Source organism: Amblyomma americanum, chromosome 5 (genome assembly GCF_052857255.1).
Source record: "Amblyomma americanum isolate KBUSLIRL-KWMA chromosome 5, ASM5285725v1, whole genome shotgun sequence".
Lineage (NCBI taxonomy): Eukaryota > Metazoa > Arthropoda > Arachnida > Ixodida > Ixodidae > Amblyomma > Amblyomma americanum.
The window spans coordinates 72,743,632-72,815,720 of NC_135501.1; the positions used below are offsets into that span (position 1 = coordinate 72,743,632).

General features: G+C 44.9%; 2 long non-coding RNA genes across 3 annotated transcripts in view; one reads left to right on the forward strand and one right to left on the reverse strand.

The window, feature by feature from the left end:
* Positions 1–6,589: 6,589 nt before the first annotated feature.
* LOC144134795 (uncharacterized) lies at positions 6,590–45,708 on the reverse strand. Of its 2 annotated transcripts, none has more exons than XR_013315255.1 (4): positions 45,579–45,708; positions 40,700–40,896; positions 35,602–35,686; positions 6,590–6,714 (listed from the first exon to the last, which is right to left on the reverse strand). It is a non-coding gene; the product is annotated as an uncharacterized LOC144134795 (long non-coding RNA). The 2 variants fall into 2 exon arrangements; XR_013315254.1 differs by having other exon boundaries at positions 40,700–40,893; positions 45,579–45,707.
* Positions 45,709–63,045: 17,337 nt separating this feature from the next.
* Positions 63,046–72,089, forward strand: part of LOC144134796 (uncharacterized) — a 12,244-nt gene continuing 3,200 nt past the window's right edge. The window contains exons 1-2 of the long non-coding RNA XR_013315256.1: positions 63,046–63,135; positions 68,320–68,367. This is a non-coding gene — a long non-coding RNA (uncharacterized LOC144134796). The remainder of the gene's footprint in view (positions 63,136–68,319; positions 68,368–72,089) is intronic.

Genomic DNA, 72,089 nt, shown 5'->3' on the forward strand with positions numbered 1-72,089 from the left:
TATATTTTAGAACCAGTTAGAGGAATGTTAATACATCTGTTTTTCTATAAAAGATTGGTTCCAACTTTAGTGCTTGCGCTTCTACGGTTATGTCAGCTTGTAAGCACAATTGTGCCTACTCGCATAAGCTGCGTGCGCCGCTGGTACAGTGTTTTTTATTGTGAACGCATTGATAGTCACATTTTACATATTGTACAAATGTTATATTGTACAAAGTGTACAGAATATTGGGACGATCGCAATAAATATAGGGCTTCGTCGCCAAGCGGCAATTATATGCCAACAGCAAGCCGACCATTGCCACTTCAGGCAATCCTATATATGTTCTTCGCCTTATATACCTGTCACTGGGCGACCTTAATGTAGCGTCTATTTTTGCAAAGATTCGCGATTCAAAACTGTTACGCTACACTTGTCGTACAGCGTTACGGGTGGTGGCATACGATTTCTCGTTGCCAATAGCTCGCATGTAATAAGTAAAGTTGGAGGCTAGCTTTAGAGAGGGTCTCGAATCAGCGGCATACGAACCTTCAAATGTGTGCCTTCGCAGACTTTGGTATCAGAATTGTTATAGAACCTTTCGTCGTAGAGCGTTCCGGCTGGTGTCATCCACGCGTGGTGTGTGGTGAGGCCATACATTGTTGAATTTCATTGTGGCCGGTTGTGTGTGTGCTTGTAGAATCAATAGTAAACTATCAAAGTCTACACATTCGACATTGGCACCACCGGTGTTAAGCGTGGTCGTCGCCGCAATTACACAAACGTTAAAGCAGCACGGCGCCGTTTGTAATGGTTTTGCATTGCCACACGTAAACAGTCTTCAGTGTCAGTGAAGCGTTTTTTTTTTATCTTCGAATGGCAGCTTCTAGAGAATCATTCCAGCGTGACGGTCACCGTTTGTGCAGTGGCAAGACATGTCATGGGGCCAGCAATGAGGTTGTTCAGCGGCGTGACGTCAGTCTGCAGCTCTCCCTGACTGGGCCGCCAACTGGACCCTATGGCTGAAGGTCAACGTAAAATCAGCCCTCCACCGCAGAGCGCTTCCAAGCGCTCATCTGACCGCCGGCGACTTGAGGTTTTCATGAGCATGCCTCGAAAACACAAACACAAAGAAACCACTAATTCTCAAATAGCGAACGTTTACACGTCCTCTCAACACGCACAGTAAAGAGGATCATAGTAGTCCTAGGACTTCGTGACTGCCGCATGTAATAATGGATCCGCCAGAAGCGTGAAGAGATTACATCAGAGGCCGCATCGGGCAGGGATTCCATGATATCGTGATGGGCATTGAAGAAGCCGAAAGGCAATCAAAGCTGATGTATCTGGTGCAGCTCGGGCCTCGTATCTACGGCCCGTGTGACGTACGCGATAACAGTCATACTCGTAACATATTTGTAAGGGAACACACACTCCTCCCCCCCTTCAGTGTATATATACATGGCCGTTCAATTAAGGGGCGGTTCTTCTGCTCCCTTTGCTCGGAGCCTCTTTCGTGTCTCGTCTGCCGCACGCAACAAAACATGGTGTCAGAAGTGGGGTGACCACCGGTGTCGAATCTTGGCAAAGCGAAGATTACGCAACAAGACCAATCTGATGGAATTCCTGAAGCCACCAGGCCCGCTGAGCTCGGCTGGAGAAATTGCCAAGAACTGGCAGACATTCAAGGAAAGGTTCAAATTTTTCTCGCGGCATCAGAACCAACCTACAATGCTCGAAAAGAGTCCCACAAGACGGCACTCCTCCTGAGCGTAGCGGGCGAGTAAGCTCTCGAGGTTTACAACACGTTCAGCTTTGGTCAAGACGAGAACAAGAATGATTACGCCGCTGTCGTGAAGAAATTTGATGAATACAGTGCCGCGCAGAAGAACGAAGTACATGAGCGCTACTCCTTCCGCACTCGAGTCCAGGCCCAGGGTGAGCCCTTCGAACCTTTTCTACGAGACTTAAAAAACTAAGCACGAGCATGCAACATCGGCTCTCAAATGAGTGCAATGATCAGAGACCAGATTGTTTATGGAACTAACGATGCCAAAGTTCAGGAAACCTAGTTGCGGGACACGGCACTGACGTTACAGAAGGCTGAGCAGGTTGGTAAAGCGGCTGAAGTGGCAGCAGCACAACAGAAACTATGGGCACGGGATGAAAGCCAGATTGACACTATGCGCAAGGAATACGTCAGTAGACAAAGTGAATTGCCCAAACATCACAAGTGTCGCAAATGCGGACGTGTGCACTTGCCACGAAGCTGTCCTGCATTCGGAAAAACATGTCGAAAGAGTCAGCGGCCGAACCATTTTGCTATCTGCTGCAAACGATTTGCCGAGGTTGGCGAACTTCACGGCAGTGAGGATAACTTCGACATTCTGGACTTGTCTCGCAGTGTGGCAAGCCGACACGACTGGACAGTGCACGTTCAAATTAAGAACGTACCGCTCGAATTCAAGGCCGATACAGGCGCGCAAGCAAATTTACTACCGTTCGGATGCTACGGTAAAATTCACCCCAAGCCGTCACTGAAACCAAGAAGTTCAGTGTTGCGTTCGTAGGGCGAGGGTGTTATCAAACATGACGGTGTCATTCGCACAGAAGTAGCTCTGGGTGACCATTGCACCGTTCTCGACTTCTTCGTAGTATCCACGGGGTAACAGGCCATCCTAGGCTCACAGGCCAGCGAAAGTCTTGGACTCGTGTCACGCGTACACGCCGTCTCTGAAAACAGTTCTGAGGAAGTCACAAAGAACATTCGCCACTTGTTCACAGGTACTGGATGCGTGGAAAGGGTCTATCATATGGTTTTGCGTGACGACGCCACGCCAGTCGTCCAAGTGGCCCGGCGAGTACCGCTGGCCCTTCAGGAGCCCCTGCGAGAGGAACTGAGAGGCATGGAGCGCGCAGGAATCATAACGAAAGTCTCCGAGCCCACAGACTGGGTAAGCCAATTGGTCATTGTGCGAAAGAAGGACGGTAAAATTCGAGTATGTATCGACCCCAGAAAGATTAACCAATGTATCAAGAGGGATCATTACACAATGCCGCGTCGTGAAGACATAGAGGCAGAGTTAGCGGGCGCTGCAGTTTTTACGCGTCTTGACGCAAACTGGTTTTCACCAGATTCCGTTGGACGACGAAACCTCCAGAATTTGCACCTTTACAACGCCATTCGGAAGCTAGAGATTTCTGCGCTTGCCCTTTAGAATATCCTCGGCGTCTGAGGTATTTCAGGAAACTCTAAATGAAATTGTCGAAGGCCTTTCCGGCGTCAGAGTGTGCGTTTATGACGTGCTAGTCTGGGGGTCGTCGAGGCAGGAGCATGACATGCGCCTACAGTCGGTACTGCGTGCAGCTGAACGCGCCGGATTGATGTTTAACCCAGAAAAGTGTTGGATTGGCGTCAGCAAAATCGAGATCTTGGGTGATGTCATTGACAAGGAAGGAATCAGACCAAGCCCATCCCTGATAAAATGTATGGTAGAAATGCCACCGCCGGCTGAAAAGCTCGCGGTACAGAGAATTCTGGGCGTCGTGAATTATTTCAGCAAGTTCATGCCGTCACTGGCCCAGAGAACGCTCCTCAGAAATCTTGTAAACCAAGGTGTTGCGTTTGACTGGACGTCTAATCATGCTGTAGAATGGAGGCAGCTTTGTGACTGTTTAAGTAAAGAACCTTTGCTAACAGTATTCGATACAACAAAAGCAACAAAGGTGTCTTGCGATGCGTCACGAAACGGAATCGGCGCAGCACTGTTAGTGTCACAGTGACACATGGAAACCTGTCGCATATGCTTCACGGGCGCTGACAGAATGCGAACAGCGCTATTCGCAAACTGAAATGGAAGCCATGGCGGTCGCATATGGCTGTGAGAAATTCAATAATTTTGTAACGATCGGTCGGTTATTCTTGAGACTGATAATCGCCCTTTGATCACCATCTCGCAGAAGGCCATTGGAGACATGCCCCCGAGTTGGCAACGCTTTTTTCTGCGCCTTCTTCGCTACGACACAAAATTGCAATTCACGCCAGAGAGCTTTTTCTCGCGTACATGCTGTCACGAGCAACAACCGGGACCAGCACAGAAAACGACGTCATCAATGACGACATTGAAGTGCACGCAGTAAGTGTAGTCTCTTCACTTGTCACCGAGAGCATCTGGAAGAGGTTGGCTACTGAAGCTAGTCGGGATAAAGACTTGAAGAAAGTTACCGAAGACCTGGAACGTGGAAAACCACTTTAAGGCCAGTGGAAGTCGTTTGAGGGAGAACTCTCCCACGTAAAGGGAGTCCTCTTAAAAGGGTGCAAAGTTCTGGTCCCGGCTAACATGAGGAAAGAAACTTTGGAAAGAATTCATCAAGGCCACCTGGGCATCAATAAATGTAAAGCAAGGGCACGAAATCTCGTCTTCTGGCCAGGAATCAATGCTGACATAGAAGCTTTCGCGCAGGCGTGTTCTGCATACAAGACGTACGCGTACAGACAGCCACAAGAGCCATTAAAGTTGCGCCCGGTACCCGATAAGTCCTGGCATCGTGTCGGCATCGATATTTTTGAATACGGAGGACAGTCATACCTGTGCGTCTAACGCATTATGAAATTTTCTAGAGGTAGAGCTACTCAAAGACACTACCGTAAAGACGGTCGTTGAAGCAACAAGTGCGATTTTTGCCAGATACGTCTTACCAGTTGAAGTTTCTTCTTACAATAGTCCACTATTTGTCAGCCGCGCGTTTGCTAAATTTGCTCAAACGTGCGACTGCAACCACACCACTTCCAGTTCTAGGTACTCCCTGTCCAACGGCTTGGCGGAAAAAGGCGTTCAAGTAGTTAAGAGAATTTTAAAGAAAAGCAATGAAATGAATCAAAATTTTTGGCTTGGCCTTCTTGCCTACAGATCTACTCCAATGGAATCCGGGCCATCACCTAGCGAGGTACTTCAAGGCAGAAGACTGCGGACAACGTTGCCCGACGTCCGGCCGTGTCCAATTAGCAGCGTACAAAAGCATCGCCAGACCGACCATTCCACCAGACAACTAGCACCGCACCATCCTGGAGACACGGTTCGCATCAAAAAGGGGGCATGGGCCACTAACTGTCAAGTCATTCAAGCGTCAAGATACCCCAGGTACTACAACATAGTCACCGAAGACGGAACAATCCTGCGGCGCAATCGGCGGCACCTGCTGCCTAAAAAAGAGGCTATCGACAGAGCCCGATGAGTACCTGAGCCCGATGAGGACCTGAGCTAAGAAGCACCTCAAGGTTTCACTTCTGAATCCAGTAGCAACGATCCCGCAGGGTCACCGGCCACAACGAGTAGCATCCCTGCCTCCTTCAACGCTCCTGCAAGCGTGCCTCCGCACCAAGGACCTGTACGAAGAAGGTCAAACCGAGAACGAAGGCCGCCACAGAGACTTGCATATGATCGAAACTTTGTGCAGGTTTCCTAAGCATCGTCCTCAATGTTGTTTCTTTGTTTTGCTTCTAAAGAAAGGAGGATGTATCATATTTGGCGCACCACGGGCCTCGTATCTACGACCCGTGTGAGGTACGCGATAACAGTCATATCGTAACATGTTGGTGAGGGGACACACCCTTTTCCCCAACTTCAGTGTATATATACATGTCCGTTCAATTAAGGGGCGGTTCTTCTGCTCCATTTGCTCAGAGCCTCTGGTCGTGTCTCGTCTGCCGCACGCAACGATACAGCTGACACGGAGATCAGTGCATCAATCCGTAGAGCACTCTTACACAGGGTGCCTGGACGCTCGAACGAGCGCAACTACTCAAAAATGCTGATCACGTACTCAGAAATCTTCCAACGCTGTCATCTATACAGAAGGGAGTAAGCCACCGGATTAAAAACTAGACAAAGAAAAGTAAATAACACTGATAATGAAAGCAAGCACAAAATCCCAAAAAGGCAACAAAATATACCCAGGGGAGTATGCGTCACTGTGAACACAAGTTTTCAGAGAGGTGCATCTATACCGTAAGACAACACAGCAATTGAAAGTGTAAATGAACCGACAATATAATAAAGCGAGGAAATGCTAACAAGAGCAGCCATGAAATTTCAGCAGGAGCTGAGAGACAGGCTAGAGGGGCTGGATGATCCAATGGACATCCGATATAGGAGGACCGACCACCAGGTTGATTCAATTACAATTGTTTCATCGTCATCAGAAAACTAATCTCTTCCTCACTTCTTAGGAAATGCGCGGTACGCGCATCTTCAATGTACGTGCTATATATTTATACATTTATTGTGCATATCTAGGAGTTTCTGCTCTGTTAATGTAGCTACCATGTATTCAATCCCTCGAAGAACTTTGCTTTACCTTTTTGCAGAGGGAAAGGGGGCGTAGTTCAAGTACTGTATATACAACAGCTTTGATAGCCGATCTTTTATAGGACTGTAGGTAAGATATTCAACGAGATGGAACACGATATGTGTGCATCCGACCTCGCGATCCGGTTTGGTGTCATTGATTTTATACTTCGATATATTTAGACCAGCGTTCAATGACCCGAGGTCTCAGGAAATCTTCACGTAGCTGTGGCCATCACATATTCCGAAAAGAAAAGTACTCATTCCGTTCCGAAACAATTTATTAACAGCTTTTACATCATCTCATGATGCTTGAGAAGACGAAGTCTTTGTAGAATATGCTGTCTTCACGCCGTTCTCTGGTAAGGGCGGAACCTAATTGGGACACCTGCAACATAACACCAAATATTATTCTAAAGTTCGCTACTGGGTGACCACGTGTTTGTATAGTAGCTCACACCTTTTTTGTCAAGTCGGAAGCTGTAAATTATTTTAAATGCTCACGCAAAGAGAGGTTAATAAGTATTTTCAATTAGTTGGCGACAAAAAGGGAAATGATGTTCTACTGCGTGCTCATTTATTCTGCCACTAGGACCAATTATGACTTAGCAGAACGCGGATAGATTAAAAAATGGAGGGCAAAGAAAATTTCTGCCTCTTTTCTTAGCACCACAGGTTGCTCTGACCACCAAATCTGCACCACGTAGAAGCTCTATCGTCAATTAGAAAAGCAGCCCCTACGACAAATCAAATGTCTGCTGCTAAAGATGATGCACCGTGCGCACGTTTTCCTTGCTTTTGTTGTCCTCTCAGGATCTCGTGTGAAATAAGAATCCGAAATTTGTTTGTCCGAAATAATTGATAGACACGTCGAGTAGAATAAATTCTCCACGAAGAATGGTGCAGCCTAGTTTCTACTTGTGCTTTACTCTACCTTTTTGTGTTTTTTGATGAGTTATACTGCTGTAACAAGCTTCTAAAGTAGAAAAACCTGGCAACGATTTCGCGCTGGTACAGAGCGGCAGGGCCTTTAATGTGTTGCACTGCACTTGGAATAGGAATCAATGAATGCTCCTGCAATGTGGCAGTGGACAAAGAAAAATTCGGCAAAACAAAAAGCTAAATTAAATTGTTTAATAACGGGCAAGACCACCTTATAGGATGCAAAAATGTTTCGCGCGGTTACGATGTCCATGTTCCTAATTCTATTCCTATGGGGAGATGTTCGCTTTGTGGAGACGTAATACCCGCTAAAATCTGAAAGAATTGGAGCTGTCTTAGGCGTTCAGTAATTCCTATGCTAAGGTAAGACGCATGCGACTGAGGGCGTCTCATTGATGCCTTCATTTTACAGCTCAAAATACAGTGAACCAGGTGCCTACTTCAAATTAAATCTTTTATCGCTCTACGCTCAACACCGCTAGCTAAGCATAGCAAAACAACTTGTGAGGTGCAGCGAAATCTAAATAATGAATGAATGAATCAATCAATAAATCTCTGAATCAGCCAATCTTTATTGCGACCGAAAGAGGGGAGATGAGGCTTAGTGGACATATTTGACATGTGGAGAGCTCTCTACCAAGCTCACCGAAGTTGTTTCTGCTGTCGAACAGGCTAAATGCGTGCGCGGTAACATACAGTGCTCAAAAAAGTTTCACTCAAGAAAGAAACAAATGAGAGTCGTCTTATGGCTAAACGAGCGTTCGTAGAAACTGATAATGGAAATAATGCGGAAATGCGGTGGAATTCAATACATAATAACAAAAACTCGTGCCAGTTCTTCACGCTGTAAAAATCTGTACATGGCTGCCTTGTACCTCGATATAAAATTTCAAATTCATTGGAGTATTTCTTATCTCGTTTACTTCAGCAGCACAAATTATATGCAAATAAATAAGGAATAATAAGTTTGATTGTGTGGTAACAAATTGTCATTTCAGCACAAGTTTGATATTGTGGTAACAATTGCCATTTTAGCACATGACAAGACTACATCTTAGAATTTTTGAATAACCGGATGATTCATCTATATTCCTTTTAGTCATCGAGGCCGAATAAAGAGATAAAGTTTGGATGCAGAGAAAAAGTGCCGGGCATTTAAACTTGAAGATAACCTGCGAAGGAGTAAAAGGAGTGTTTTAGTGAAGAAGGGGAAGGTTAGTGCAGGAGGACCATGTCGGTTAGGAAGACAGGGGAAAGCAGGGTGCCAGTCCACATGCGCTTAGCGCACAGGTGTATTTGGTCTCTTAGTCAGTGGCAGTTGCTAGACAAACACCACTGAAATTGCCTCAAATAGTACAGTAAGATGGCGGCGTCTCTGGAACCGTGGCTACACGCCTCACCACCATTTCGGAGCTGGCGCATCAATGTATCACGTGTTCATAAAACTAACAGCCCAAAAAGCTTTTCGTTTGTCGTAAGACATCCTCAGAAAGATTTTTTCGCGATTAAGCCGAGAAGAATTCGGACTGCCGCCGCAGTTTGGCGGTTTCGAGCTTTAAAAAGCCTGACTGTTTGGTCGCCATTAAGGTATCGCATCATTAAACGTGAGCTATTCAGATAAGTTTCTGTTGTAACGGGAACTTTTCAACACACTTATTTCAGGTAGTACTTACTTTTTCAAAGGTGTTAACTTGATACCCAAGTTTACATACTTAAAGAAAATATGTTTATGGGACTGTCAATTTAGTGCTGCACTATTAGGCTGGAGTGGCGATTCGAGCATCATGTGTACTCAAGGCTTGGCTTGCCTCATTCTATAAAGCTTGGAGACCACGCACCTCAATTTTGCCATTCTAAGTGCGGACAGGGCGCCCATGAGATTGCTTAGCTTAATTAAAGTGCTGACTATTTTATTTTCCTTAACACATTCCCGTCTCAAACTCGGGCAAATAAGCCCAAGCTTTCTTCAGTTCTATGAAACCACGGAAAAAGACAGCAAAGATGAATGAGAGCTTAGATATTTTAGAACTCTTAGATTGTGCTACAGCTACTTCTCTAAGCTTAAAGTCCACTAGGCGCCTTTTGGAGGAATCCTATTGGAGGTATAGGCTTCTTCAAAAACCTAAACTGTTACGCGAAAACTGTCCTGACAATCATGGCAAATCGTTTTGTTTAGAAACAGCTACATTGAATGAGATCTTTTACAAATATTACCATCAACAGGAATTAGCTTTCTCGAGAAATATAAAAATCCATCTTAGAGTCGAAATTCTCCCCAGGAGTCAAATTTATGCTGTGCATAATTAACATATCCTTATTTTCGAGTCCGAAAGTGGCTTGACCTTCAAGATAATTGAATTCAAGAGCAGGCGCTGAACTTGTGCACTAATTTATTTACTGCTCTTCCCTTAAACCATTTAGAAAAACACGCGGTAAACAACGATGCTCAAAGAGGTAACCTCTCAGTCAGGTTCAGGCGAAAGAGAGCAGCAGCTTTGGCACGCCAAGTAGACAGCGAGTAAGAATGTTTTTACGGAGATGGATCTCGAACTGAAGCCCGGTGGGCATTTCAAAACTAACAAATTCTATTAGAATGACGCAAAGCTACCACTTCAATCAGCTAGCATCCCGAAGGTTGCAATAATTTCCTTCCCTTTCCCGTTTTAAAGCGCTCTTAGTAAAACTTCCTGCCTATCTCTCCAGGTTTAAAGATTTCTCAGTTTTTAAACGATTTTAAATGCCATAAATAAAATTTATTACTGTATTCAACACACTGCAAAATATTGTAACCTTTTTTATTTTTATTTTTTTTCCAACACAAAACCAATTTCTACTACCAATGATAGTTCCCATATTGTACCTTCAAATTTTCTACCTTGTTATGTAGTGCCCCGCGTTGACACCCTTACCGAATAACAAATGAAGTTGATGTTTCCCTGTATTTCCATCATGCAGTCTAAATTGTAAGCTTCTCGTGTTTGGCCTTTCATTATAGTTTTTGAGCAATCGGTGGCTGAATGTATTCGCATGTCCTCACTGGATCGTTTCCAATTATGTTGTATGCTACTTAGTCAGGCATGTTGCATTGGAACGTTTTGCAGCTTCAAACAGCAAGAAAGCGAAGATTTCATAATATGCTGGTACTTATTGTGTGTCATCTTCGCGGCTTTCTGCATTCTCGCTGCTCAACGTAATAATGAAACCAATTATATCACTTCTCCTCATCTCCCCCTTGCGTGAGTTACAGACAACCATTGTTAAGGCCAGCCTCTCCCTTGTGTTTAAAAAATCGTTACTTTTTCTTCGCTGCAATACCATTAGAATGGAAACCATGTGTACCTGTGAGGTGACAACACATCTGTGGGGGATTTTTCAACGCGGTAGGAGGTTGGTCGGCGAACGCCGACAGCTGCGGACGCGTGGCATATGAGCTCCGTGTTTTGCGGGTATTTTTACCCGCCTAAACCCTGTGGACTGCCTTCTGTTGGGGTGGAATCGACGCCGATAACGAAGAGGACCACGAGGACCCAAGATACGAGCTGGTGGGTCCGACATTTCGATTTTTATCGGTCCTTGAACTTCCCACGTGGTCGGCGCGACAGTAGGCCTAGCTAGGCCTAACACGAGTACGGGGCTCCGCGGCCTCCCCGGCCTCAACGAGAGGGGGGCGAAGACCGGAGAGAAGTCCCAGATGAACACCCCTAGCGACAGACAGCCCACAATGACAGGATTGAATAGCTTTATACCAGAAATGCCAGAAAATATGGACGTAGACTTCCAAGACACGACCGAAGAGAACCAAGGGCGGCAGAGTCGGGGGGCTCCTTGAGAGCGACGAGACCGACGCATAACAGCAGCGACCCAGTAGGAAGAAACACGCAAGTTTCCGAAAACAAGGATATGGAACTGGATTGGATAGTCGTAGGACCGAAGGTTCGGAGAAAGCAACAACAAAAAATGGAGATGCAAGGGACCCCGGGGAAGACGACCCCGGAGCCTCTCTCGGAAGGAATGCAAACTACAAGGGGAGCACCAGCTGCGCAGAAAGAAGCAGAGAAAGGAGGAGGCAAGAGGAGGAGACTGCCGCCGCTCCCGAAGGACGACTTAAAAGTAGTTCTCCGACCGAGAGGACTCACAGTCAAGGATTTGCAAGCACACCAAGTGGCAAAGGAAGCAGCGGAGGCTACCGGGTACGAGTGCAAGACAGTAGACTTCATCGTAAGACTACGAAATGGTTCTAACATAATAATCATCAGCACTGGCGACGAGATAGTAGCCAGGAAGATCAGAAATATCACGCAGCTAAAATTTGGCGATAAAACCTACGCACTCAACGCCCACGTGGCGGCACCGGAGGACACGGTGAAGGGAGTCATCCACGGGGTGGACCCAGGAACTACACCGGATGAGCTCAAGGACAACCTCAGACTACGCAGGCAGGGGGTGAAGATCCTGGCGGCCAGGATGCTTGGAAGCTCGAGCACGGCCGTCATCACCTTCGAAGGCACTTTTCTACCCAAGCAAGTGATCTACCATGGAGGAGAGATGTGTTGCTACGCATACAAACCAACGAGTCAAGTCTGCTACAACTGCGGTCAGCAAGGACATCGGATGGACGTCTGTCTAAGCCCACAAACCAAGACCTGTAGGCAGTGCGGATGGCAGAACCCGGCGGAGGCACACCAGTGTACACCCAAGTGCATGCTTTGCGGCGGAGAGAACGCAGCCGGCTCGAATGACTGCAAGTAGCGCCTTAAGCCAGCGAGCGAGCTACGCTGGGGACCTCAGCAGCAGCAAGGTTGGCGCAGCAGAAGCCGCCGCCGAGGAGGGAAACCACGATGGTTCGGGGACGAAAGCAGAGACCCGGACAGAAGCAAGTCGCGGAGTCGCAGCGGCGGCAGACCCTGGAATCAAAACAAGGAGAGCGGACAAGACGAGTCCTTTCCACCACTGGACAACGGAAGCAAGCAGCAGCAGCAGCAACAACAAAGACAACCCAAGCAGCAACAACAGCAGCAGCAGCAAAAGAAGAAGAACGGCGGCAACTCGCAGGTGAGCTGGCGGGACGGCCCTCCCAAATCGCTATATGCTCCGCACTCTAACACAAACGGAACACAAGAAGAACAAATCCAAAAACTATCAGAGGAATACTCCAGTCTTAAGCGCGAATTGGAACAGTGCTGCGAAGAGATGAGGCAACTAAGAATACAGCTAGGAGAGATAATAAGAGAGAATCAAGAAATCAGGGCAGGTTTTGTACCAATAAGGACACCAACACCACCAACACAGATTGAGGAAGAATTACAACCGGATATAAGGCCGGACAGCCCAATAATGAAACTCATACAGGAGATGCGCAACGAGATACGCAACGAAATGCAGGAGATGCGTAGTGAAATGCGCAGCGAAATGCAGCAGACACAGCAGAAGGTAGCTATGCAAGAGCAGAGCTTCAGGAACTACATCATCATCATCATCATCATCATCAGCCTTACCACACCCTTCAGGAGCTTCAGGCACTACGTTAAGAGTCAAACCACGCAGAGAACCAACGATGTGAGGGATATGCTCTTTAACGAGCGCAGGTTCGGCACTGAAACTCCCAGCACGAGTAGCGCTAACCAAACATGGCTGAGCGAAATCAACAATTCGAGCTATGGCAATGGAACTGCAGAGGCTACGCACGCAAGCAAGGCCTCTTGCAGCAGTACATATATTCCAGGGGAACCACACCAGATATTATTTTACTACAGGAAACAAACAACCCGACACCAAAACTCAGAGGGTACACATGTCAAGAGGGCAGCCGCATTGCCACCTTAATTAGTAACAAGGTGGTGGCCATAGAACACAAACAGATAGAGGACACAAACATAGATCACATAATCACAGAGATAATTCCCAAGAAGAAAGCGAAAGCTAAAAGCACCCTAATAGTTAACCTATATAGTCCGCCGAGGCAAACAAATGGCGACTTCCTCAGGCTCTTTGCGGAGGCGAAGAGACTAGCAGGGCAAAACACCCTTCTCATAGCAGGCGATTTCAACGCCAAAAGCCCAAGATAGGGCTACCCCAGAGATGACAAGAAGGGGCGGGGCATCTGCTTAGCGGCAGAGAGCACAGGGTGCGACCTCCTAACCGACGAGAGCCAGCCAACCAGACAAGGCAACAGCGTGAGCCCAGATACGAGCCCGGACCTCACCTTCGTAAGAGGCAACAAGCAGGTAGAATGGGAAAACCTCGAGAACCTGGGTAGCGACCACTACATAGTCAGAACCTGCATGGTGGCCTAGGGGTCAAAAGGAAGATTTGCACGGCACGAATCAAGGATTGGGACGCTTTCAGGGTGCAATGCACGCATATAGAGGGCGGAATCGAATCTGTAGAGTGGAGTCAAAAGCTTCGCCAAATCCAGGAGGGTTACACGAAAGCTGTGGATAGAACAGAGCAAGCACCGGAAGTAGATGAAAGGCTCATCGGGCTATGGGAGGCAGGACGAGGGCTTACCAAGCGCTGGAAAAGACAGAAGCTAAACCGAAAGCTTAAAAGGAAAATCGCTGAGATAACTGAAAAAGCGGAGCAATATGCAATACAACTGTCAAGGCAGGGCTGGCAGCAATTCAGTAATTCGCTGAATGGCACGCTAGGCACGGCTAGGACGTGGCAGATTCTCCGAGCCCTCATGGACCCAACCCAAAGCAAAACCGAAGGCAGCAAGTCGCTACTGAGACTGGTACATCAATATGATGGAACCGAGGAACAGCTGCTAGAGGAAGTTAGGATAAAATGCTACGGGAAGGATCAGATAGAAAGCTACAAGGAAGAGTATAAAGGCGAAGAGCATCTAAACATGGACAGGCCTATCACCAAGGAAGAGGTAATCGAGGCGGTAAGAGCGGCCACAAAGAACACGGCAACGGGAGCAGACAAAATCAGCAACTCGCTAATCAGGAATCTCAGCGACAACGCCATAGACCAGCTAGTGGTGTACCTCAATAAGCTTTGGCAATCCGGCACGGTTCCGGCAGAGTGGAAGCACGCAATGGTAGTTATGATACCAAAGCCAGGCAAAAATCTATCGATCGAAAACCTCAGACCCATTTCCTTAACATCATGTCTAGGTAAGCTCTACGAGAGGATAATCACTAAAAGGATTCAAACACATCAGGAAGGAAGAAGGTTATACCCGGGTAGCATGTACGGTTTTAGAGCGAACCTGTCCACCCAAGACATCCTAATACAACTTAAGGAGGAGGTTCTAGCCACGATGCCAAAAGCTGGGGAAAACGTGGTCATGGCCCTCGTTATAAAGGGGGCCTTCGACAACGTCGGCCACAACGCCATCATGGAGGGAATCAGTAACACCAACTGCGGAAGAAGAGTCCATAATTATGTCAGGGCCTTCTTAAGCGATAGAACTGCGAAAGTCGGGCTTGGAGACCTTAGAAGCGTACCTTTCGGCACACCATTGAAGGGCACTCCCCAGGGATCGGTCATCTCACCGATATTATTCAACGTTGCGATGATCGGGCTTGCGCGGCAACTCGAGAGGATACCAGGGATAAAACGCGCGATGTATGCCGACGATGTCACGGTATGGGTCACCCAGGGCTCTCTGGGGGAGAAGGAGGACAGACTACAGGAAGCAGCCGCGTGCGTGGAGAAGTACACCAGAGAAAGAGGCCTCAGATGCTCAACCGAGAAATCGGAGCTGCTGAGAGTCGGAAGACATCCCACTAAAGCGGAGCTGGAAGTCTACCTGGAAGGGCAGAGGATCCCAGAGAAAGACATGATAAGGGTGCTAGGTATGTGGCTGCAAAGAAGCAGGAAATGCAGCCACACCATCAGCCTAATAAGTAAAGCAGCAGAGCAGGTAGGAAGAATGATCAGCAGAGTCTCGCATAGGCGGTACGGCATGAAAGAGGAAGACACGCTCAGACTCGTCAGCAGCCTGATAGTCAGCCGAGTCACCTATTCACTGCCCTACCAGATACCAACCAAAGCCGACATGGAACAGATAGATGTAATATTAAGGAAGGCATATAAGACCGCCCTGCATCTACCTAGGAACACACCGAACGAGAAACTACTCCAGCTAGGGATTAGTAACACTTTCCAAGAGCTGAGGGAGGCCCAAATCAGGGCACAGTATACGAGACTCCGAGGCACGCCAACAGGCCGGGAACTGCTGAAAAGAATAGGGGTGGAAACACAAGATCGCCTTGACAGGTACAAGGACGTCCCGGATGGAATTAGAAAAGCCATTCGGGTCGCACCCCTGCCCAGGAACATGGATCCGAACCTGCACGAAGGAAGACGGAAAGCAAGAGCCGAGTATGTCGAGCGAGGCTTAGACAATCTGGAAAACACGGTCTTCACGGATGCGGCGCTGTACCTGATGGATAGAAAGCGCACGGTCGCGGCTGTAGTAGTCGACCACCAGGGAGAACTGATCACCTGTGCAGCGGCAGAGGCTGCGGACGCAAGAGAAGCCGAGGAGGTTCCCATAGCTCTAGCGGTCGCTTGCGGCTCCCAGGGAAACAAATCTCTAAACATACTTACAGACTCGAAAGAGGCATGTAGGAACTACACTAGGGGAAGGATAGGTGCCGCAGCCATGAACATACTCAGAAAAGCGCGTGTTTCCGACACAAAACACATACAGAGCCTGGTTTGGATACCCGGACATGCAGGTATTAAGGGAAATGAAAGAGCGGACGGCCATGCTCGAGCGATGAGTTTCCGAGCGGGATTACCGGCCGACTTTTGCACCCGAGCCTGCGACGGGGGGTATGCAGAGCCCCTGGCCCTATACAGGGGCTTAAGGTATAAATATCCTCCGCCACACAAGGCACTAACAAAGAAAGAGGCTACCGGGTGGCGCAGACTGCAGACGGGTATTTTTCCAAATTTACACATACTAAACAAGATGTTTCCAACATAATACAGAGCCACATGCCCGTGGTGCGGGGCGGTACCAACGCTGTACCACATCACATGGGAGTGTGAGCGAAACATAAAATTCCACCAACACAAACACACAAGTGCGGAGCAATGGGAGAGCCGGCTCGTCAGCAGCGAGCTCACGGTCCAAAGGACCCTGGTGCAGCACGCTTACGAGGCAGCGCGGCTCAGCGGAGCCCTAGAATGAAGGCCCGACCTTGCGAAGACGGGATCCGGGATCGCCTGATATGAAGACGACGCGGATCCTGCTGCCGCCGAACTACGCAAATGTTCAATAAAAGTTTTTCACTCACACTCAACGCGGTACGTCGACAGTGGTGCGTCGGATAGCGGAGCGCTGCGCGCGCCAGCGCAGCGTTGCGCTTGTGCACGTGTGAATGTTGTGTGCGAGGCGACGGCGACAGGGAGCGTGACGACCACGAGGAGAGCAGAGCTGGCGTGTCAGAAAACCAAGGTGTGAAGAGAGAGCGCAGCGGAGGTCGTGTCGTTCAAGCGTGGAGGTGGCAGCCGTCGGTCGTTGCATCCGTGCTGCAGTGAGCTCCCTTAGATCACCGACGTAAGCCTCGTGAGATCTTTTCAAGTGTGCAGCCGTTCTGCCTAAAGGCACCCTTGGATAGCCTGCTTTCAGCCTCTGGCGTTTCGGGCCTGCCGTCGATGGGTCTCGGCTACGCTTGTTCTTTGTACTGCTGCCTAGTTCTTCGGGATGCTGACGGGAGTCCACCGGCGTCTCCCTGTGTTCCTCTTCGCTCCTACCACCACCTGGCTCCCTACCGCCGCTTTCTTCGACGCAACGCCAGCGACGCGTCGCACTACATCCACCCGCGTCCGTCCGGTCTGCAAGGCATTCCCGCTTCACCTTGGACGCTCAGTGCTGGTGAACTCTTTGCTTTATTTGTGTTGTGTTGTATGTTTGTTGAGAGTGTGTTTCTAGTTTCCGTTTCGTATCGGCTCTTTTCCTTAAAATTATAAATACGGCTTCGCTTTGTTTTGCTCGACCTCTTTGTTCTCTTGTCTTGTTCGAAAGTGCACGCGATAGCGTTCCTCTTCGGGAAGTCGGGGACGCGCTACCGCACTGCCTGGCATCTTCAAAATTATATTAACATCAGTAAAAATTATAAGTTTCGCTAGTGCAATATTTGTGCAAGGATTATATTCTCTAAAGATTTTTAAATATGAAGTTCTTTCTTTGCCAAATTTTTTAGGGACAAGTGATTACTAATAATCGCAATAATTGTAAGTAAAAAGACAAACAAGCGAAGCGATAAGGAAGAAAACAAAAACATTGCAAAGTAGGACTGTGGGAAAACCATTTGAAGGGCTACCTAATCTATGGATCACAGTCATTATTTGACAGATACTGAACACCACTTGCTCCAACGCGTTCAGACCACTGCGCGCCCAAACGGCATGAGCAACTGCGCGAGCCCGTCTATATATAGGAATACTTCCAGCTCTATCTGAAAGATTTTACATCTTTAGTGTCACACACCAGTGGATGACTCTGGTTTTCAAAGAAGCAGAAGGCTGAAACATGCCGAAATACTCTTTTTGAGATAGCAAACAGCAACGACTACTGAGACGCACGCAACAGGACAACGCAGGACATTCGCTTGTCCTGTGTCGTTTTTCTCTTGAATTCATCTTTGAAGCCGCTATTGTTAACTGTCTCAAGTAGTATGCACTATCCAGCACATACTGTAGTTATTTTAAAATACCTCATTCTCGATGTAATTACGTGATCCACCTAGGTAATTCCACGTTTTCTTTTGATATGATAATTTAGGTAAATATTTTTCTGCGTCGTTTTTTCGCAGAAACTCTACATACATATGCAGTAATTACAGCTTTACTAAACTCTAGGAGTGTTGCGATGGAATAAAGATAAAGCTTTTCTCTTCTGTTGCTTTGGGAGATAGCAGCCACTTTCGGAATAATAATGCCGGAACTTATCAAGCAAGAACAGTTACGGAATGCAAATAGTTTTTAAGCAGAGCGTTGGACTCTGGACAGAATCCTTGTGACACTGAAATCAGGCCCGCTTAAGCGTTTATTACAGCAGTCACTTAGTGCCCGGCTTAATGGCAACTTATGGTAATGTTGCCGAACATCGTCATCGTCAGTGAATTCGAAATTTCTGATTTTGCACTTTTCCATAACGTTAGCTGTCGGGCGTGTGCACACTTGTTTTTCGATCAAACATACACTTTGCATACACACGTTGCAAGTCTTCTGTGCATACTACACGCACTTCATTACGCGCATACTAACAACACACTCAGAGCAGCAACTTGAATCAAGGTTTCCAAACTAAGTGCACCACTGTACACTTGACTTGCAGCGGGTGAACACAGTATTATGATGACCTGAGGCAACATTTCGGCAACATGCCTAAAAACTGGAAGTATATGAAAACCATAGCCGTCGTAATAACGTGCTGTTTTTGGTGCTTCTGAAGTAATCGGCCTATAAGCGACTGACTTAAAGGCAGCTCTCATTGTAATTTTTGCAAGAAACACGGCAAGTTGATGTAAAAACCGGCGAAAAAATTCATTGCTTAGGCAAAAAGAACTAAAAACGACTGACTCCGTTCATTATGAAATTTTATGACAGGCGAGAAGAAAAATCAGGGGGCACTTTGTTGACCTAAAGATTACCTAAATCCTTTAGTGTGGTGCTGCTGCTTGTGTCACTGGAGTGTGGTTAAGGTGTTATAGAAGTACGTAATTCTTTGTGAATCTTAAATGCTGGAGACACCGGAGGGCTTTTTTGAGGCATCCACTTGTTTCGACACTGTTCTGCAAACACTGTCCGGCGTCCTAGACAAGGCGAACTACATATGCGTTGGCTGGAAGCAGCGTAGTCAATAGCACACTCAGCTGCAGAACGGAAGGATGGTGGTTCGAATCCCATAGAGCACAAAGACTTTTCGCTTATTGAGTTGAAGAATGTCATGGAGGGACGGACACCGCGAGGTAGAGGAATTAAGGACTATCGCCTTAATAGTAAGTGCTGTAAAACTGTAGCCAACTGAAAGTTAAATCGCTTAGTGTTGGTAATGACTACGCGAAACAAACGGTAGTGGCGCGAAGAAAATTCTGGGAAGGCGCTTGCTTTGAAAGGATGCAAGGAGAGACGGTCTCTTAGATGGACGCCAAACGCAAATTAAATGACAAGGTACCCGTATGGGGCCGCAACGCAACCGAGCGCTCGCTTCCAAACCCCGAGAAGAGTACAAGCAAAGGACGGGAAGTCAGCCAACACACATGATGGCTAGGTCAACTTGGGTAATCCTGGAAAATTCCCACTTGAACCTAACCTGTCATAGCCATGATTTTGCTCATTAAATGTTTGCAGCGTTTTCAGCAAAATGTCCGCACTCGAATATGTATATGTGATGCAAAGTCTAAATGTACCAGTTATGGGCGAACCATGGCTGCACAACGGTGTTTCTAGTCACTCTGTAGTACTCAAAAACTACCAGATTTTCCGATGCGATATTGACAACCGGGGTGGTGGTGTTGGAATTATTGTTAAAAGACCTATAGATAAGATAATGAGGGTGTGCACTCTACCGTACTTATGGGAATACTGCTTACCTTGTTAGTGCAGTGTACAGACCACCTGAAACTTTATCAGAGTTTTTGGATGACCTGAACATATTCTTATGGTCTCATGTGAACGGTAACACCAGACTGATTATGGCCGGACATATAATTTGCGAACTATTAGCCGGGACAGTTTACTACCTGGGAACGTAGCAATTTATAGTTCGGAAGCATTGCAGAAAATAATTTTTTCACACAGTCTGAAAAAATTGTGGAAGACGACACAAAGTTAACGCCTTAATCTCGTTCACTTTTTGGCTTTGTGTTTCTTCCGGGTATTGTTGGTGACTATATTATGTCTATAAAAGACGGGATATCTGATCAAAAAATGATTTCTGTGCACATCCTGGTCCAACCATGCACTCGTGTTAAACCCTTTATACCTGTGTGTATCCGCCGTGCTGGCTCAGTGGTTACGGTGCTCGACTGTTCACCTGAAAGACGCGGGTTTGTTCCCGGCCGCGGCGTTAAAATTTCAATGGAGGTGAAATTCTAGAGGCCCGTGTACTGCGCGATGTCAGTGCGGTTTAAAGGACCCTAGGTGGTGGAAATTTCCGGAGCCTTTCACTACGGTGTCCATCATATCCCAAGTCGCTTTGGGACATAAAACCCCATAAACCATAAATCAAGCCTTTATACCTGTGGAAGTTAATGATCATAGAAGGGCTGACGACAAATAAATTCAAGATTTTTAGATCTGCCGTTTGGTGAATTCGAGCTACCAGAGACTGTGAACCGGCTATTGAACTATAGCGCTCATCAAGAATATCTGTAGCATTGCGTCGACAGATTCGTTCCCACTTAATAATAATAATAATAATAATTGGTTTTTGGTGGAAAGGAAATGGCGCAGTATCTGTCTCATATATCGTTGGACACCTGAACCGCGCCGTAAGGGAAGGGATAAAGGAGGGAGTGAAAGAAGAGAGGAACAAATAGGTCCGTAGTGGAGGGCTCCGGAATAATTTCGACCACCTGGGGATCTTTAACGTGCACTGACATCGCACAGCACACGGGCGCCTTAGCGTTTTTCCTCCATAAAAACGCAGCCGCCGCGGTTCCCACTTGGGAAAATAAAATAAAACCACATAAGCCTTAGAATAACCAGCCAATTACACTGTGATGAAGAAGATGGAGCGCTCGCGCTGGGCCAGCGGCCATTAAACCATCTAATTCCTATTAGTAATCTCGTCCCATTTTTCAGCTGCCCGTCACGTAACATTTGGTGTGAGATGCGGAGTTCATCCCCATCCTGGTGCGGGAGCTTCGGCACATGCGTCAGCCCTGGTCGTTGACCGTGAGTTCTTGGTCAGCGTCGCCCGGCCGTGCCCCAGCCTTTCACGCCCGAGCAGATCTCGCCGTTCTTCTCCCGCCCCGTTCACCGCCCAGACCACTCGACACGACGAACTGAACCTGACGCAAGGGCCCGATGCCACCGACCCAAAACGCTGCCCACACGTGCCAACACAGTTCCCCTGCCCATGCCGTTCGGCGCGTCCTGGGTCCCCGGCCGTCGGCTCTTGGTGACCTACGGCCAGGAAGCTTGGCGGGCTAGGAATCATTCAGTCATCTGCTTCATCGTGGCGGCCAGCACCTCACCACTTTCTGCTTCCTGTCCTGCCATTGTCTGAAGCGCATCATCACTTCGCGCGTCGCTTTCTCACCGATTGGGACGATCGCTCCGTGGCCCTGTGTAGTGCGACAAAGAAGAAATTGGCAGTGGCCCGAGAAGCAGCGCTCGCGCAAGGCCAGCAGCCATTAAACCACCTCATTGCCATCAGTCATCTCATCTCATAATTCAGCTGGCCGTCACGTAACAATACACATCAAGTGCAAAATAAAGCGATTACGCAGGAGGAAAAGATAGTCCAGCTGACGTATCCAAACAGCGAAGGACTATAAAAAGAGGCCCTGATGGTATATAAAGAAGCAGTTGTTTAGCCAAAAATAAAAACCTTCATAAAAACAGCTCGCCGAAAGGTTTGGCTTCAGCTCAGTCACAACGAAAAAGAAACAAACATAATTTAAATCCCCGGTAACATATTGACACAAAAAAAAATGTAGCAGACCATCTCGATCACATCTCCCAGTCTATTTTTTTTTAATAAACCAAGCATCGATGACAGCAACTTGCTTCACCTTTCACGTTTTACGGGAGACCTGGTCGTGACTCAGGCTGGCGTGTTTAATCAACTGTCACTTTTGGATTCCAAAAAGGATAGCGCGTTAGCTACCATGTCAAGCCAGTTTCTCAAACGGCACGCCGAGTGGGTGTCGTTTGCGTTCAATATATTATTTAGGACGTCCTTACACACTGATTCGCTGCCACAAGGTTGGCCCTGCGCAGTCGTAGCACCTGTTTTAAAGGCGGTATCCTATTACACACAAATAACTGGCGCCCAATTTCCTTGGAAAGTATCAACTGTAAACTCTTAGAACATATAATAAGTAAACATATACTAACTTTTATTGAAGGCAACGAATTCTTTTATCAGCACCAGCACTGGTTCCGGAAAGGAATATCGCCCACACCACGTCTCATAGAAAGGACGCAAGATTTAAGTTGAGCGATAAATCCCCAAAACCATATAAAATTTCATTTACGTAGATCCCGCAAATCATTCGAAAGGTTCACGCAGTAAATTACTTATAGCATATAAATCAGGTATTAGTCAGAGTATTCTGAAGTAGATTCAAGCTTAGGTGAACAGGAGGCACGTTGTGCGAGTTCAATGACCTTTTCTCTTATTCTATATCAGAAGTGATTTCTGGCGTTCCTCAAGGATTTCATTTAGCTGCATCGTTGTCTGATTTATATTAACGATATTATCCAGGTTACCGAGTCTCCTGTAGAAATCAACTGTTAGGAGACGAACTGTAAAATTTATTCTCAAATAAAAAAACCCAACGACCATAATACGCTACACAGATTCCTTAATTGCTTGAATTTTTGGTGCGAAAAATTAGTCTTAGAAATTAATTACATAATTAAAGAATTTGTCGCAGCGCGAACAAAACGGGGACAACTACAGAGAACGATCAGCAAAGGAGGAGTGCGGCACTTCAAAGTCGTAGGTTAATGAAAAACCCGAAGCTTACGTGCAGTGCTGCAGGTCATTTTGTGGAAATCGGTCAGTTTTCCAAAAATTTGATTTTATTATCATGCCGAAGAAACGATGCTAGCTGTTACAATGACCGCCTGCTGATCTGATACTATAAGTCTGCACGATTTCTCTTTCGACTAGGTATTTACTACGACCCGGAAATTTGGCCTTTCGAAATATAAGTTTGCATTTGCAGTCCCGACAATATGTAGGAAGCTGCTCACTGTTTCATTCCTTGTCCAAATTGTAGTGTTCCGGATCTCTTTCATTAAAATAACGCCCTGTTTGGTTGATGTATGCTCTATCACGGCTAAGAGAAATGCTTTAAACCACATTAGTTGTACACTACGTGAAACATAGTTGGTGCTTGGTAGCGCATAGCGGATTTTTCTCTTTTACCATCAGTGGACTAGTTTTTGAAAACTTGCTGGGAGCGGAGAAAAGCATATGTTCATTTTACCTTCTCGCCATTTTTAGGCTGGGGGAACGCTTTTGAAAAAAAAAAACAGTATCACTTGACCGGGCTTCGTTCTTGCTGTACTTGTTCTTTACTTTTCTTCTTTTGCAGCAAGTTTTCAGCAATTTCTGATGTAGTGACTGCCGGGAAGCCTCCCATGCGTAACCGCGCTATTTGCAGTTTAACGCTTTCTTGCAGTTAATGTGGGCAAGTTTTTCCCGAAGCTGCGTTGAGACAATTCTCTGCAATCCCTCTCTTGATGAACTTCGAGTGCTCACCGCTGTATGTGAGAAGAGCCTTGTTCGATAAAAGATTGACTATCCAGCGTATATAGCCTCCCAGAAAAGAATTTCTTAGGTCGAGAAACTGCATGCTGTTAATTCATGGAAGTTTGAAAGTAAAATTCAGCCAATTTGAAGCATCTTTGAAAGGTGGAAGAATATTAGCAAATCCTTCTTTACGAGGTAAAACTTTTATTTGTTCATTATCACCAAAAAGTCAGCTACATATCTAAGAAAGTGCAGCAGAGAATTTGAGCTTAGCAAACAAAGAAATGCCTGTAAGAACGGGCGCACCACAAGAACCGATGCAAAATCCAGCCTTATGCGGGTACAAATGGCAATAAAAAGTTAAAGGCAGTTGGCCGAATATAAAAGTTTAAAATGGCCAAAAAACTGTCACTGGCTAGATTAGATCTGATTTGAGGAGACACCTTTCTCGTCTCTTCAGTTACATATTTAACAGCTCTAAACAATTATTTATGCGGAATAGAGTAAACAAGGTCTTCGATGTCAATGAACAAACAGAAGGATGCGGTAGTGGTCAAGCCGAGACCTTTATTGATTTGCGAAAGTCGACGGCGCAACTGACAATTCGAAGGGAAGGACAGAAAACGCAGACCCGGCGCCTCCATTGTCTTCGTCTGTTGCACCATCCTCTTTTGTAAATCTCATGTACCAAGATGCATGTACAAGAGTTCTATTTGAAAAACTGACCTGAGTTCGTCAACAACCTGAAGTGAGCTTTGTACGAAGAAAGTGCCTTGGGTCCTCAGGTTCTTCAGATGTATTTCGAGATAATTTTCTATTGCTGAGTTCCAGGTAGCTTTTTCTGAATGTATGACTCTGAATGAAAAATTCGGCTCGTGCGTATTACATGAGAAGAATGCTTCAAGGATGCAGTTCTCCAAATTCTTGACTCTGCTTTCGACTGAATCCAGGTGCAGGTTTTTAAAAAATTCTTGCTCAGAGTTCTGTCACTGTCCCTGGACCACACAACAGTTTTTCGAGATTCTCAAGTCCGAAGGATGACGCCAAGTTCTACCGTATGAAGACTGGCTTCGTGTACTCGTCCACGAAGGAGAAGTCCCGCGCACAGAGACAAGGAAGTTCTATGAGTAGAGGAAGTTGGCTGCACGGAGCGCAGAATTCTTATGGCATGGGGCCCGTCTGTCTCTCACGGCAACTAAGAAACCAGACAGCGCACAGCAAGGTCGACGTTTTGGGCGCCATCAGGTTGTCGCATGAAATCTATTGCATGCCTCAAAAAGGCCCGAAATTCTGCTTTGAGCCTGCTCTAGGGAAGTCGGAACTACAGGCCACGGTGCGCCACTTTTCAGGAAGAGCGAGGGAGCGATGCAAAGAGAGAGATATCAAGGACGGAGCTGAATCTGTGGCAAGGAGATCGAGTCCTATTTCAAAGGGCTTACCTCAGCACAAAAAGGTGGTTAGCATTCATTAACTTCATGGCCTCATGGTTCTACAATCTGGCAAAGAAGGAGGCTTTGTGGTACTACCTACGAATGAGTATGAAAAGCAGGCCATTCATGCTATTGAGAATTTCAAGGAGACTAAATAAAGAAGATATCACAGCAGACCGCAGCTCTTAGAATGTAACAGACCGTGCGCCTGGATTCAGTAGCAAGCAGAGTCAACAATTCTGAGAATTTCAACCCTGAAGCAATTTTTCTCGTGTAAGACGCTCAAGCCGGATTTTCCATTCAGAGTCAAAATTTCAGGAAAGGGTAGCTGGCAGTCTTCAATAAGAAACTATATTCAAATATATCTGGAGACCCTGAAGACCGAAGACCCTTTCCTCGTACGGAGCTCGCTTCAGGTTGTCGATGAACTCAAGTTTGACCACTGCAACTTCTATCGGGTTTTCAGTTGACATTGAGTACTTTTATTACTGTATTGTGCACAAGGAACTGTTTAAAGCTTTTATAAAAGTAATTGCAGGGGCGAGAGGACTTTTCAAAACAGGTCAGCTGTGAACAGCGGCAGTTCTTTAGCCCTTTTAGGGTTTTATCTTCAGTCAACTGCTACTAATTTCAAGGATCATTTCTACTCACAATAGGATGAACTAACTCCCATGCAATCACAGCACACAGTTTTGCGAACTAAAATTTTCTATATTAGAGGCCCAAAGGTGCTGGAGGTTCAATCCTCGAACGAAAGAGGTGCTTTCAAACGAAAGAGGGAATGCCCACTCGAGGTTAATGAAGAGAGGGATTGAAATGATTTGTCTTAATAAAACTTTGCACAAAAAACTAGTCCACTCCAAATGCAAGAAAGGCGTTAAACCGAAACAGAGTGATTACTCATGTCATATAATATATCAGCAGTTGCAGCAAATATGCTGAAAAGAAAAAGAGCAGTAAAAAACAAGTGCAGCAAGATCACAGGAAGCCCGTTCCAGAGATACCTTATCTTCACATGGTATCCCGCCACCTAAAAAGCTGGCAAGAAGGTAGAATGTAGATGTTCTTTTCTCCGCTCCCAGAAAGGTTTCAAAAATTATTCCAATAACGTTAAAAAAGAAAAAGCCGGTATGCGCTATTCAACACCAACTCTGTTTTTGATGCAATGTACCACTAATGTAGTTTAAAACATTCCTTTTCCCTTAATAATGTATACAGTGGGCAAACACGACGCTGTTTTAATGAAAGAGATCCGGAGCGCTATAAAGTGGTGAAATAAGGGAAGATTTGGCATCTTGCAGTGCACTGTAAAGACTGAAAATGCAAACCATCACTTCGAAAGGCCATATGTCTTCGACGTGTGAAAGACCGAAACGAAAGAGAAATCATGGGAGACATGTCATATATGATTAGCAGGCAGTCAATATATGAGCGCACCAAACTAAATTTTTTGATACATTTGGGTGGTTAAGAGTCACCAGTCCACATAATCTACTGTGGCATAAACATATTCCTAAAGTATGTTCAACAGCTTCCCAAAAACTCTAATTTGTGAGAGAAAAATTAAAACATGCAACAAAAATGTCGCATTAAATCCTTACAAAAACATTCATATGCGAATCCTGTGATATCTCTAAGAAAATTGTTTAATGATATACTGAAAAAAATTCAAAGAATTGCCGCTCGTTTTACTTCTTCAAGATACAGAAGAACGGAGTTAGTGGCAGAAATACTTAATTAATGTGGGCTGTACTTACTTAAAAATTCAAGACAAAAGTATAGATTAAAGCTCTTCTTGCAGATAATTCAATGGAATTTAAAGATAAAAAATATAGTGTAGTGGTACCGATGGGCAGGAGTTGATGCAGCGCAGCGAAAAGTTAGACGAAGCAAACGAAGTGCAGCTGGGATTTTCGAGTGACGCCTGTGCCTGTGTCCGTCGTGTCGCCGTTCGACCAAGGGCAACCGACCTGCGCTTCCAATAAACACCTTTACACTTTCTTGGAGGTGACTCGGTTCCCGTCTCTGTCCTCATCCTGAAACTTCGAAGCGCAACGCTTGTCGCCCACGCCACAATGCCGAATGGTCTGAGAGAACCATCGCAGCCCATCCCTGCCACCATCCTCTGTTCCGGGGTACAACCCCAGCGTGACCCTGCTCTATTTAGTGACACTGACGACCAAGACGTCGACGATTGGCTGGCCTCCTACGAGCGCGTCAGCACTTACAAACGGTGGAACGATTCTGTTTGACTAAGCAACGTACTCTCCTGCCTCATGGACGCGACCAACCTCTGGTTTCGCAATCACTAGGCCGATCTTCCCACGTGGTGTTCCTTTAAGGCGAGCTTCGCTGATATTTTCGGCCGCCCCGCCGTTCGGAAACATCGCGCCGAACAACGTCTTAGTGCTCGAGCACAGCTCCCTGCCGTTACATTCACCAGTTATATCGAAGATACCGTTGACTTGTGCAAGCGTGTAAACTTTTCCATGAGCGAAACTGACAAAATCAACCACATCCTTAAAGGGATCGCCGACGACAAATTTCAGATGCTCTTGGCGAAGAACCTCACCTCCGTCGCTACCGTCATCTAGCTGTGGCAAAGCTAGGACTAACTCCGAAAGCAACGCGCGTCTACGCGGAAGTCCGGCGCGCCCGCAGAGGGTTTTGCTAACTTGGCCCTTGGTGGCTCGTCTTCTGAACAGTCCCTGTTCATGCAGCAGGTCAAAGTTTTCGTCCGCGAAGAAGTCGCCCGCCAGCTTTCTCTGCTGCATCACAATCCCGACCCCGTCTGCCCTACTCCGGACTTGGCGCCATCCCTCACGCCCACTATGCGCTGTGCTATTCAGGAGCAGGATGCTGCAGTTCTACCATCTAGCTCCCCACCTCCCTCTGTGGCAGCCCCGCTCACCTTTGCTGAAGCAGTCGCCAGTACACGGCGCTCGCCCACCTCTGCCGTCTACCGTAGCAGCCCGGCCTTTTATGATCCGCCTCCTCCATGCCACCGCCGCCAGCTCCGTATCGTCGGTCCCGCTGACACCCTACGAACTCTTGGCATACCGGCGACAATCGGCCAATATGATACTCTTGCGGTCTTCCGGACCATGTCGCACGCCTTTTGTCGTCAGCGGTGCCTTCGTTCTGGGGACGCCGTGAGCGCGTGCCGCTATGATTCTGGGCTTCCCTTACCTGCTGTCTCTCCTGGCTCCTATACGCATCGCCCCCAGTACCCTACTCGCCGCTCGCCTTTACCTCGCCGCCGTTACATTTCTCCGATGCTCTGCCGCCCGGACCCCTTCCCAGAGGAAAACTGAATGCCGCAGTTCTGGAGGCAAGAACTACGTGTTTTGAGAGCTCGATAACTCCTCAGTTTCCTCCTGCTAACGTCATTCAGGTGTCGGTTGAAGGCGTCTCTGTTCTCGCGCTCGTAGACACCGGTGCTGCTGTGTCAGGGATTAGTGACGCCCTTCGCCGCAAACTTCGTAAGGTGACAATGCCGCTGTCTGATTTCACTACATACGGCCACCTCTCAGCGCATCCATCCGATCGCAGCCTGCACGGTCCTCCTTTCTATCAACGACGTCGCCTATACCATCGAGTTTGTTGTGCTCAGTACCTGCTCTCATGATGTCGTCCTCGGCTGCGACTCCTCTTGAACAAACTGCGCAGTGATTGTGCCCGGGCTGAACTTGAGCTTTCTCTCTTGTGTAATGTTTTATTGTGTGACCTGCCTGTGCGCTCCGCTAAGCTTCTTGTAGCTGCCGACACCGACATACTTCCCTTGTCTTCTGCCCTCGTTCCGCTCCGACTTGACTGTTTCTTCAGGAGCCCTGTTCTTTTCACACCCACCGCAGCCGCCACCCGTCATCACCGCCTTCTGCTCCCTTTCGCCGTTTTCACGATTTCCGACGGTCACTGCGCCATGTGTGTCACCAAACCCTATACGTGCCCGTCATCTGTTCTTCGCGGCGAGTGCCTTGGCTCTATTAAATAAGTGGACCCTGCTTTTGCTTCCGAGTTCTCCGATGCCCGTATATGTCCCCCAGTTGCTGCCTTAGGCTGTTGTGTGACTGCCCCCGATCCGCTTCCCTTCGACGTCTTTAATCGCACCATCGCTCCAAGCCTTCCGTTCGCTAACCGTGACCAGCTCTTCGAACTTCTCCACCGCTTCTGCAAATCTTTCGACTTTTCCCAGCCCTCCTTGGGGCGCGCGTTATCCGTCTCTCGCGCAGTTGACATTGGTACGCACGCCCCATTGCGCCAGCGACCGTACCGCGTCTGGCCGAGTAAGCCCCGCGTCCTCCGTGACAATGTTGACGACATGCTTCAGCGCGGTTATATACAGCCCTCTCACAGCCCTTGGGGGGCCTCTCCTGCTGTCATGGTGACGAAAAAAATGGCTCACTGAGGTTCTGTGAGGACTACCGCCGTCTCAACAAGATCACTCGCAAGGATTTTTATCCTCTGCCCGAATCGACGACGCACTGGATTGCTTGCAGGGAGCGGAGTATTTTCATCTCTCGATTTACGCTCCGGCTACTGGCAAGTGCCGATGGCTGCCGCTGACCTGGCCGAAAGCCGCTTTCCTCAACCCAGACGGCTTGTATGAATTCAATGCGATGCTTTTCGGCCTCTGCAATACTCTAGCAACATTCGAGAGAATGATGGATATTATTCTCAACGGCGTAAAAGGGGAAAGTTGTCTCTGTTGCCTGGATGACAGTGTCATTTTTTCTAAACACTTTCCTTCTCATCTGCTGCGCCGTCAGCGCGTATTCACGTGCCTTACTGACGCCGGGCTACAACTGAACTTAAAAAAAAATGTCACTTCGGTTATATGCAGCTGACAATATTAGGCCGTGTCATCTATATGACGGCGTTCTTCCTGACCCTGCTAAACTTCGCTCCGTCGCTGACTTCCCAAAAACGACCACCTTAAGAGAACTTCGCTGTTTTATGGGCTTATGCTCATATATTCGCCGCTGCATCTGCAATTTCGCCCGTATCATCGCCCCTTTAACGCACCTTTTTGCCGGCAGCCCGAACGTCTCGTCTTGGTCCCGAGCCTGCGATATCAGTTCAACACTTCACGTCGCCTGCTCGTCTCCCATCCAATTCTTCGCCATTTTGATCACGCCTGTCCGACAGAAATTTACACTGACGCTAGCGGTGTGGGCTTGGGCGCCGTTCTTGAGCAGCGAAGTCTGGGTATCCGAGTCTGGGTATCGAAAAGTCTAAATTCAATCTGCGCTATAATAAGCTTTACATGAACGGTAGCGGTTACTGTTACGATCACCTTAACGACAGCGTTTCTGAAGTTCGCGTTGTTGGATGCCTTTCATCCGAATCGCCCGCAGATTAACGATACGTGAGGGGTAGTGTGCACCCGTCATTTTCCAATCGCTCATTATCGTTTCTGTATACTAATATTAGAAGTGTTCTGCCTAAACCTGATGAGCTTTGTGTGACTTGCTGAAACGTGGCTTTCAGCTAAAGTTGAGAGCTCGGAAATATTTTATTGCCGCAAGCATTTTACCACTTATCGGTACGACTGGGGTGACAGAAACGGTGGTGGTGTTTTGTTAGCTGTTGCTGACAGGCTTTTTTCTTCTCCTGTTCATGTTGTTACCGGATTAGAACTTCTTTGGGTTGAACTGCGCATGTGCGTGAAAAACTTGATTTTGGGCGTTTGCTATCGCCCTCCCTCGTACAGTGCCACTTTTGTTGAACTTCATGATGCTGTTTGAGCGATTATCGTTCGATTTCCAAATGTTCCTATTCTTTTGGTTGGAGACTTCAACTTTCTAACTAGTATTTGGTCCAATGTACGTTCTTATGCCGACCCTTTTCCCACGAATTGCAATGGTTTTTTGCGCTTATGTGCCGACTTTAATCTCTCCCAACTTGTTACTAAGCCTGCCCGCGTTACATCTTCATCGTCCAACTTGTTAGACCTAGACCTTGTTCTTACTACGTTGCCTGATCTTGCTGCTCCAATATCTTGTTTGCCGAACTTAAGTGATACTTGTATGCTTCATTTTTCTTTGAACGTCGTGTCACCACGACAAAATAACGATTCTAAATACATAAAATGCCAACTTTGAGGCCATAAATTGTAAACTCGCTGGTTTTATCGATGTGTACTTACCCTCTTTTCAAGAGCGTCCAATCGAAATTAACTGGAACCTTTTCAGAAGGAAATTGCGTCCCTGACAGATTCTTATGTGCCTCTGAGAAAAGTATTAACTAACAAATGTTCGCCCTGGTTTAGTTCTTCACTAAAAATGCTATCAATCAAAAAGAAACGTCTGTTTCGTTCCGCTAAACTCTCCAATTCTGTGCTCCGGTGGGATGGTTATTAGTCCGCTGCGTCTTAATATGTCAGCAATAAAACTAGCTAAAGAGTCATTTTTTAGTCATACTCTTCCGTCGATGCTATTAAATAATCATAGATAATTTTGGAACATGGTTAAGAAAACTGATCCATCTACAATTAATCTTAACACTTTACGCGACCAAGTAATCTCCAGTGAAATGTGTGCTGATATTCTTAATGATGTGTTTACAGCTTCTTTTACTAACGTTTTAATTACCGCAATTCCTCATTACCCACCCCACGACTTTTGTCTATGAACCCCATTATAATGGATTCTGTTGGCATCGAAAAAATAATTGATCAGCTGAAGACGTCATCATCATGCGGAGTGGATAGCATAAACTCGAAAATTTTGAAAAATACCAAAGTGTGCAGTGCTATTATTCTTGCTGAAGTCTTCCAACAATCTCTTGTGCCTGGCTCTATTCCTAGCGACTGGAAGGTGGGCAAGGTGGTTCCCCTGCACAAGGCTCGTGTCAAACATTCTCCTAATAATTATCGGCCCAATTCACTTCTTATCGTCCCTTCTAAGATCATGGAATATGTCATCTCCTCTCACCTTTCCAATTTTCTTGAGTCAAATTCTTTTTTTAGTCATTGCCAACACGGGTTTCGTAAATTATTCTCATGCGAAACGCAACTTCTATGCTTTACACAGGATCTTCATTTCATTCATGAGCGGTGTTCTATAGCTGACTGTATATTCTTCGATTTCTCCAAAGCCTCTGACAAAGTCTCTCACCAATTACTACTTTTCAACTTAAATAATCTCAATCTCGACCCAAGCATCATCTCGTGGCTTCAGTCTTTCCTCACTAATCGGTCTCAATACGTGACTGCTAATAAATCCAACTCTCGCTACTCTCCAGTGGGCTCAGGCGTTCCCCAGGATTCTGTCCTAGGGCCCCTACATTTTCTCATTTATATTAATGACTTGCCTAACAACATTGCTTCTTCCATATGTCTTTTTTCCGACGATTGCGTTATTTACTGTAAAATTAACAGTGAGTCTCACTTTTGTCCAGTCTATTAACCAAGTTTCAGAATGGAGAAAATTGTGGCACACTGGAATAGCCATTTACGACCTTAATAATATCCCTCTTGAAACTGTGTCTTCGTATAAGAACCTTGGTGTGCACATAACTTCTAATCTTTCTTCGAATCTGCACGTGGAATTTAATACTAACAATGCTAGCCGCATGTTGGGGTACCTGCGCAGAAACTTTTCTCTTTCTTCTACTTCAATAAAATTGCTCCTTTATAACACACTTGTTCGGCCTAAATTGGAATATGTAGCATCTATCTGGGACCCTGACCTGTCATCATTAGCTACTGAAATCGAGTCTGTTCAAAAGCGTGCGTCACGTTTTGTACTTTCTAATTATCACTGTATCTACATTGTTATTGCTATGAAAACTACTTTATCATTGCACCTCTTTCACTCCGCAAAAAAATTTCGCGCTTATGCCTACTTCATAAGATCTATTATTACAACCCGGTCCTTAAGAACCGGCTACTAACTACCCTTACATTAATTTCAGGCCGCATTGATCATCTTCGCAAAGTAGGTGTTCCGTCATGCCATACTATACACGCTTTTCCTTCTTTTGTCGCCGACATTTCTGACAGTTGAAACCACCTTTTCAGGCACATTGTTGGTATTGCTAACCCAAATTCTGTTAAGAGCGCCCTACGTAATCTTTATTTGTATGATTTAGTCAGTTTTATTTTCCGTTCGTTTTCGTTGTCCTTTCTGTGTCTGCCGAAAATGCCGGAAATGTTCTCTTTCCTTTGGGAATTGCTGTTTTTTCCCCTTTGTCTTCTCTTGCCTTATTTTGTGTAATGATTTGTTCACTTTTCGCCGCGTTTCAGTTTCTTCTATTTTGGTTTTCTGCTGCACTGTATCAGACCCAATGTATGCCCTTCCCACTCCCCTCTTTAATGCCTTAGGGCCCTAAGGGTATTTGAATAAATGAATAAATATTTTGTCGCTTGCGCCAGCCGCGCTCTCACCAAGACGAAATCGATCTATTTTGTCACAGAAAAAGAATGTCTTGCAATCGTATGGGCGATTACTAAGTTCCTAGCTTACATTTACGGACGGCCCTACTAAAGACCACCACGCCCTATGCTGGCTATCCTCCCTAAAAGATCCTTCTGGCCGACTCGCCCGCTCGGCTTTACGTCTCCATAATTTCGATATTCACATCATTTATCGCTCTGGCCGGAAGCACTCGGATACCGACGGCCTTTCTCATTCACCGCTTTCGTGCGATTGACCCTCTCCCCTAGTCTGTGCCTACGATTTCTCGTAGTTCGACGTCCCTGATATGCTCTCCGAACAACTGAAGGATCCTTGGATCACCTCGCTGCTCACTTTCCTGAACAATCCCTCGCCGCATTCCTCGTCCCGGACCCTTCGCCGCAAAGCCTGCCATTTCGCTGTTCCTGGTGGCCTCTTATACCGCCGTAACTACCTCTCCCACCGGCGGAAGTGCCTGTTGGTGATCCCCCGAAACCTCCGTGCTCTCATCTGCGCCTCTTTCCACGCCGATCCACAATGCGGCCATGCCGGTGTACTGAAAACATATGCTTGCCTTCGTCTGGGATATTACTAGCGAGGTATGTACCGCTACATACGTCAGTACTTTCGGTCATGCACCGCCTGCCAAAGTCCCAAGAAACCACCCCGCCCCTCCGCCGCTCATTTGAAGCCGCTACCTTGCCCTGGCTGACCCTTTGACCGCGTGGGCATTGATCTTTATGGCCCGCTTCCAACTACATCGGCTAACAATCGCTTGGTCATCGTGGCTGTTGACCACCTAACACGCTACGTCGAAGCGTCAGCTCTCAAATCTGCTACCGCAAACGATGTCGCTCGCTTCATTCTACACAGTCTTGTTCTTCGTCACGGCTCCCCGAAAGAACTCATAAGTGACCGTGGCCGTGTTTTTCTCTCGGACGTCATCGAGGCCCTGCTAAAGCAATGCCAAATAGTTCATCGCTGCAACAGCGCCTATCACCTCCAGACCAACGGCATGACTAAGCGGTTCAACCGCACACTGAGCGACATGCTCGACATTTACGTTGACACCGCCCACTTCAACTGGGACCAAGTGCTCCCTTTCGTCCCGTACGCGTGTAATACGGCTGCGCAGACAACGGCCGGGTTTTCTCCATTCTTCCTCTTATATGGCCGGGAGCCTACATCCACCATGGACACCATCCTTCCCTATCGCCCTCAGCCTTCCGAGACCACATCACTTTCCGAAGCTCACCTGTATGCCGAAGAGTGCCGGCAACTCGCCCGCTCTTTCACTACACCGCTCCAATGGCATCATAAGCACCTTCGGGATTCCTCGGACCCTCCCGCGTCATACCCATCTGGCGCCCTTGTTTGGCTCTTGGTGCCTTACTCCACTCCCGGTCTTGCCACGAAACTGCTTTCTCGCTATCACGGACCTTACAACGTTGTGCAACAAACTTCTCCTGTGAACTACATCGTTTAGCCGCTCGCTCTCCCTTCCGACCACCGTCGCCTGGGGCGCGAAACTATGCACGTGGAGCGCCTCAAGTATGATTATGAACCGCCTATGCTTTCCTCGCCGTACGTCGCCAGGATGGCTCCTCTTCCGGCGGGTAAGTAACTGTAATGGGAACAATGGCAGGTGTTCATGCAGCGCAGCGAAAAGGTAGACAAGTGCAGCTGGGATTTCGAGTGTTGCCTGTGCCTGTGTACGTCTTGTTCCTGTTCGACTAACGCAAACCGACCAGAGCTTCCAATAAACACCTTTACAATAGATACGTTAAGTACCCGAGAGAGGGCGCTATAAGAAATCACACTAGATCAATGAAGCCTTACTATGCACATGTCGATGTTTCTTTACTTTTTTGCTAATGTGATTGCAATTTACAATGATTTGCCGGTTGAAGTTGCCGGACAACCAGGTGAGCATAAATACTAACGTTCTAGTCACATTTTGTGAAGAAGGCTTCCAACTTGACATTATAAGATCTAAGTGTTGTCTGTTGGGAGTTGTGTCTTATATAATCCCTCTAACGACGCTCAAGCGAGTGTTAGCAGTGTAAGTAAAAAAATTGTCAAAATAAAATCATTCTGGCACTCACAGCGTGGTTTTGGTTGAGGACATGGAGCCCTAACACAATATCTCGTTTCACGCTTACAACGGTAGCCTGGTTGGCAGTACGTCCTCTGAAAGAAACAAATAAAAATATTTAGCGACTTTTGCACCGAAAAATTTCGAAGCGAACGACATAAGTTCTGTTCGTTTTCGATGTTTTTTTTTATATTCGGCACCGCCACTCTGTTAAGCGAAATATAAGAAACTCTCACCGACATTTCCACATTGAGCTCCGAGAGTTAACGTTTTGTCAGTATCGACGCAGCAGTGGCCAGTTGTCTTGCGTGGTGGAAATGTTTTACCAGCTGCCATCAGTTAATCAAACTATATAACGACTGGATGTGGGAGAGAGGCCTTTTTCTGAGTGAGGGTGCGATGGATGTAAAACTATCGCTTGCATTTGGCTACACGCATATGTCAAAAAAGATAAAAATTTCACCCTTGCATTATGGATTTGACTACATATCTTCTCTCCTTTTTTTAGCTCAGCGTTGGCCTCACCCGAGTTGTCCTATAATCTCTCTAGGAGATGCCCTGCACTGAGCATGCCATTAGAAAGGAAAACCAGTTTCTCATTTCACCGCCTAATTAAACAGTGGAAGCATGGCGCTGATTTCCTGTGCGTTTCCTTAACGCACGGAAGGAAGAAATATATACGCCAAAGACAAGGTGCATGAGAATTAAAGGTGCGACGAACTGATAGGCAAAATTTTCTGCCATGCTGTTTTTTTAGCACATGGAATTGAACTGGAGAACTATATCAGAGTGCCTAAGAGCGAATATTGGCTAAATATATATTTACTTCATTAGAGGCACTATCAGCCCAAACGCTGCCACGATAGAAGTGGTTACATACAACCTACTATCAGAAAGTGAAGAAAGCAAAGCATTAGGTTTTATAAAAACTAATTACAAACGGGAAGAATACCAACATCAATACAAACAAAACAGAACGCAAAATTGTGTAAAGTGGACAGGTTTTGAACGACTTATTATAAGAACACAAGAGACCAAAACACTGAAAAGCAATGCAGCAAAATGCAGCGCTGTATAAGACTGAGAATCAATCTTATACAATGCGATCTTATACCGATCGCATGATGGATGGTAGCAGAAAAAGGGAGAACATAACAATCCTTCAAAAATTTAGTTCTTTTACTTTTCTGTAGAGCTTGTTTCGCGTTATATGTGACATAGCTTTATCGTTGTATTTGCGTTTGTCAAAGAATGTTTTGTTTATAATAAAATGAAACAGATTAACTCTCATCTTGATTCGTGCCTCAAGTGGGGAGAGCCAGCTAAATATACAATTGGGAAAGTTGTTTCTGCCATCGCCACTTTGAAAGAATGTAACGCGGCGCACTATTTTGCAGATGCTCCAGTTTTGGTGTTAGGCACTTAGCGTGAAGGTCCCAGACTTCATAAGCATATTCTAGCATAAGACGTACTATAAATTTCTGAGCCATTAGTTTTGTCTATGATGTGACAAGAGTTCGCGATCGTCTTTATTGCTCTAATTTTTTTGGTTTACGTATTACGTTATTGACGTGCGCAGGTCCACCTAAGGTTCGTATTAACTGTAGTACCTTCGTAAATATACAATTTGGCCCTATGAAGAAACACTGTTAACTAATTCGTGTTTATCTTGTTAAGATTGGTGCATATGGGAAAGTCTCATACACGCTTTTCTCAAGCTCAAGGAGATTTGCCAGTCAGTACATCAGCCGTCGATTCTCGTTACCTGCTCGTGAAGTCCAACCTTGGCGGCAAGTGGTTTCACTTCATTTCAAATATTACGGCGTTCTTTAAAAAGCTTTTCTTTTACATATGAATTTTTAACAAGGTAATTCATATACACTAGAAACACCAAGGGCCCAAGGTCAGCCTTGTGGCACACTCGGCTGGACTGTGCTTGTGTGCGACCTGTAACCCTCAAAACTGAAAAACTGGTGTCTGTATTCTATAAGAGCTTCACTCAACCACACACTAATATTGTTTCCAAACAGTACTGTTTTAAGTATATTTTTTTGTAAAGAAAAGGATCAGAGGTCTATTCAATAAACGAATATTGTATCTCCTTGACTTCGGTGGTCCGATGCCTAATTCATATTATTCACTCTTTCAATCAGTTAAGTGACAACTGACAATCCTTGCCTGAAACCGTGCTGGCAATCACTGAAGAAATTATTTCTAAACTTTTTCGAACTTGTCTTAAACAACGCGCTCTAACATCTTGCAAGCACTAGACATGAGCTAGTGCAGTCGGTCAATAATTTGGACAAGCAATTTGCGTGTGCGTGTTCAAGCGAGGTGTATTTATTAGCCAGGCTTCTTGCAATAAACTTTAAAAGCCGGAGATTATCTTATCAGCTCACGGTTGTCATACATTCGATGCTTCTCTGACTGTTTTCTCTTACTCCCATGCTTCATGGCCCAAAAGATACCGTTTGTTCGTGGCGCCATTCCAGGTGTATGTGACGGAATCAATTTTCACCTTGTAAAATATCAGTCCCGCTTTATTTCCCTTCCTTTTTATCCCCTGCACTTTGTCACAAGTTTATTATTTATCTTTATTTATTTATTTGTTTATCTTTTACCCACAGCGCCATTTGGCATTACAGTGGGGGGGGGGGGGGGGGCGGTGGTTGATACAGTAACACAGCGCATAAATTCAGGAAAATACAAAAAAAGAGAAACAGTAGCCGAAGCATTCGCAAAGTAAGCAAAGAATAACAACATTGACGCAATGCGCATCTATGTGCAGAATTTGGGGTACAAGAAAGTCAACTGTGTTGTTCACCCAATAAACGTGTATTTTAGGAGAAAGCACCAACGCAGTAGACATGCAGTAGACATGCAATTTCATACGTGTATTTCACGCAGGTATACTGCGCATTGACAGGAAGACACAGGTACACACAGTGGAACTCATGAAACGAGGAAGCAGCGCACAGATAACGACGCACTGTCTAGCTATGAAATGACGTGACACTGTTCAAAGCGGAATAAAAGGATTCATTTGATGAGATGGAAGTAACAACGGCCGGCAAACGGTTCCATTGAAGAATGGTTATTGGAAAAAAAGAGTCGCTGTATGCTGCCGTCCTGCACTTGTATTCACGTACTTTTTGATCATGGTCAAAGCGTGCGAATACGTAATGTGGTTTGAAGATGTATGTTTCGCGTGGAATGCCAATGTGGGAGTAGTATATGTTATGGAAGAGTTTGAGCCTCAGCTTAGTTTTTCGCTGTTCTAGCGATTCCCAAACGAGGACTTTTTTTTGCTATTGTTGCACTGAAGTTGCGTTTACATGAGTTACCAAGTACGTATCGAGCGGCCAAGGACTGAACTTTCTCAAGTTTTTCTTTGTCACCTATGGTAGGAGGATCCCGCACCGTGCTAGCGTACTCCAACACTGACCGCACATAAGTTTTCGAAAGGAGTTCTTTGGTAGTTTGCGGGAAGGAACGAGTGTTTCGGCGGAGAAATCCTAAGGATTTGCAGGCCTTTCCAACTATATAACCAACGTGCCGATGCCAGCAGAGCGATGACGTGAAATAGACACCTAAATACTTAAATTCATCAACTATTTCCAGATTTGCATTATTTATAGTATATAAGGGTACTAGCTTTGTGCGTTTCCCCGAAAACGCCATGCACACTGTTTTGTCAAAGTTGAGATTCATTTTCCATTTTCCGCACCACTTATGAACAGTGTCAAGGTCGTTTTGAAGGACATCACAGTCAGATTAAAATCCTCACAAAGAAGAAATGTCACTGTCTTTCAGCTTCTCCACATAGCATAGTACAGTCATGCGCGATTTGAAGGTTATGACATTCGTTCCGGCTGAAAGGGACTAAGGAACTTCTTCGGACGTGGCAGTAGGTTAGTCTGCAACAAACAAGGTGGTGCAGGATAGATGGATCCTTAGGCTTTGTATGGTCATGTATTCATTGTCGCGTTCTTGCGAATGTAAACTGTGTCAGAGCAGTTTTATTTCAGTTCGTTTAGCCTGAACACATCACTATCAAATCGCGTTAGACTGTACCTCCTTTTTTCGCTAGAGTCATCAAAACGCGCAATCACAGGCTCTGTCCTGCTTTTCTGTTTCTTGCGAATTCTGTGAATCCTTTTCGTGCTAGTGGCTTCAGAAACTTGTTTGTTCTTGAAGATATCATAAAGAACTTCTTCCTTTAGTCTTTTCTCTGCTTCATTTGGTGACACTTTTATTCCTCTGATAAATAGGTGATCCAGTTGCCTTCGGCTTTGAAGACGCTATATTTTAGCCGGTATGGTTGGGACGGTAGAACGAAGACCAAGCACTTCTTTCGTTTTGTGTGCCAGCCTGTTTGCTAATTCTCTTTAGTTACATATAGCCGATTTCAGGCTTTCTAGTTTTCTATTAAGTTCAGTCATCTTCTTTTCATTTCATTTGGTTCTTTGTTATCGTTCTTCCTCAGACTTCTGATTGAAGTTTTCTCTCTGGACCAGGATTGGCGCCTGTATAACCACTGCGCATCAGCAAAATTGAAATGGAATGGTAACACTCTATGGCAGTAAAAGAACGGGTTTGTAACCAAGGCAGCACTAGCTCACCACTATGGTCATCTTTGTAACAGCAGTATAATGCTTCTCAATAACCTTTGCGGTGAAGTAAAATGGGTTAATCCTTCCGGTTATGCCAAAGAGGACGATATTCATGAAGCAGCATGCAATTCTAGGTATTAAAATTGCTGAAACACGGTTTTAAGTAGGTGAGGTTCATTTATTTTTTCTACACATTGTGTTAAGTAGGCCCTGATTTTAACAGGTGTTATTAATGATGGCTTAGATCGAGGTTAATTGAGAGTTACACACTCTGCAGCAAGAGGTTGAAAATAAGAGGCCAGTATTATTGAACCATTTACCTGTTTAAGGTCGCAGCAACACAAGTGGCGTTAAGAAAATTCTAGATAATAAAATTGCCAAACTATTCTTCCCCACTCAGGATAAGATCCTTCGTATTTTTGCGGTTCATCTTCGAGAGCCTTTCTGGCGTTACGACAGAGAATGAGAATGGAGCCAGCGTATTTGTTGTCTTACCCCGCACCGACGCCAATATGGTGGATAAGGTTGGAAGCCCCAATCATGCCAGCCGCCAGGATAATACCATGGATATCCTGGATATATATGATATCCGGGGTAACCTCCGCCGGGTGCACCAGGGTAGTAGCCTGGGGTTACAAGCCTGCTCGAATGACTGGAGGGCGCCTGGTGCTGCCCTGTGCATCTGCTCACTGCTGAAGCAAATTAACAAAAAATACAGTATTCGCTTGAATTTTCCAGAGTTAGTGTTAATGCACTCACAAAGGACGATGTTAGCAGGCAACATTTATTAGACAACACAAAAAGCTATTTTTAGGTTTAAAATTGAGTAAGGGTAAAACGTGGCATCTGTTTCCGCGAATAATCGTTTTATATTCGAGTAGAAAGCTGTTGTACAGCCAAACAAGAATGCGGTGAACAGAGAATAAAATGCTCGAGTTGCTAAGCAAAATAAAGGCAACGAGTTCTTTCTCATATAGCATTTATTCTTCTTGGCGGCACGTAGGTATTGCATTGGCCAGACGGAGCAATGATTTGGAACATATCCGTAAGAAAGTAAGAAGTCATTAAATTTAACCCGGTAGAACAATCAGGATGTCAATTTAAATTTAGCGCGTCATGTTTCATGTTGTTGGATGAAAGTGACATCGTGTTGAAATAATTAGACTGGCAAATAGTATAGATCTGTTAGGTGCCCTATATTAAGAAGAAAACTAAACTGGTCGTCCGTACATCGTGTACCATCCGTGTACTTTCATCCGACGTAGCAAGACATGTGTTTTTTTTTGTCTGTTAACCGCTCTGTTTGTTTGTCCTCTCACCGGTGGATGGATATACAAACTCTTTCACGTAAAATCTTACACAATTTTTAAATAAGATTTTTGAGTTAGAAGAGAGCTTTTTTCGGGATAGCATTATCAGTGCTGTAGTACATCAGAATACAGCTAAGATGCCTTAACTACCAGGTTGGTTAATTATATTAGAGAATAGATAACTTACTAATACTGTCAGGTTTCTTAATTGTTCAAAGAAGAGTATCCTAATGTAAGTAATATCTAATTCAATTGTAGAACATCGAAAACGTCATTGCCCTTGACAGTCTGGCCCAACAAATTTTAAGCCAAAACCTTAACAACGGCCCTTCTTAGCTTGTTCGGCGTGTTTCATATGGCCTTTAACCCAGGAAAACCAAGTGACGTCACCGAGCCGCAGTTGTGCTGATAAGGACAAACAGCGGGAGCTTCGAAAGCAAAGAAAATGCGCATACAGTAGACACCTCAGGCGCGCTTTGTACTACGTGGCGGTATTGACAGATGTGCGCTGCATGCATTGGCATTCACAGTGCTATGACTGAAACGCAGCACTAAAGCTATAGGCCTTTTTTGTTCATTATTTTCATTGCCTTTGGCGTTTACAACGTTCTAGACTCCGATGATGTTGAGGAAAGAAAGGAAGCATAATTGGCTCCCTGGGTCAGTGGACTCCTCAATTGCGTTTTGAAGTATGTGGCGGTGGTTAGATAGAGATGGTGGCTGCAGGCATTAGCGCTGACAACGTTGTGGCACACATGCGGAACTGCAGCAATAGGCCGTAGAATTCATTGGGTGATCAACCTCTCCTGATCAACCAATTTAAATGGAACCATCGCGGGTTTCCGGGTGCGCTCATTGCCTGTCCAGTATACAGAACGCACTCAACGTTACAGACGCCTAGCCACGTGCAGTTGCCCGATACACCATAGCTTTTGCTGTCTACCCAAGTTCAGCAGTAGCTAACCCGCAGTTAAGTTTTTGGCCACATCACGCCAAAATACACGTTCTTTCGGGAACCTTTCATGCAAACCGTCGAAATAGCGAAAATTCCTTGAGCAACAGCGCTGAGGGTAACTTCGTTGTCGAAGCTCTAAAAACCAATATAGATATTACTTACGGTAGGCAACAAGCCTTCTCAATAACTAAGGACCCTAGCATTAATAGTTAAAAAGTTAGACATTTAGTGTTAGTGAACCAGCCTGCTAGTTACCACGTCTTATCTTCTTTATGATGCACTACAGCGCCGACAATGCAATGCCAAGAAAAGCATTCTAAGTCAAGAAGCCTATTTAAAAATCGTGTGAAGTCTCAGGTGAAACACCGTTTATCTGAAGGAGAGCATCTTCAACGGAAGTACAACTTTTTTGTTTTGAAATAACAGTTGAGACATACACCAACCAATCACGTACTTTCTGCGTCTTTCGAGATCAGCGCGATCCGTCCTTCAAGGGTGACTCAGAGGTGAACAACCAGCAGCAGAGAGGGGCCTTCGCTTTCCCTATATTTTCCCTTTTTGTTCATTTTGTCGTGCTGTTTGCTTGCGCCAGGATGCGCCATGCCTCCACGTCAAGCGCAATTATGTTGTCGGCGCGATCGCAATGCTTTGCGAAGTAGTTGCTTCCTGACTTTATTACCGTGGTCGGGCAGCACAAGAATGACCCACGGTCAACAAACTCAGTAAACATACCCCCCGCCTCCGAGCACCTCAATCGCGCCAACCACAAGACTGTCGTCTAAGAAGAGAGCGTTTTCGCCGTAGAACGTGATCCTTTCAAGAGGCGTCATGTCGAGTCACGACACATCCGGCTCACAAAGGTGACGGTAAACAAATCTCCGTGAGCGCTCATCCCTGCATATGTTAATGGCCTTATCCGCGTGATAATAAAAAGCAAAGCGAAGTCCGCTCCCTGCCGCTGCTTTCCTCTCCTCTCAGGCACACCTGTAGAAGGTGCCTAGTTGGTTCCGAAAGTGCAAGCTGAAGATATATTTTTGGTGGGCGTGACTTTTTCTCATGCTGAACGTAAAAGCGCAGAAACAAGGACGTAGAATAAGACACACAACACAAGCGATCTACGTCCTTGTTTTTTGCGCTTTTACGTTCAGCATGGTAAACCAACTCGCCCAAACTCAGCCTTTATAGACTTTTTCTCAGCCTTGCTTCCAACATATTCTTTTAGTTATTTCTGCATGAAATCAGCAATGATTCAGTTATCGTCTAGTATATCTCCTGCTTAAGCCATCATTTTTTGCGTTGTTGCTTAAATATTCATACACCCGCATGTGTAACTATTGTATTATATAGTCATTGGATTTCTGCACCTTTCAAATGGACGTTTCTAAATGTGCATGGCAGACAAATCGCTAATCCCAGAGGTTGTGACTCTTTCTCAATTTGAAAATATATGCACACGCATTAGTTCCCTGACATTCAGAAGTTACTGCACCTCTTATTTAGTGTATCGGTGTCGTGCTTGGGCCAGATTATGCGTTTGCAAGGCGTTACACGGCGGAGTGCGTAGAATAAATTCATTTCAGCGGCGGTGCAGCTGCGTCGGTGCCGCAGCCGCACAGCCGCTGAAACGGATTCAGTCTACGCACTCGGTTGTGGCAGTCTTGATGCCATAGGTAGCATAAGATGGCTCTCGCAGTTTCCGCCCTCGCCGTTAGATGACGTTCCACGTCACACTCGCGGTGTTACAGGACGTGCTACGTCCGCTGCTATGGACGTGTGTGGCGCTGGTGAACACTCTCAAGGTTCGCTTACACCCAATAAACATAAATACCCACAAGAGCAGCAGATTGGACAGCCGTCGCCGTAGCTCAGTTGGTAGAGCACCGGACGCGATATTAGGAGGTCGTGAGTTCGGATCCCACCGGCGGCCTGGTTGTTTTCACTGCTGCTTTATGAATAATTTTCTTTCCTTGATAGATCCTTTTAAGTATTATCATCCCTCTGATCAGCACTACATAAAAAAAAATTATCCAACTGATCAGCACTACATAAAAAAAAATTAAACATTAACTATGCACCTTGGTTTCGGTTAGAGTTGGCTCCTTCATTAGTTTGTGAAACGAGCCCCTCATTTCCTTTGCCTTGTCGGCTAATAGCTTAACGAGGGTCTCCTTTCTGGCAGTCTTGATTCCATAGGTGGCATAAGAGGGCTCTAGCACAGTTTCCGCCTTCGCCGTTAGAGTGCGTTCCACGTCACACTCGCGGTGTTACAGGACGGGCTACGTCCACCGCTATGGTCGAGGGGGGCGCTGGTGAACACTCTCAAGGTTCGCTTACACCCATTAAACATAAATACCCACGAGGGCACCAGATTGGACAGCTGTCGCCGTAGCTCGGTTGGTGAAGCACCGGACGCGATATTCAGAGGTCGTGGGTTGCGATCCCACCGGTGGCATGGTTGGTTTTTCTGGTGCTTTATAAGTAATTTTCTTTAAACTGTAGATTAATTTAAGTATTATTATCCCACTGATGAGCACTGCATATAAAACAAAGAATAAGCATCCCCCTATGCACCTTGGTTTCGGTGACGGTTGGCTACTTTAATAAGTTTGTGAAACGAGCCCCTCATTTGGTATCATTCCGACCACCATATATCTACTAAAGACACATGTTGTGCCAGGAACACGACGCTGCACAGCGCTGTGGTTTGAACCTTCATGATATTTTTTTTTCACTATCCATTTTTGCCCGTGCAAATAACGATCGCCATCATCGAATGATTTGCATACAAAAAATGACCACTTATTTAATGTTATATGGAAATAGTTCAATGGCTACAAGCGCAGCCGTTAAATTCGTTACACAGCGTTTAACGTCTTTAGACCTATCCGTGATAAAAGGTTCACTCGATTACCTTCAATATACACATTCTCCTTGTGAATGCGCGAGCAAAAAGATTACATTGCCGATGGGTATTTCTCTTAAGATACAAGTTGAATAAAACATGAGTTAAAATAACACGTAACAATCACAAAAACGCATAAAATACTAAAACGGAACGTAATTAACAGGTATCATTACGACCACCAATATCTCTAGTAACGATACATACCTGTTGCCAGGAGAAGGACACCGCACAGCGCTGCGGCTTGAAACTTCATGGTATTTTTTACTATTGTCTACGGTCGTCCAGGGAAAGTGTAAGGGATTACTTGATTTCCTTCTATTTATAAGCCGGAGGCGCAAAGCTGCTTACAGAGTTCTGCTCAGTGTAGAGCTTGTAACATAACTCAAAAAACAAAGACCAAGGCAAGAATTTCCTGAGCAGCAAAAAAAATCTGCCCGACCGGGATCGTTTTTATCTCTATTGTCATCCCGGCGGGCACAATGGGAGGTCACCTTTGCGGTTCTGCAAGCGGTCTGCTGTAGTGCGCTTCCTCTGGACGTCTCAAAAATATCCAGGCTGGTGGGTTTCATTGTGGTTCTTTTATTTCAGTACAGCTGTTTTTCACTAGATCTATGAGCTTGTTTTTTTTATTCATATTTATTAATATCTGACACGTTTTTATTACTGAATATGTAATAAAATTAAGTGTGCATATATGATTCTTCTTGACGTTCTCAAAAATATAGATAGTTTCAGTATATCTGTTAGTTGCAATAATACAGGATGTTTCTCCTTAGACTTTACACAGTTTTTAAAAATGGGCTTTTTGAGTTAAAATAGCCGTTTTTCGCGATAACATTGCAAGCGTTATAGTACAACTGATTAAAGATGGGTTATCTAATATAGAAGGGTTGACTTTTAATTCTTACTCTTAGGTCCGTAATATTTACGGTACGTGTAGCCTGCGGTAAATAATATCGGTATCAGTTTTCAGAATTTCGAAAACTCGGTTACACTCGGCGTGCTGGCTCAACATACCTTTGTTACATCGCGCCGAAATGCATGCGCTCTTTTGAAGCTTGCTGGAAAAGGAATCTCAACAGTGCACGTATCTTCTCAAAATAGTCAAAATTTCTTCGGTCACAGCGCCGAAAGTAGGAAAGTTTTCTAAATTCTAAAAACTGGTATTGATGTGACTTACTCTGGACGGCACGCCTCTCAATATTTAAGGAGCCTAAGAGTAGTAGCTCAAAGTTATTCTATATTAGTTAACCAGCCCGTTATTTGCAATGTCTTAGCAGTATTCCGTTGTACTAGAACGCTGACAGCGTTATGCCAAAAATGCATTGTTCTAACTCAAAAATTCTATATTTAAAATTTGTGTACAGTCTCAGGTGAAACATACTGTACAGAATAATAACGAGCGTGTTTTCTTAAATTCCTGCTGGTTGTTAAGACGCTTTCTTTCTACGTTTTTTGGTTTCGTTAGAAATGGGCCTGTAGCCAAGAGCCTGCTATCTGGAGCCATGCTATTTATATTGTTGTTGAAGCAGATCATCTTTAATAAGTGTCAAATTTTGTCCAAAGTGCCCAAATGATAAAGTGTAGTTCGGTGACAATATGGTCCCCAAGATTATAAATGTTTGACTGAGGCAAACAAAAACAACATAGCTCCACAGCTTAGTTTCTTTTCTGTTTAACGGTAAAGAATTAAATAAAGTTGCTCTAGAAAAATTAATAACCATGCTTGAAAAAACCACGAAGCTGTGAAAATCGCATTTGAAGTGAAGTGCGTGAGCCAGTCATTCAGAGGTCGTTGTAGAGATCTCATAAAGAAAGGGATGCGGATGTTTCATATATATTGCAGAGAAGCGGGCAATACCAGGAAGTGGGGAAGGGGCCCAGCTTTCTAAAAAAGCCTAAAGGCGGCCGTCAGGCTCGCTGTCTTGGGAAACTACGGGCGCAGAATCCTGCCGCGTTGCGCTCCGAGATCACCACTTTCGGGCTTCGTAGGCACGAAATATTTATACCTTGGTAGTTGGGGGGTCAAATTTAGACCTTTAAACTGACTGCAAAATAAAAATTTCAGCCGTTTTTATCATTTCAAGCCCCCGCCTCCCCTTAAACTGCGTACCCTTTGTTCTTGGAGTGTTTTTGTTGAAAGGAAAGCCATGCGGGGCAGCGGTAAAATTAAGCCTCGTTTGTAAATGTAACCCTCCTGTACATGACATTTTGTCCCAGAATGCAATTCAGCCTTCCTAAAAATAAAAATATACGAAACTTCTGTACAGAATTTTTTACTCTTGAGGGCGTCAGCAAGCGTGTGACGTAGATGTCAATTTCCCTACGTCTTGGAAAAACTCAAACATACAAACCGAAACTGTATAGTTATCTACTGCCCGACTTTTACCGCCATTTTTCAACTAATATTACGTGGGCAACAATCCTCATAGCTTCCAGAGATTAAGTATTGCAGGGCACAGTTTTTGTAGCGAAGCACGTTAAGCGCAATGTTGATTTCTTTGTTGGCGGTTTGGCGTTTTGTTTCGTACAGATAGCAAGTGAAATGTTTTAGGTCATTCTTAAAAGGTAACCAGGTCAGGGGCTAATTTTTTTTCAGTTGTGAGCCTGTGCGTTTCCTGGCTGAAAAAATGCGTTCATGACTACAACGTTCCTACTGTGGCACATTCAGTTTTGCTCACTCGGGTATACCAGGAGGCGAAACAGAGGCTCAAAACATACATAAATTCCGACAGGGAGAGTCTTGTCACGGAAAATGGTGCAAGCATTTCTTTGCTGCAGGCTGGGAGGACACGACGTTTATAGCTCGGAAATATTATCATTCATAATAGGCACCGCAAGTTACTGGACACAAATGTCGATTATATACATCTGGTACATTTGTCTAGCGCTCTAATTCACATTGCGATTTTGGCTATTCTTTCCTGGTTTCAATTCCCTCTGCAGCAATGATTTCTTTTAATACCTGTATATTCGGGCAGAATCCTAATAGTAAAGGTGCACCCATAACCTCTTGATTACAGCTTCACCGGTCTACTAAGATGTCGGGATTTATACACCCTTCCTGACTCGATGCGTCAACAAAATTGCACTTGCGCACATTGCAAAACGAAATGGACAGAAGAATTATGAGCTCTGCCATTATGACAGGAAGCTTATGGTTCATAATTAAGAGGTTTAGAATATTTGCACCTATCTAGCGAGCACTGTGAAAGACGCACCCATGTCATTTTCAGCAGTACTCATAATGGTAAGAGTAAATGCTAAGGCGCTTAATGGCAATTGCAAAAACTGCGGGTGAGCTAATGTGAATTTCTGCAAGAAGTAAAGCACTTTTAAGCCCTCGTGACCGTGTAACAATAGAGATGAGTACATAGACCAGAAGCGAAGATTGTCATCTACATTTATATTTTTCAGTTTTCTCTATGCTGAATATATTCCAACACAGCGAAAGATAGAAATTATTATATCGCGAACCTTAAAAAATATTTGTCGCTTATTTTACATTCCAGATTTCAGGAAGACATGGCTTAATGGAGAGCGGTGATGAAACATCAGCACTTCACGAAATTGAAATTGTCATCTTTGTCATTAAAAATACTTCTTGGCTGGTAGTCATGAATAAATTATCCATTTGAGAAAGCAGAAGCTTCATGCTAACTACACCAGTGAAACTGCGGCTTACAAACTGCTACCCGAAGATACATATTTTCATGTTCGCAGAGAGCGGAATATATATTCAAGCACTCATGTGGTCATTGATTGTTATCTTATATACTCACTGTATTCAAGACAAGAAATGAGATCTGCAAACAATATATGGCAATTTTTAAAAAAGAGTAATTTTTTTGCAGGCGATGAATTTAAAGAGAAGGACCTTGATAATTTGTTTTCAAAAATGGGATAAGTGTCGAAAGTTAATCCTTGGGAAGAGTTGAAACATTTTCTGAACTAAGCTCGAAATTTCGGAAATATGAGAAGCTGATGATAGTAGTGAATTTTTATGGCACAAGGGACACTGCTGCGAAGGAGCGCCACGGCACAAGGTATTTTTCATTTGCTCAAGGTGGAGTCAAAGATCATTTCCCTAGCATATCACTCTGATTAAGCCGAGCACCAGGCCAGGGGAAAGCTTTTATCCATTGTATTACTGGCGGTATCCGGCGGCACTGGGGATCGAACCCCGCACCTTCCGCATGCGAGGCGGAGGCTGAACCACGTGACCACCGCTTCGAATATGAGAACGTAACAAACTTGTAATCATTCGAGAGTAAAGGAAATAAAATGAAGCTTCAGTGCTCCGTTCTGATGAATGCTTTGGTTCAGTATAAATTTTTTCATGCAAGACACATGTGATAAGCAGCACAACAGAGCAATCTGTGAGTCTTTACAGTCTATATTCAAAAAAATCTCTCAGAATAATTAGGAGAGGCTTGTTGCTAGGCATATGGCAGGCTAATGTTATTATGTGCCGGCTATGAGTACAACCGGGTCCAATGAGTATATGTCCCAAAGGATTGAATCGACCCAAACAATGCCATCAGAGGGGACAGGGAAGAGGCGGAAACAGCAAAAACGTGCTACTGGTATTTATTTTGAACAATGCTTTATCTATTGGTGAAATATTTTAGCGGAATTTCAAAAGCCGCAGTAGATTTGCAGTAAGTGAGTGATTGCTCATTTGCGTCAATCAAAGCAGAGCGACCAGGCTACAAAGGAAAGCTATGCATCTTCCACAGAAACTTAGTAGTTAATGAAAGGTGACGGCCCAACCCGGGACCACCGCTTCACTGGATCAGTCGCTTTACAAACTGGGCTGAGAAGGCGAGAGTGAATAAATTTATGGCTTGCTACTGCTCAAGCAGTAAAAATGCGCCAATTATAACACACCGATACCCATGCAGATAATCATACCTACAGGTAGTCGTAACAAACAATGCACTATGGTACGCATTCTAAAGGCGCTAAATAAAACATCAATACATTGTACAGTATCTAACGACAAGACTTGTCCAGCACCCCTACAAGTTTTCACTCTGGGTCCAACAAGGAGAATGTGCGAGAGCACGTGCAATAAAAGCCATAGTTCAGACTTTCAAATAGTGACGAAAAAACTTTCAGTAATAATTATGAGCGTGCATTTGACAAACAATTGCGCTAAAATTCAAGCCAAATAATATATGGTTTTTAATGCCTTTTGTTTTTTCCATCGTAAGCCATCTTTATCACTTGCATCTAAGTAAGATGCGAGCAGAGAGCTCTGATAGAGTTGTGATCCTAATCGTCAGATTCACCAATGTTCGAGGTGGGTGTAGTGTTTAAGCGTCTTCTTTCGGAGCCTTTGACGTCAGGTTTTATTTTATTTTATTTTATTTACAATACCCCTAAGGGCCCTCGTGCGAGGGTATTACATAGGGGGGGGGGGGGGCGATACAAGCATAAAAATATGGCACAGGCATTAGAAACAAAATACACGTAATAATTAATTAAAACTAGTAAAGTACACAAATAACAACAAAAAACGCAGAAGAAAATACTCAGTAAATGCACATAATACTCTATAACGGCTAAAAGTGATCAGTTATTACATCCCAACCACCGTCGCGCGTACTTGCTGACTCAAATGGCGAGAAGTATTCAAGACGCACTTATGTTGGTTCGCCTGTAGGTTTAATGACTGTTATGCGGCCGTACGCGATCATGCTACTACCCCGTGCAGGCAAGCATCGAATCGCGCATAGTGCACCACTCAATGTGTTCGTCTAGAGCGCACGGTCTTAAGGCTGCGGCTGCACCAAATTATCTGAAAGCGGTGCCATACTTTTTCTGTGGGTTGATGTGGAGGTTTTAAGCAGCGCAAAGAAAAATGTGATAGCGGCCATACAGCGGGTGAACACGTGGACAATAACCGCAAGGAGTAAGAGAGGCATAATTACGATACTCAGTAAAACGTGATTGCATCGGCGCTGTTAAACATTTAATTGATGATTGCGATACTCATATCCTAATCATAATTTCACGGCTAGGAAAAGGCGAGGAATGATTTCTTATACTAATTAAACCACTGACCATGCATCTCCAACAGACTGTTTTTACCTGTCATTTCTCTTTTTTTCTTCTTTGTCTAACAATGTCTAACAATGTATAATGGCTCTCATGTGTAACTGTGTCTGCTAATGCTGCCAACTTCTACTGGTGACGAAGCTTGTTAAGCGGTCATTGAGAACAGCTTTTTTTTCGTCACGCACAGTTTTTGTAAGACAAAAGCTGAAATATACTTGACTTGATAGACTTTAGTTTTTCTAACTAAAACGTTCGGAAGCAAAGCGATCATGATGGCTACCGACAGCCTGCCCCGTCCGTAATCATCATTCTGGCAGCTGCGCTTAGGTTCTTCACATGTCAGAAGCGTCCATAAACTTTTGGGCACAGTAATCAGGGAGTTAAGGCGCACATGAAACACTGAAATTGGGTTGAGGATCCTCCTCAGCCTTGGCAAATATTCAACTTCAGGATGTGAGGTTGAAAAGCAGAACCTGTTGCTTGAAAACGTTAATCTTACTCTGTGCGTCGCAGGTTAACAGCTTCTACCAGCGAATTTGAATTAATGCTACCCTACGTTAACCACGGCAGTAGTCTCCCCTAGAAACCTTCTAAATTCAATGATCACCTTACTCAGTGCTACACAATCAGTGCTAAGCCATCATTATCTTGGATTCGATTCCGTGCCTTAGCCATGCCAGAGAATTTTTTCAATTTAACCTAGCATATCACTTAGTCTCCTTTTTCTCCTTCCACATTAACATCTCTTCCTGTCACGGAGCGACACGCACACCATTTCCCCCCCCCCCCCCCCCAATAGCTCACTGCGCTGTACTCACTGTAATCTCAGGCATATGCCTTAGCCTTCTTGTTCTGAAGCCACGTGATTGTGGGCAATAATTGTCTTTCACACTTCCCCCTAATATGGGATACAAGCGTGGTCTCACAGAAGCCCCATATTTGCAAGAAACCATAAGTACAAAGAAGCTATCTCTGTAGGCGACAGAACAGTCACACACCATATACGCCCAGTAGAGTGCTACAGGAGGGTCAGAGTCATCAGTAGTTTTCAGCTAATTGCCGCTGTGCCTTTATCAGGAGTATGGTGATAGCCTTCATAGCCGCAGGACATAATCTTTCGTGTGCTATCTGCTGTCCATGCTATGACAATCGTCATCTATGCCGCCCATACATTTTATATATGGCACACATTCGGCGCTTTTTGCAATACTTCGTGCTTGGATTTCACAAGTAATTTTCTAAATTTTGCTGCTTTGGCTTTACTTTAGATTTCGGCGGTATCTATTTCGGAACCCATTTGTTTAGGCCAAAGCCATGACTCTCTTTCACAGCTAAAGCAGTAACAGCATTTTACGAGCCATTTCTGAGCTCCTTTCATACATAACAGGCAAAGCTGCGGAGGTTGCGGGGGCAGTGCATCCTTGAAACCATATTACTGAGCCAAGTATCATTAGTTCTTCTGAAAGCCTCGGTGAGTATCTAGACGAAAATAGAGTGGTATAAAACTATGTGGTAGCATTGGAAATCACGGTCAAAGCCATGAGACGCTCAGTGCTCGAGTTCTCTGGCTGCAATTGTCATTGTGTATTGACTACTTTGTGGGTACGAATTGCGTAAGAGTGATTCACCGTACAAACCACGTATCATAATGCTAGATGTAATTCTTGCTTCTACAAGTCTCGATGAGCCGCAGAGCAAAAATGTAGCGAGAAGTAAAACGAATTCCACGAGGTACTGGTCACAACACTTAATGTTTTTTGGATCAAAATATGCATCTGTTCACTTTTGTTGTATGAAGAACTACTCTTTTAGCGCAGACGCGGCCTACTTAAACAGGCGCGCTTGCTTTAGCAGCGTTGCCTGTGTGTGAAACCGGAAGCAGAAGAAGCCAGAGTGTGTACGGGAGCGCAAACACGCCAAAGCAGGCCTGTGAGGCGCCAGCCTGGCAGCCTCTTGTGAAACGTCTGAATGAGCCTACCGGACAAGAGACACCTCTCCCGCTCAAGCCAATCAGCTTTGGCTTACGCTGATTAATGTGCTAGGCCGGTAAGCATTGACATAATAACTTTTAGTGCGGTAGCACTACTAAGCGCATTTATCGATTTCCGTTAGGTCCGTATGCTTTTGAAGACTGCTTTGTGGCAGGTGCTCCACCCGCCCACCGAGTTGAGGGCAACGTGCCTGGTGAGTACACGTGGGCTTTCACCTGAATGAAGATCTGGTGTAGGGTACACCTGGCTGAAGACATTCAATGTAAATATCTTCATAGTAATACCCCAGTCACACGGCATTCCTCGAAGGCCTTTCCAGCAAAGGCACCTTTTTTCACCAAAGGTGCGAAAGCTTAAAGGAGCAGCGACGCGGCTACACGGTGCAACTCAAAGGTGAAACAATCATTCATGCTTACATCCGCTGCAGTGCTCAAGGCGGCTAAAGTGAGTGTTTTAAAATTAAAGGTAGGGGCGGGGTGTATTCTGTTCATTTGTTGAGCTCAGACAATTCTTTATTCTGATAGCTTCCTTAAAAGTACGGCAACAGCTTCTCTCATCAGCAGCAGCGGGTTTTGTGTATTGCCTTGGCCACCAGGGGCACTCGGTGTTGCGGCAAAACTTTCGGTGCCTTGAAATCTAGGCATAAAATTTAAACATCTGCACAAAAAGCAAAGCTAGACACACCTTTCGTATTTAAAAAAAATTCAGACATTATTGGTTGTATCTATCTTTTATTGCTTTTACTTTTTCAGGTTGGATGGCACTGCGATCGCAGGTTATCTAAGGCCGCGCCTTTAAGCTCGAAAGGTTTCTGACGAGCGCCTTCGCCTCCAAGGCCCTTAGCGGCGAACGCGCAACATTTGTGCCGTGCAGCTGCACTCCTTACGCCTTTTGATATAAGGACCTGCTTCTTAAAGGCATTTTTTGTGCCAGTGTACACGGGTATAAACTTCTTTAAGTAGGACTTTAGTCCAAAGGCCTTTAAGTAAAATGTGTTATGCCTCTGTCACACGGGCTCTTGTAAGGATTTAGGAATAAGGTCCTTTGCCCCAACGGCGCGTGACGCGCATCGACACGGCAAAGCGTCGAGACCTTTGCGAAAAAAGTCCGTAGCCGCAAAGGCGGCCGTCAGTGGCCCTAAAGTTGCTAAAAGGAGCAACCCAGACGGCAGCGCAAGCTAGCTAGCTCAAAGAATAAAAAATTGACGCAATTTTTAGTTTTGAAAACATAAAAAATATCTAATTTACTTATTTATTGGTTAATTTTGCGTTACAGTGCACTTACCCGTAGAGGAGCCTATGACCTAAGACATCTACACTACTAAGAAAGGATTTGAGCGCTTTTCAGCAGCCGCATCGACACACACGAAGGAAGGAAGGCCTCAAACGTTGCTGGCACATACCCACTACGGGGGAGTGGCCAAGACACAGGCGGTTAATTACTGGATACAGGAAATTTTTGACGGGAAAAGCAGTGAAAATAGTATGTAGTCTGATAGATTGGAAGAGGGAAGGAAAGCGATTCAGTTAACTTGGAGATCGAAGACGGGACAATTGCGTAATGTGCATAATAGTACACAATGCCTGTAATGTTGCAATGTCTTACTGACTGAGATCGGGAAAAAAAAATTAGAATGGGAGTCGCTGCGTTTCTTGAAGAAAATTTTGCACAGCAGAGCGCACACTCCTGTCGCTTCGTCCAAGCAAAGAAGCGCCAATGGAAAGAACAACCGCGGAAGACACAGGCAAGCCGAGTTGATGAAATGGAATTTGCAAAAGACGTTTCCTCAAATGAGAAAAGCGGCGGCAGAACAGCAGGAAGTGATCCATTGTCTCAGGTTCGGCACAAAAAGGGCACAGTGGGGAAGCTGCCAGTCCAGATCTGTGAAGGTAGAAATTTAGAAGGGGAACCCGGCAACGAAAACGCGTGAAAGAGACCTCTAGTCTGCGTGAGCGCCAGTCTTTGCTACTCCAAGGATGCAGAAGATGCTCATATTCGGGAGATGATGTAAGAGCCGAGGCAGCAAATTCCTGAAATATTGTGTAGCTGCGAAACCTCACCGCAGCTGTATATGCACACGATGGTAGGACAGTAACAATTGGGCCGCTGAGAGAGGCTCTTGCTAAGGAATCTGCAACCTCATTTAAGTGAAAGCCCATGTGACCTGGTACCCAAAGCAACCTTACCGAATTTAGATGCAGCGGAATCAGGAACTTAAAGAGGCGTAATGGCCGAGAGTCAGTGGGTGAGGATAAGGAAGAGCAAATGGACAGAGAGTCTGTCATAACCACGACCTGGGAAACGGTAGATTCTAATTTTCGTAAGGCTAAGATTACTGCTAATAATTCAGCCAGAAAAATTGGAGTGAAGTCAAGAAGACGGAGAGAAAAAGACCAATCCAGTGAAGGTGAAAAAATTCCCACACCTGCCTTTTCGCGATCCTTCGAGGCATCGGTAGCAATAAGAACATGAGAGGGAAAGGACCTTAGGTGGTCCTGCAATAGACCCTGAAGAAGCGGGAAGGGCTGCAGCTTTGCATTCGATGGAGAAATGTCATCGAATTCAATCTGGACAGATGAGGAGTTGTTATATATTTGGCGGACATCAGTGAAATGAATATTTATGCGATCAAGGAGGGACTGCACGTAACATATCTGCGGTGTTGAAATCGAGACCAGGCAGCACCAAAAAAGGCGGAAGGTTGACTAAGAAATATTATACTGGAAGCGTGAAGAGGTGAGTCGCACAATTTTAAAAATGTTTGAACTGTTAAAAGGCAAAACCTAGCTGATAACGAAGGCATTCGCGCCTCAAGGTGCAGAACAGCATTGGCGACATATTTTGGAAGCCCCAGACAAAGGCGCAACGCCTCACGCTCCAAAAGCACAAGAGGGCGAAGTTTATAGGCAGGAGCTCCTGAGAATAAAACACACCCGAACTCCAAAATTGGGCGGACGTACATTTTATAAATCATCAGAAGCGTATGCCTTCTCATGCCTGACCTAGCACTACAAAGCCTGCGCAGGATGCCAATGGCCCGAACTCCTTTTGCAGAAACTTGCTCAATGTGTGGCCGCCAGGAGAGAGTAGAGTCGTATATTACACCGAGATACTTCACCGTCTGAACTTGAGGTATTATGTTATTTCTATAGACCAGGCAGATGTTTACAGGAACAGAAACTGGAAATACTAACAATGCGCATTTCTTCACATTAAGGGACAGATGAATTCTTCCTAGCCAGTTGTCAAGAACATTGAGGTAATTTTGCAGGGTTCGATAAAGAGTGTGAATGTCACCTGCTGATGCAAAAAATGCAATATCGTCGGCGTACACATAAGTTTTCACATTCTGAATGCATGAAATTGAGCTTAGAAAAATGTTTAAAAGAACAGGTGAGAGAACTGATCCTTGCGGAACACCTCTTGTCTGTGGAAATCTCCTTGAGGAAACACCATTTTGGCAGCAGTAAAATTCTCTATTTTCTAAAAAAACAGAAATCCAGGCTACAAAATAGCTTGGGAAGTTGAGTTCCTGTAATCTTAGTAATAGAGTCGAGTGCTCCACGCTGTCGTATGCTTTACTGACATCCAAGGTGACAAGCGCAGCAAACTGTTTTCTATTGCGAGCTAATTTAATACGACTCTCAAGGTCAGTATGAGCACACCAAATTGAACAACCCGGCCTGAAACCAATTTGACATGGATTCAATACAGCATTTTCTGAAATGAATGACATGACACGGCTGAGAAGGACCCTTTCCACCAATTTCACTAGGTTCGATGTTAACGAAATAGGGCGTATATTGTCTAAAGTTAAGCCCTCTCCTTGGTTTTTAAGCAATGGAACTATTTCAGCAAGACGCCACTCATGCGGTATCCAAGGACCTTTAATAGAATGGTTAATTAGAGCCAACAGGTCTGCAGGAGATTCATTGAACAAAATTTTGATCATAGATGAAGTGACCTTATCGGGGCCAGGAGCCGCTGGGGATAAGCGCAGAACAATTTGCGACAGCTCAGGCATAGAGACCTCAGCGAAATCACTTGAGGTGCATGTGAATATAGTAGAAGAAGGTAAAGCAGATGTAAAGCGAAGCTCTAGGCCACACGCAATATCTTCTAAGGCCTTTGCGATGTCAGCAGGGGACTGAACGAGGGATTCAATGTTGGCAGTCGGAGGAATCACCTTGTTGCGCCTCATGAAATTAAACAAAGCTCGTTTACTTCCTGATTGGGAAAGGAAATCATAATGATTTGTATTATACTCCTCCTTTGCACGGGCGACAGTGCGCTTAAATGTTGCTGCAACATACTTATATTCCAGCCAATTTTTTGGGCATTGATTGATGAGAAGTTTCTTCCAAGCTGCTTTCCGTCGTCTATATGCACGCGTGCACTCATCATTCCACCAATTGTTCGCGATTGCACCCTTTGTTCTCTTAACGAAAAATTCAGACGCTTGCCTTGCATGGTCCAGTACTGAACATAGATGTGCAGCCTTGCTTTCGGCACTTATCTGAGCGCGAGTGTCTGAAGTGATTTGGAGGGCTGATTTTAGAGTGTCTTTAAAGCAATTGTAATTTATTAACGAGCGCTGATGTCGCTCAGTAAGAGTTAATTTACACGCAAACTTGAAACTAATCGGTAGATGATCACTGTTTGTTGCACAGTCAACAGGTGCCCAAGACATAACGGAGACTCCTGGGGAGGAAAAAGTTAAATCCAAGGCAGAGCGGCATTGACTGCGAACAAACGTAGGCAATCCGGAATTGTTGCAGATCAAGTTGTTGCCAGAAGCCCAATCAAATAGCCTAGAACCAAAGCTGTCTGTTTTAAACCCCCAAGTGACATGGTGCGAATTGAAGTCGCCAAGTAATAGAACCTGAGATCGCCTACTAGACATGAGTGAGTCAAGGGGCCGAGTGTCACGCACACCAGACGGGAAATATGCATTAGCTACCGTAAAGGGCTGTTGACCTGGGACACTGAGGTCAACCGCAAGGATTTCACATTCATTGTCCGCATATTGAAAAGAAATGCATGCCCTGTGGCAAAACTTTGTAGATATGAGCACTAACAACCCTCCCCCTCGTGATGACCGGTCAAGCCGGAACGGATGGTAATCCTTGAGATGATAATTGAAATTTGGAGTTAGCCATGTTTCCTGTAAAGCAACTAAATCTGGTAGAAGCTGATTGCATAGGCAATTTAAATCTATTGAAGCTGAGAATATTGATCGACAATTCCACTGGAGTACACTTAAGAACCCTATCTTGGTGGAAGTGCCGCAGCCGCGACTGCCTCTTCTAGAATACTGGTCTTAGCCTTTTGACTTGCGTTACTTTTCTTTGTCTTTGACTGGGGGCAAGATGGACCTGCAATATTAAGAGGAGACCCACTTGGTTTCTGGGCGCGGAGATCAGACTCCCTATCCATACAATCCATAGAGGATGCGTCCATAACGCTATGCGAAGGAGAGGCCTGAGAGGTGTTTTGTTGCTCACATTGTTTTTGGCCCTGTGGAGCGGAATCGATAACTACAGAAGGAGGGGTAGCTTCCGAAGCCAAAGAAGACAAGAGCGGAGTGGTGGACGCCTGCAGAAGATTGGTCATCTGAGCAGCTATGACCTGCGAAATGCACGTGGACACGGTTTCCATAATGCGATCCATTGCATTTGCCACAGCTTTCTCAACTGCCGCTGTAATAGCCTGGGACAAACTAGAATCCATTATGGGTGGGAATTTGGCGGCCACACTAGAGTAGGCTGAGGCTCTCTCCTTGACTGCGGCAAAAGCCTCTCTCCGCGTGCATCTGCGCTTGTCTATAAGCTCGAGCACCTGAACTTCTTGTGCTCGTGCAGGACAGTCAGGCGAATCAGCAGGATGAGCACCGCTACACAAACAACACTTCTCTTGCTGTTCAGGACATTCCTCTCTGCCATGACGTTCCCCACAGGCACAACAGCGTAAGGCCGATTTGCAGGCCTTGCCGCTGTGGCCAAATCGCCAGCAGTTTTGACACTGAAGGGGCCGAGAGTTAAAGGCATCTACTCGAAAAACCAATGGCCACACCTTAATCTCTGACGGACAAAATATTCCTGCAAATGTGGCAATGACGGACTCAGTAGGAATTTTTACTCCGTCAACCAGCCTGCTGCAGCGATGGACAGCAATCACTCCCGCAGGCGAGAGGTTCTCAAGCGTTTCCGCAGGGCTCAATCGAGAGTCGACCCCTCGGACCAAGCCCTTGGAACATGCTAGATGAGGCGGAATGAATGCGCTCACCGGGTGGCTGGCGAAGGTCGTGCACTTTAGAAGATCTTCAATACAGTCTTTATCCGATGACCGGCACAAAACACCACCCCTGCCGAACTGCCGGACATCGGTAATGTGCATAATGTGCTTCGATGTGGACTGAAGGGCTGCCTGCACTGCCTCCGGGTTGTTCAGTCGGATAGCGCCTCCATCGGAAGGCACTAATGCGACTGGAATGCTTGAAACACCGCTGCGGAAAAAGAGATCAACTGGGAGCTGGTCTTTAGGAAGAGATGCCGACCAAGGGGAAAACCCCTGGCCAGGAGAAGAAGTCGACATTAAGCTCTCGTCCCGCACCCAATCACCCCAGAACAGGAGCAAACAGGCACAGACAAAAAGAAGGAGAAATTTAGCAAGCTAACGCAACACCGCCAGGTACTTAGCCACTGCCCCGCAGCCTGGGTAGCTGAGCCACGTCAACAGCAAAACCGTTGCCGTTTTTTTCTTCGTTTGCTCTTCACGGCAATTACACACTTCGTTCTAACGTCTTGCGGTTCGCCGCTCATGATTACGGCAGCACGCTAACCTGGCGCAACCTAATTTATTTGGAATACGCACAAGGACATAAGCAACGAAGCACGCTTCTCACACGCAACGAGGATCCAAACGGAAAAGTGCGCCTACCGTGGTCGGACTGGAAAAGATGAAAAAAAAGAAACTTTTGCTTCAAATTATCTGTTTCTCACCGTCAGAACGCTCGTTTATAATCGTGATAGCTACTTTTCCAAACATACACTAAAGCACTCTTATCCTCTTAGCTGAATTGCTACCGTCTGCTCTAATTTCATAATGTTACTAGCGCCGCTTCACACACAGCGGTGACTTTTGGCATTCACGGAGGCTGCGTTCGAGTTCCTTTGGATTTTCCGTGTAGCAGCGCCACTTCTCGTTTTCAGTTTTCCTCCTTTAGTGCATTAAGACAACTTTACGGCAAAGGCCGTGAAGAAGTCCCGTGTGACAGTGGTATTAAGCACGTAAGAACCTTAAGTGCCCATCGGAACTATTTCTACTGCATGATATTCCGCGCTTATACATGCTAAACCGTCTCCTATTTTTTATTCTTTTCATCTACCAATGAATGGTCACAACTGATGCCTTGTCGGGAATAAGGTAATTCCAATCGAACTGGAAGGATCATCAAATATGGATTCATTATATAACTGCGCCCAAACATTTCCACGCATTGTCAGTAGAAGTTCGAGAAAGCACAGGCGGTCCTATAGTTTTCGCGTCCTCGGCAGTAAAGAGAATGGTGGTTTCTGTGAACATATGGAGCATGTTCTCTACATGAGATGTTTTCATCAGGTGGAAGTGATTGGCACAGCACAATATGATTTCACCTACTGATCGTCCGTTGCGCGGTCCCTTCTTCTCAGCAACACTACAATTACCTTAATTTCTGTCGTTTGTGCCGCCACGGATGCTCAGTGGTTATTTTGCACGACTGCTAAAGCAATGGACGCTGGTTTGATCTTGTTTTCGATCCCGAATTCGATGGAGGCGATACGCTCGCATCCCGCGGATTGTGCAATATTAGAGCACGGAAAACAACCCCAGATGATTGAAATATTTTCGAGCCCTCCGCTATGGCGTTCCTAAAAGCCTATCTTTATTCTTCTGTCCTTCGTTTTTTATCTTTTTTGAATATTGCTACTGCGTCACGAGCCGTACAAATTCTGGTGGAACGTTTTCTGCCCATATTTCTAAACACTGTCATGATACTGGTGTTGGATACTTTCCTCTTTTAACAGAATATTAAGCTGTCAGTGATGACTAGAGTCTACATCTTGAAAGTACTGCCCCAATTTTTAATTTCCCATCTATGGCCCCGTCATCATCGTGATCGTTTGTCCTTACTCGCCCACGAGAGACGCATTCCCCCTCTAAATGCAAAGAACTGCCGCTCGTTAAAACAATTTTCTCCTTTGCCTTTTTGTCTCGTATTTGAGACTACAAGATAGCGAAACAGGCATCAGTAATGTCGAGAATTTTTTCAGTAAATTAATTGGTAAGCTGTTGAGAAGTCATCTCTCATGTGCTCAATTGGCGTTGTTTTAACCAGCAGAAGGTTGGCTCGGTCACTAAAGTAGCCACTGAGTGGTAAGACCGTTTACAGCTTGCGCGAGAAGAGCTATCAGATTGGGCATATTGCTAAGAGTACTACTGCCGTCGTATCACTTACTGCCATCTGTTGCTATTTTGCATTGAGCATTTCAGACAGACAGCACAAAAGTTACTTTAATGAATATGAGTCACATGTACCTCCCCTTCACAACGCTTCTTACCGCGAAAACAACAAATTCTGGAATGTGTTTCTATCACTGGGCTCATTGAAGTTTCTCAAATAATAAAAAGCACTCAAAGCAAACACTTCGGTGTTATTTTTTTTCGAAAACACAGCACCGTAAATTAATACCGCTTTTGTGGTTTGCATAATTTATGCTCCGACAGATATCAAGAAACATGCGGCGAACTAATAACATTGCGTGGATTGTCGTTTTAAAACTTTTCTGTTTTAACTCATTGCAAAGAAACAGCAAAGACTACTTGCGCAGTGCTCAAACAACCACTCGACTTCTTCGAAATGGTGATCATGGTCGCTTTTGTTTAGTTATCTCTTGAACTCATAGGCAGAGGACACAATGCCCATTACTCTGCTTTTTTTCTTCGCCACGACGTGAAAAAGCTCACAAGAAAGCAGTACTCCAACGACTACTTTTAACGATAAGTTTTGGTTTGGTTAAGATTAGGACAAAGTAATGGTGCCCTGTTCTGTAGTCTGCGTCACCTACAAATTTACCAGCATGAAAAGAGGGCGAAAAAAAACTGAACAAACCAAAATATTACGAAGAAACTACCCTCGAGAGTCCTTCTTTCTGTTACCCCTATTCGAGAGTTTTTTTCCTGGAATTGTTTACTACCCTATGGCGACCACAATGCGAATCTATGCACCGCGTTTTTTGTCGAGTTTGGAAGAATAATAACTGTATTCTCCAGATAGTTTTGCTTTGTACTTTGAGTTAATGTAAACCTGAAGCACCTCTATTTTGCACGCGCGCATGCTGCGACTGGTTTCATACGATGAAAACAATGGCAACCAGTTCTATGGTGGGTGACAGGTAGTCGGGACAAGCGCGGTTCCTTTTCTGCGGGCGACAAACAAAGCTTTTCAAAGCGTAGAAGGAACAATGAAAGAGCTTCGAGTTTTGTAAAATCCTTCGTTGTACATATGGTCACAGTAACACCGCGCACTTCACCGATATTCTTGCTGTGAAAGTTTTGCACGTTTTGCATGTACTAAAATATAAGAAAAAAAAGCGGGTTGCTAAGCAAGCTGCTCCTAACCCTGAGGAAGAATGTGCTGGTGATGGTCGCTCTTTTTATGGTTTTTGGTAAGTGCAACTATCACTGCAGAAAAACGTCAAGGATTTAATAACACCGTTTTATTGCGATAGAGGTACCAGTGACAATAGGGGAAAATGTCAGCACCGTCTGTGTGAAGTCTCCGAAGTGCAGAAGGGCATGCGACCACCACACCATCTACTTCCATCCTTCACAAGCCGTCCACCGACTATAAGCGCGCACAGCAGCGGAACGAGAAGGCGACGACGATGGGGCGAGTAATACTTCTGGGGGATGAATGCCCCCTAGCTGCCCCCCAGAGTCTTCACCTCCCAGCAAGTTCCTTGCCCCCTCCCTAGCTAAGGTGTTCCTCACCAGCACGTCGCCCCCTTTGCCCCATATGTTACACCACCGCCACTCCCCGTAAGCGCCACCCTACAGAAAAATAATTATACGGACGCTTAAGTTCCCTCTAAAGCATTAGAACCAATGCTGCTCCTAGGTGTTTATTTATTTATTTATTTATTTATTTATTTATTTATTTATTTATTTATTTATTTATTTATTTATTTATTTATTTATTTATTTATTTATTTATTTATTTATTTATTTATTTATTTATTTATTTATTTATTTATTTATTTATTTATTTATTTATTACATACGGTTGGCCTCACTTTGAGGCTGTAACAGAATTGGATTCAAATTTGTATAAAATAGTGAAAAATGAAATTAAAAAAGAAAGAAACAGCAGACAAGAAACTTTTTCACTTTTACAGAAAAGTACACGGAAATCACACGTGATGACAGTGTTGTCAATAATTTTCAAAATGGTTTGTCAGCTTCAATACAAATGCTTAAGGGCACATCTGGTTCACAATTTCAGGAGGCAACATATTCCACTCATTAATCACATGTGAGAAAAACGAAAACGTACTGCTGAATGGATATTCTTGCTGAACTCACCGAAAAACAGCGCGCTTACACGGGACACGAGAAAGGAGACACACAGCGCTGTGTGAGTGCGTGTCTCCTTTCTCGTGTCCCGTGTAAGCGCGCTGTTTTTCGGTGAGATCATGTACCAACTGGCCCGGCAACTGTCCTTAATTCTTGGGGAAATCATTAATAAAAAGAAGTAAAAGAATTGGTGCAAGCACTGAGGCCTGTGGCTATCCAGATAATACTGCCAAATCCGCCTCGCTGTTTTTAAAGTAGACAAACTGGTGTTGACCATTTAAATAGGCTTTTAACCAACTAGTGATTGTCCCGTTACCTAGAAAGTGAACTAGCTTATAGTGAAGTTTAGAATGAGATACCCGGTCGAAGGCTTTTGAGAAATCAAAGAAAATCTTATCTTTTTGCCCCCCTTTCTCGATTGACATAGTTAGGTCATGGAGCGTTTCTCGTAATTGTGTTGTTGCAGAAAAATCTTTTCGGAAGCCATGTTGATTTGGAATAATTAATTTGTAGTCTTAAACCAACGTTGTATTGTGCCTCAAAATTAAATGTTGTAGGATTCTACAGGCCGTACATGTAAGAGAAATTGGCCGGTAGTCGGAAACATTGGCTGGATCTCCTGATATATGTATCGGAATTACCTTAGCTGTTTTTTACATTTCTGTTAGTTCTGCAGTCTCTATTTATTTATAATATAAAACCAGCATGTATTTGAAAAACCATTCAGCATAACGTTTCAGGAATGCATTCGGTATATTGTTATGTCCTGTCAAATTCTTCTCGTCCATACTGATAAGTAAACCAAATATTCATTCTTCACTGATTATTATTTCAACGAGTGTATTGTTCTTGCCATTAATCAGGGATTCCATCGCAAGGTCGGTGCCACCATCAAGTGTAAGCACGGATTTAAAATAACTGTTAAAGGAAGTAGCTGTGAGTAGTTCTCTGTTGGGATGGGGTTTACCCTTTCTAGTCTTCGAGGTCACGTACCGCAAGAATTTACGAGGAGCGGTCTTGATAAAATTAGTTAATGTGGCGTTCATGCATTCCTGCTCGGCCACTTTCACAGCTTGTTTGAGTGCCAATAAATGGCTGCGGATTTTCACCGCGTAACTTGGCAAGTGAAGTCTGCGTTTCAGCTTTCTTATTAGAGCAACTTTGCGCCAAACATGTATAATCCCTCTTGTTACCAATGGCTTTTTTTCGATGAACTGGCTTGGTTTTCTCTTGGATATACATAGAGAAACAATCTTGCCCGATAGTTACAAAAGACAGCCATACCTGACTGATAGACACTGTGGGAACTGGAGAACTACAAAAAAATTGTGTATGACATGTTCAAATGGTCAAGATTGCTGGTATCATCCGCTTTGGAGCAGTCAAAAATATATGCTTTCCTTATTTTAACAGAAGTCGTGGTTCTTAATGGGAGGACACATAATGTAGCCTTTTGATCTGAAAGATCATCTACTACATCACATGAATAATTTGTAAACCGAACTATGTCACTAATAAACGAACGTAACGTGCGTTTGGTTGCTGATTACTTGAACGAGACCGAAGTCAATAGAGATATATAGGAGCGGTTTTGCTCTAAGTATGTCCTTTTTACAAATGGTGAGGGGTATCCATATTGATGCAAGAGAGGTTACAATCTCCAGCAAGAACAACTTTTCTTGGCTCGCTTAAGTGATGTTTCATGTAATCTGCCATCAGACACAACGTTTCGTCGGTACGGTAACGTGGCCGGTACATCGTTCCTAAGTAAGCATTGACATATAGTGATTTTAACACAAGTCGCTTCAACGTCATCGATAGCTGGCATGGTGGCTGCGGGTATGCTATCTTTGATCAAGGTTTCCACTCCACCACCATGTCTACCTCGGTCCTTACGCATTACGGTAAATCCAGGCGGAAATCTGCACCTGAAATGCTGCGATAGAGCCAGGTTTCTTTTATGGTGGTAACGTCTGACTTATGTTCGATTTTAAAGGCTTGATGTTCAGTTGTTTTATTCAGAACGGTTCTGGCATATATGTTGGTTATTGTTCATGAGTAGAGCGTGTCGTGTTTTCTGTTTTTTTTTGCCCCGTGTTAGTCGTTCTTTTCCTGCATATTCTATGAATTTCTTATCATCATCCCATGTATAGAGCACATTCTTAACTTTAATCTTGCCGAAGACCAACGAAACTTTGTCACTTTTATCCTTGTTTGGCTTACAGCTGTCCGAAAGCTCTATTCGGACGTTACAAAGTCGTGGAGAGAAGTCTTCGCATTCTGATATTTCGGAGTCCTTCAATTTGCTACAGTTTTGGAAGATTTTTGCTTTGACACGAAAATCACATAAATTTAGAACGACACGTCCGGCTTTGATGCCCTTTGCTGCGCCTAGGCGATGAATTCTTTCAACTCTCAAGTTCGCTACACCAAGGATGGTAGCTATAACGCTATAAGCTTTAATGAGTGTGTCTGTTCTTTCACCGCGTATACAATGTTGTCACTGTCACCACATGTTTATTTGCACACATGCTCATTTCACAATCTTCTTGTCTTACCCTTTCGCGGTTGCACGCTCCACCCTTGCTTTAGAGGGAATTTTCCTCCCATGATGATGTGACGTGTGTATTCACGGCCCTTTCGATCAGTCAGCTAATTTTGTACTTAAGGTGGCGGTCCCTCACCGGCGGTGAACAGACGAAATTCTTGTTAATACTTGTACATCGATTGGACTTTGCTCGCTTCCTTTATAATTATGGTTAAAATATCACCAGAAAGCCTATTTTCTCTGCTATCAAATGATGCATAAGACCTGTCGATAGCTGCAAAGGTGTTTGAACTGTATGCGAAATCGCAACGGTAAAATCAGATTTTGAGCTCTATATGTCTGAGGAAATGCAATCTTGCGAAAAAAAAAATAGCAGTGGCTTAGCTCAGCTATGCCAGGGTATACGTAGCGAGAGCACGACGGTGCAACTACTGCGCGTCCTGTCGTCTCTTGGTTAGGCGTTCTTCTCGATCCTCAGGCGTTTCCGCTGCTGTCTTGGCCTTGCACCGATCGTTCTTTCTTTTCCCGACAGCCGGCTATCAGGCCACAACCTCAGGCTTGGACGAGTTGTGCTTATCATGTTTACGAAGCCGCTCAGCGGCTGCCTTCACCTTGGAAATGGCTCTCCGCTGCTGCATCACACCTGTCTTATACTTACCGCAGCACGTCCCCTTCCTTCGCGCATGCGCAGTAAGGCGCACCTGCTCTGTCGTCACTCAGCTCCTCACACATGCGCACAACTGGCGAGGCGAGCGCACGCAGCTGCAAGGCGCGCGGCGCGCCACACCAGCTACGTGCTTTTACGTCACTCGGCTGCTCGCGCATCTGCACAACTGGCAGTCCACACGAACGGCGAAATGGCGAGACTGTGGGTAGTGTAGCTCTCGCTACAAATTGTTTTGCACCTAGTGCAAATTCTTTCGAGTCGCTTGGAGATGAAGGACCAACGAGCGTGTTTAACCATTTAGAAATGTGTATATAGCTTAGTTCATAACCCACGCGTGTTTGAAAAGCCCATATAACAGGAAAATGTATTCTGGAATAACGTGTCCTATATTCACTGCCCTGCAACCATTTTTTACATACTTGAAGATCCTGCATTCTTTATTCTTTCTGGAAATATCATTGCTCTTCCTCATTTAGTTCAAAAATTATTCCTGACCAAAGTTAACGTTTTTTTCTAAAATAGCTGACCAGAAACTTAAACTTTACAGGCAATCAGCGATCAGGTAATTATGCTGATGTTTCGCGAGCAAACAATTCAATACTTGTCTATATATGGCTATGCATCGCCGTTAATCTACGTCTTTCGGGGAATGAGCATGGCCATGGAAGTTGCAGCTACTTTTTTCATAGTGCTTATGAGGGGCACAGTCTCTTCGTAAAATATTATAAGCACGGTTGAAATGTTTCACCATTTGTTTTTTTCTGGTGAATGTACATTGAAATATCAGGATTTCTTTCTTTTAATCAACTTGTGACGATTATAAAATACAAAGTCCACAAAATACAAACGATAATCGAAATAACCAAGCACCGTGCGATAAATGTAGTAGGTAGCGCTACCTACATAGTACAAGTGCTCTAAAAAATTCGCAGTTCAGAAACATGACGAGCGTGGTGCTGCAAACAGTCTAAAATCAAGAGGTATTTACGAGAGCGTGTGTCTTTCTAAGACATTTCCACTTTGACTTCTACGTGATGTTAACCCCGTGGCGCCCATATGCAGGCAACCATGGTGCACAACAAGATGACTGTCGCGTCACGAACACACGAGGTAAACAATATTATTTTCTAGCGAATGCAATAATGACTCCCACCACAACGCGTGGCCAGGAGGACGTCTGTCAGCGCACTTCCACACGCCTATTTGATCAGTGGGGCGCCCTTAACCCCCCTCCCCCCTTTGTTTACTGTCTTTAGCATCTAGCTGGGCCCGGGACGTGTGTTTTCGAGGATTCCTCAGTTGGAGAAGTTAGTTTCGAACCTGGCCATCGGGGGAGAAAGGTGGATTCAGCTCCTTTGTTCTGCTTGGAGTCAGCAAGACGAGTGGCAAGGTTATTCCTCCGATATCAAACTTCAGTGTTTACCGGTTTCTTCAGATTATATGTTTCTTACGCACACACAGGAATTGCTGAAAGAATTCGCTTTGCCATAGTTCGGTTTTAATACTTTGAAAGCACCAGTAGCAACAAAACTGCAAACCCGTCAGCCAGGGTGTGCCGCGGAAACAGTGTGGCACTACCTCGACCATGACAAGCGCCTCATCCGGAAACTGGAATTACCTCGCTGGATGCGGCTGGGAGGAGACGACCTAGTTACGGCTTTGATGGAAACAGAAACTAGAAGGAGGGGTCGCCCCTATTTGTCAGCTCTTCTACTTTCTGTCCTGTTTCTTTGCGCTGCTTTTTTTTTTTCATCAAGTATGAACCAATATTTGTAGGCACTATAGCCTTTACACTATTTGAATAAGCGCTTGGGTGGAGCGGTCGGCCTCCCGCGTTCCCCATCTTCCTTCGAACCCCATTGAACCATTGCCAGATCACCTGTTGTGCCATCCCGAGACGTGTAAAAAGCTTTTCAGGGCTGGTTAGATTAAATTTGTCTAATCATTATCAAGAAATATACTTACAAATAGCATCCCAATAGAACAGTTTTACAAATGATCGTAGTGTGTCAATTATTTGGTCGACTCTTTGTTGCTCGGCAAATCTGTGTACTCTGCTGAGCTCACGATCTCGGGTGATGCTCCACTTTCTCAACATACTCCCCAACCAAAATTTCTGTGGTTGACCCAGCACGAACTAAGAAGAAACACAACAGTGACGACTAATGACTTTCAACTAGACCTCACAGCGGTTAATATATTAGTATTACTAATTTTTCATCAGTAAAAAAAAATAATTTACGTTGACTGGCAGCACTGCTTTAGTTGACAGCCAAACCTTTAGTGTCGTGCGTTTCAATCATTTTTTATGTAGAGTGTTGTGTTCCAGTGCTGATAGTAAAGCTAACGTGCTGTAATAGCTGTCAGGATGTTTTCCATGAACGGGCAGGTGGGAAACAGGCATGTGAAACAACTTCCGGCCCGAACAGGTGAGGTTGAATCGGCGTTTGCAGCCGCAGCGACACCTCCGCTCTAAAATAAGTAAATAAACAAAAACAAACAAGTGTTGTGCACAGGCAGCGCGTTTCGCAAGAGAATGAAGAATCTCAACCAAGGCTTATTTCGCGTGACCCGGGCGCAGACAACCGCATCCGCCGTCTCAGCGTTCAGTTTGATGCGTTTTTGTTTGAAGCTTTCTCTGAAGCATTTCGCCTTGCCGTGTTCTGAAAGGTGTCGCCCAACCATGTTAGCAATTCTGACCAAAAAGCATGCGATAACTTCGACGGATACAATGAACCTATTTTCATTTGTCACACACAGGACAACCAATGTACAGCATCTCAGTGGACAAAATTCATATAAAAATATTGGTACACGTCAAATCTGAAAGAATTCCATCTGGTAGATGCGTCTAATCATTTGGCATTTCTAGAAAAAAAAAGGCTTACCTTCTTTGGCATCTGCAGGCTTTTCCTTTTCGCTAATTCTAAAATTCTACTATGCAGTCATTAAGAGAGTGTATTAGCAACTCTCCCAAGATTTTTTTCCGTCAACCGTGAAAAACGAAAAAGATCAATTCACGATCGGCGGTCTTTTTTATTTGTGCCACGCGCGTTAGGCAAGCTTGCGTACTGCAGACGAGCTATCGGTTGTGGTTCTGGAATAACAGGCAAGATTAGGCAAACAAAGTGGCCGAACCACCCCGAAGAAAGCAAAACAAAAATTCCACATTCCGTGCAACTTACAGAAATTCAAACACAATACTTAAACGGGTCAATCTTAATACCACCGATGAATTGATAGAAATGAATTCTGCGTACACTTGGTATTAGTTCACATGTAATCGCTGTATATGGTTGAAGTCGACGAGCATGAAATCTTGATGTTATTTTAGAACAGCCTTCAATTGAGCATTCTGTGCGTGAATTATAACGCCCGTGAGCAGCAGAACGTGAAAAAATGTCTGGAAGGCCAGCAAATGTGAGTCAGTTTCAATTCTTCATTGGCCTTTAAATTTAAGGCCGCATGTTGAAATGCCAAGTTGCAGATATCAAACAAAGATAATAGAGCACTTAAAACTGAGATTAAATCCTAACATACGCTTTGCGCTCACTGAGCCATAGTGCAAGCTGTAGGAATATAATGGTGAGGGAACAGAAGGATTTCGCTGAAGATGACACGAATACAGTTTTCTCTAGTTTCACCAAGTTTACGCAGTGACGTTCTGTTCGTTCACGTGTAATGAGAAAAAGAGAAACATAAGTCAATCTAATGACAAATATATTTCTAGCTCCATGTAAAGACTAGAGTTTTGAAGCATAAGCGAACAATTTATACAGAGATAAGACATGTAAAAAATAATGATAGCGCAACAATTGATTGAGCAAAGTAGAATTGCAGAACTGTCTGAGGCCACTCGATCTTCAGGGCGTAAAGGGTTTAATCCACCATTAACAGCTGTAGTTTCCTCAAGCCAAAAACCTGCGTATAGAATTTGCGCAGAGAGTTGGTCTGTGCATAAGAAACGCGCAATTAAAAAAGTTTTGTCACCAGTGGAATTACATCGAATCATCCTGGCTGTCCTCGACTCTTTGGCCGAATATATGTATCAGTCATTTATAAGGTTGGTAACCATAAGTTGTATTAGCCACTGTGCAACCATAACTGAACGGGGACAGCTGTCAACTTCTGCGCCCAGCGTCGTGGTTCCTGAGGTAACAGCGATACGTTCACCGAGTTGGAAATGAATGTCGCAATAGACGCGGCTTCTTGAAAGGCTTTAGGTGAATGAACACTGCAATGATGGCATGTTGTAACAAAAAAGAAATCTGAGAGCTGTCTAAGCTATTCCGGGGGTAATTTCATGATCTCCTAAATTTCTGCTCTCTGCTTGCTGACATAGCTATACCGAAAGCATGCAATGTATGTGAAGAATGAAACATCAACAGATCACCTTTGGCGTTGGCTTTTGGCTTCTCGAAGACAATTGCAGCAGTTTTTTGCTTTGCGAAAAAGTTGTTTGGTTCAAGAAGTAACTACAAATACTCAGATCGCATTCCCAGCTAATGAAAGCCAGTGCTCAGGTCTGGTTGCCTTCAGTTCATAGAGCGCTGCAGTGCACCTTCCCATTGGCTGCGTATTACACATATTTTAGCCCATCGTAAGACCCCGTCATCAAAGACCCAATGGTCGGGCCTATTGCCGCAGATGTTTGAAAGCTCCGGGTGTGTCTAAGTTACCATTGACATTCGACCCGATAGAGGCTAAGTGAACAACGTAAAATGGCCACCTTATGGACTGCAACCACTGCTTTCCTACTTCAGTCGTCTGTGAGATTAAGAATTTGCACCCCAAGCATCACAGGTAATCGACCCCATATAGCTAATGGGTGG